Here is a 72,089-nt window from a genome sequence, read left to right as displayed (position 1 = left end):
TTTTAGAGTCACATCTTTGCATCATGCAAAGTGAGTCACCCCCTCTTGTGTGTGCTAGGGCATCACTTTGTAGCATGGAAGAGATGAGGCTTGCTCATCTTTGTCAAGTTTTAAGGGAATTATTATCAAAACGGCTGAATGTGGATGGGTGCCCAAGTTCTTTCTGGATTTCTTGTTGCTGGAATGATGATGGACGGTTTAGACTGCTTAATATGATTACTTTAATCCTGGAATGGAGGACCTTAAAAGGTTTATGCCTATATACACAAGACAAACTTAATTCCTGGAAGGTTGAGAAGTGTGGCTGGAATAGAAAGATCTGCTTGCAGAGCTGTGCACTGGAGCATACCTATCTCCTGCCAGAAGTGGCTTTCATAGCATCAAAAACTTCCAGGACAGGAGACCAGAAAGCATCACCAAGTGTTAGTCCCTGCAAAACATAAACTGTTTGTTTGCCATTGTCTCTCCTTTGCTCAGAGGTGTTTATTTTCTTTCTTTTTTTTTTTTTTATTAAAAACTCCAACAAATCAGACAAAAAACATATTCAAGAACCTTTTGGCTTTTCTCATGTTCTTTTACTTTCTGTGCAGACCTTTACTAAAGACTACATCTGTGAAACGGGTGCTGTGATTAATGAGAGTGATAAAGGGCTTGCTTTCTCCCACGTTTCCTGAGGAAGAAGATGATTAATTGAAGCAAGATAGAGGGCCTCCTTGGATTTGATTAATACACGCATTTTCTCAGCTGGCGTTGAGACCCACCTCAGGTGTTCAAACCACCTTTGTCACAATGACCATGCAATAAAAGCCACCTAAGCCCCAAGGCTGTGTCACCATTTCTGCTGTGTGAATTAGTCTGCTCTCGAGGGGTCAGTCAGGAATCTTAGAAAACCAAATCCTCAAAGCCCTCGCAGGGTATCAAGTAAAACAACTCTTGTAGACCCAAGCTGTTCCTTCAGATTTTGCATCCATTTGCTGTTGGCTCCTGATCGATGATGCTTCAGGAGTCAGGTGGGTGAGCAGCTGAGGGGTTAGGAAAACAGTAATGTGGATCCTTTTACCCTCTGGTTTGAATGTGGCCAAGAAATCAGATCCTACACTCAGCCACTGTTGCATAAATCTGTTCTTCATCCCCTGGATGTGGTAGCTGCTGTGAGGGGAATGAGTAGCTGTTCTCTGCATCCTTCCTCAGGACCCTCACTCCACATTAGCTCCATAATCTTAAACTGGCCCTAACTGGGGTCCTCAAGCAAAGAGGCTTTTTTGGGGGAGGGAAAACTCAGCTTGTGTGTGTTACAGTGCTCAAGTTTTTCCTTTTTGCTTTGGTTTTAAAATGGGTTTGTAGTCCAGTATAATCCTAAACTCCTTTCCATTCTCGTTAGATAATTAAATTCTGCCTGAGTGAAATATCCCTTATAGAGCCGACCACGGTGAGGAGACGTGTGGAGAAAGGAACTGATCCATCCAGGTGGGCTCTGTTCCCCAGGGACTGGACTTCCAGAAATAGGATATTGTAGTGAGGAACAGAAACCATGACCTGGACAGACATATATGAAGAGAGGACAGGACAGATCGGTGCCTCCAGTCGTGGCAGAGTCTAAACTCCTGCTGCAGAATATTCTGGGCTGTTTGGGAAAACTTATTTATAACTTAGCCTGGACTCCAGTTGTCTTGCTGATTTACTGCAAGCCCAGCTTGGAAATCTGGAAAGGATGCTTCTGGAAATGACTTTTTTTGAGCCCTATGGTAGATTGAAACCCCAGCCTTGGGGAGGGCCAACACCGAAGGCATCATAATATTTTTGTTCTAAAACCAGAGCAGAGAAATTACACTTCTTGAGTCTAAATTCCTGCACAACACAGGCCAGAGAACGTCATCTGGCAATTTCTGTGGTTGAACCTTGTCCTTGGACAACTGTCCATTTTCAAAGCATGGGACTTTCTGAACACTTTTCCTTCTGGTCTGACATTTTACGTGCTTTGTGGAGGGCCAAAATTGGCTAGCTTTCTGTTTGGGCATGCAACACATTGGAGGAAACTCGATTCCATTGACTTCTGCGGTTAGTTTATTTAGAAGAAATCTACTTACCCTTTTTTGAGTCATCGTTTTGACAAATATTTGACCTCTGAAGTACTTCATCATCCGGACTTGACCTGTGAGTAACTGATTTTTACAGTTAACTGGAAGTTCTAAATAAATTATTTTTGGACCTCTGAGACAAAGCATATTTCAAAATATTTGGTAAACCAAAATTGAAAGACTAGTTTATTTCAGGTCTCATGGAGACCCAAATTTTTGAATTCAGCTGAGTTTAAAATTTAAATTCAGAATGGGAAGAAAATTAAAAATCAAGTGGAATTTTGAGTTAAAAAATAGAATATCTTGTTACAAATTTTGAATTGAAAAGTTCTGGCTGTTTCAAATTATTTTTTAATATATCTATTTGGGAGAAGCTACTTGGTGACACTGAGACCACTCCATGAATATTTCGCTATTGCCAAAACTGTAGGAAGACTTCAGGTTGCTTCTGACAACAGTTTCAGCCAAAAATGCCCATGCCTGGCAGCTGCCACAGGGAAATGGCATTACCATGTGAATCTCCTCTTGAGCAAACTCAGGAACGTCACCTGGCTTTCATTATTTTATTTTTGTGCCAGCCATGAAATTTGCCTCTTTCTGTGTGTGTTTATGCAATCCCAAAGTGCAAGTCTAAAGGCTCTGGGCTTTATGCTACCAGGCCTGTGTGGAAAGAGAGATTAAACATTTCCAGAGTTGCGGATCTTCCTGGCAACCGGGGCTAGTGGAGGGTGTCCCTGCCCATGGCAGGGGGGTTGGAACTACATGGTATTTAAGGTCCCTTCCAACTCAAATCATTCCATGATTCTATGATTCATAGCTGTATCTTCAGGCAGAGGAAAGTTTCACTTTCTCTTCCCATGTCCTGAGATTAGGCAAAGAAAAAAGACTTTACCCAGTTTCCCAGAGTTCATTTCCCTCACTTTTAGGAGTGAAAGTGATATTGTCCATTTGTAAAAGTGAAGGTAGAACTCGCCCAAGCTCAATAGCCTGTAAAACTCCACTCAGAAGGGTGATCATTTCCAAATCAATGTTATAAAAGACCAACCATTTATTTTTTTAAGGTGGGTCAATTAAAGATCTTAAGATCTTGTTATTCTTAAGTAAAAGGCACCGGCACTTTCTGGTGGAGCGCCAGGTTGACCTTTCCTGGAAAGGCGACCCTGGGCAGTACTGCTGACATTTCCAAAGCACAAACCACCAAAAAGTCTGAGGTGAGAGAAGATGAAATAACACTGATTGCTTCTGAAGGTCCCCTGAATTACCTGAGGCTCTTGTGACAGAGGACTTTGTCACCTGTTTGTATTGCAATTGTTTTGTCAGGTTTCTTCCTCCAGAACTGCAAAAATAGAGAAACCTCAAAAACCAAAGGTTTGGAGAGGGGAATGGAATTCTACCTACATGTCATCTCATTTCTCTTTACTCTTTCATTCTCTTATTTTCAGCTTTTCTTTTAATATCAACCTCGAAGTCTCTAGTACTTAGTTTTGAGTGTTTCATAGGCAAAAGTGCCATCCACTAGAATAAGGAAAACTTTCAGATGTGTCTTTAAATTTGTGAAACCTCATGCAAAATGTATGAACTTTTCCTCTCCCTGAAATCCAAATAATAAAAAGAACAAAAAGAGAAATTCCCCAACAACCCCCAAACAAGATGTTTTTTTGACCTGAAAGGAAAACTTCTAAAAGTGCTCACATCTTGCTTAACCTGACATGACCTCACTTCAGGGAAATACTTGAAAAAAGCACTTAATTTTAGGCAATGTTCATTTCTGCTCACTGCCAGGGGGGCAATACAGTGTTTCACGACTGAGCCCCTGCACGTGCAGAGCCCCTAATTGTCATGATGGATGTTTTTCACTGTTGTGCCTTAGATGCAGATGAGGAAAAGATGGTTAGCTCCTTCCCATGGCTTTTCTTTAGCAACGTATCGTCCTCTGCAGGTCCTCTCTGTCTCGTGGTATTATCCAGCTTGATTGGGAATGGCTCGGCACAGCAACATTATGCAGTAGGTAGCTGGTCTTACACCCAATAGGGATATAAATGGCATCAGAAAGGATGTATAGGCTATGCCTAGAAAAACAAACGAAATTTTGATTTCAAGACCACTCAGGAAGATACTGAAAGCTGGTAAGGTGGTTGTGATCATATCAACACTTTTCCTTCTATAAATGCGCAGATAGGTGCAAACATATTTTCATGAAATTTGCTGTTGGTGAGTATCTCTGGGACCTCTCTTCTGCTTAATCAAATGAGAACTGGCCGGTGGATTCCCAGTTTAGCAGAGTGGCACATAGACATTTATATATACACAAAGATATCCACCACCCCCACCCTTCTGCTCCCAGTCACAGCCTGGAGCTCCTTTTGCCAAGCTGAGGTTGCAGGACCAGCAAAAATCACTGTCTCTGCTTTTTTTGTGAGTATCTGTGATCTGGGCTACTCCTATCTGGAATTATAGGTAGGTAAGGACTCTCTGAAAGGCATATTTTTAGGAAACTCTGTTCTCAGTGAAATAATATTTCAATCTAAAAGCATCCTGAGTGGAGACTGATGGTGAACTTGTCCCATATTATTGAACAGCCTCTTCCCAGAGCTGGCCAGGACCTTTCCTCTCCCCTCTCCTGCTCTCCTCACTGGTCCTTTCAGTCTCCACCAGTTTCTTGATGCAATCACCAAGCAAGTTCAAATGTTTACAAGCTCTTTAATTAAAAATACATTTAAAAAGCACGTAGAATATTTCATGTCCTGCAATTGAACAACTGTGTGGGTTTTGTGGGTTTTTTTTCCCTTGGTGTCATGTCTCATTCCTTCCCTTTCTTCCCTGGACAGCAATTTTGCAAGAAATCTCCTTTCCACCAGCCTGATTGTCGTGCAGATAGCCTGAAAGATGACAGCAGAACTGCCCTTTTTAGAGAGAAGAGGAAAATGCTGAAGCAGCAGGGTTTGCATTTGCTCTTGGAGTTCAATCCAGCTTGCCTGAAAACAAAACAAGAGAGGAGCACAAAAAAAAAAAAAAAAAAAGGAGAGAGAAAGAAAAAAAAAATGCAGCTTCTGTCTCTGGTGCTGACTTTGCCTGCACTCTCCCTGTGCAAAGAAAGCGGACACAGCAAATATCCCGATGAGGTCCTCAGAATGGGATTTTTTTGCAAACGCTGTATCTTTGCATGTGTTGCTTTTAGCTGCCCTTTCAAACCGTGGGCTCATGGCCATACTGCAAAGGGTGCTGGCATAGCCAAGCAAGCCGTGCACTGCGGGAGTCGAAGCAGGAGAGAGCAGAAAAAAAGCAGCTAGGATGGAGAAAGCCACATAGCGCAGGGACCTGTGTCTCAGGTGTGGCACAGTTTTCAGGGCTTAGCGAAAGATTCCAGAGGTGGGTCTGCATTGGTGGCTGATCTGCTGTCAGGACCATGGCAATGAAGGCCCATTGATGTCCCGTCATATGCCAAGGTGGGCAATTCAGAACACAAGCCCTTGAGCTGCAGCAACCAGAGACAAACGCTTCTCTTGGTTTGGGCCTCACAGTCTCCTTGACCCTCTGTCCTCTATAAGATGAGGACTGCATCACCCTGAGGGCATCACCCTGAGGGCATCACCTTGAGGGCATCAAGAGCTCTCTCCCGGGTGTTGAAGCGCATTCAGAACCTCACCTAGAAAGATGTGAAGGGTGCTGGGCCGCTCAGCTGCAGTCTGTGTAGGCAGAGAAGAACTGGTACAAAACCATAGGTCTGTCAACACTTAAACTATTCCCAGGGCTGGGCCTTCCTGAGCTGCCTTGGAAATGAAAGGAGATGCATGTTGAAACGGGGCTCAGCCCTAGAGCCATAGCTGCCATAGCTGTGCCAAACCAGAGCCAGACACCACAACGGAGATACAGCAGCTCCCTGGTCAAGCCCTGCTCTGTTTCTGCTGCCCCTCCTGACACTCTTCTGACTAGACCTGAGATGTTGAACCTGTGCACCCGGCTCATGGGTGTGAAGAGCTGCCAAGAGGAAGCAATATCATGGCAGTGCAAAGCATGATGTGTCTGGAGCCCTGCCTGCTGCCAAGAGTTTAATGCTTGCTGCAGGAAGCTGGCACCCCCTAAAGAGCATCCAACTTTGGACTCACTAGGTCTGTGCTGGACAAGCTGCCCCAACCCTGGTCTGAGGTCTGGTCCCTTGGATGGATCATCCTGACTTCAACATGTGAGTGCCAGTCCTCAATACCTGAGCGTTGAGTCCTTTGGGACATGCTTCAGCATGGCTCCATCTCATACACAAAAACAGATAACAGAGAAGGGCAAACAAGTCCTGCAGAGGGTGAGTGGACCTGACACTAACTCACAGACCTGCGTCCCAGACATCAACCATTCCCCTGGTGTACTGCAGGCCAGGATGCCAGCTGCGGTTTACAAGCTTTGCAGGTCTCCTTCTGCACGTGAGACCGAACTTCTCGGCAGCGGAGGGTCTCATCTGACACCCATGGCTGCAATCAGACCTGACCTGGTAAGCGGGGCGATCCCAAGCCTTCCCACTGACATGCAGTGTCCCGTGAACGGGAGCCGCGCTGTGCTCTGAAAGGGTTTGCAATTCCCCTGACGAGCTGTCCTTCGGTTCCAACGCAATAAAGCAGCAATTGCGTATTTAGAAATGATTATTGAAAGCAGATTTATTAAGGATTATCAAGAGGAGTGTGGGAGTGATAAAAACACTCGCTAATCTTTGGGCTGGGCTGGTTTTGATAATCATCTAGAATTTGAAATAGCAGCACAGCAAAATCCTTATCATATAAATCTGATGCAAGGTTTAATATGACAGTTATCATATGTTTACATATCAACTGATTATTAGAAACACATTCATTGAAAATTAACCATGTAATAGATTGTTATCTGTGACACTGCTTGCTTAAATAAATACACATGTTTTCACAACCAATTGAGAGTCTATTTGAAATGATAGCTTGTTTTATTATTACTATTTTTTTGTAATGCTGCAGAGTGTGTTTGTTTGCTCCCCATTCCTGACATAACAGAGATGTTTTTCATTCCTAAGCTGTGTATGCTTAGCCAGCACGTAATCATAATAACAATAATAATAATAATGCATTTTATTTTTACGGCACCCACCAGTCACAGCTCTCCGGCTGTTTCATAAACAAGAATACTCATACCCAGAGAGCACTAAAACATCCATCAGAAAAAAAGCCAAACAGAGTTCAAAATAAAATGCAGCCCATGTAATTAAAGCAAAATAACAACGCGTGCTTAGGATGACAAGTTTTCCAAGTCTCTTTTGAAAGCAAAACAAGACAAGAGCCCTGTTCTGTGGTGATCCAGCCAAGAGGCAGTAGGAGATGGGGGAAATTCAGGCTGCACAGGAGGGACTGTCTGCCTGTCTGGGTGAGCTCCAGCATGGGTGCAAGATGAGCCAGCTCAGCATGGCCGTCCCCTTGGGTCTTATCCATACCTTACTGAGCAAAGCCAAGGCCCTGAGAGGTGAAATGCATTGGCCAGATTTGCTCAGGGAGCCAGCAGCGCTTTGACTGGTATGTGATCATGCTGCTTCACTCCCTAATCCTAGCAGTGAGAGCGGTGGGACCGGCGTGGGCTCTCCAGAGGAAAGAGGAGGAACCCTATTCTCGTGCCATTGCATAGTACATATATATCAGCCACAAGAGACCAACAGAACAGGGGACAATCCTCAACGGCCATTTCCCCTCCCTGCCCCACATCCTCTCCCTGCTCCACTCTTTGCCCGTACTGGGAAGAGAAGGAAGAGATCATAAAACCCAGTGGTTCCACTTTGATCTGGGGGTAATTTCCTGGCAGAAGATCTGTGGGCAAGTTCTGCTCTTCTTGCCAGCTTGAATAGGATGGAAAGCACAAGGCAGAACAGAGACCTTGCAGAGTCAGTGTGTGAGGTGTCTGGGAGTACTTGGATGAATGGGGTGCTGACCTGTGGTAGGGACATGGACATTGTTAATTCTAAAGACTGTAATTATTATTATCCAAGTGTTAATCCAGAATTTTCTTTCATCAGATTGCTTTTGGTGAACTTGATCAGGAAATACTTCTGACACATGACTGTGTGGGTCTCTCCTCCAAGAGGCTGGCTTGAATCTTGAAAATCAGACCCAGAGGAGCCGAATGGAGCTTCCTGGAGGCTGGAATGGGATGTCAAGATGGCATGACTCCACCAGGCATCTGCTGTTGGCCTGGTGGTAGGCAAGGAATGTGGTTTGGAAATTGTACACCTTGGATTTGCAGGTTGGCAAAGGGGGCCTCAGAGGACACCAGAAGTGTGCTCCCCACCACATCCCCATGTCCACACACTGGGAAGGTCTAGGACTGCTCACATTTTTCTCAAATTAGATGCTCCCCTTTAAATATATGATACACACTCAAAAGATAACTTGAAGGGAGATTTTGACCACCTATGAGGAAGACTATGGTATGGCTAAGTAAAAAAGTGCATATGTGTGGGGAACAAGCAGCCATTTAGTGGAGGGAAACTCAGGCTTCATAGAAAGGTAGCTTGTCCTTTCAGTGTCACTTCTGCTTTGGTAGAAAAGCTGAAGTTGCCCAATGGGGTTTACTAAATAGACTGTTGAATCTCCTTCACCTGGATTGAAATGGCATTGAAATACTGTCTGTGGCTGACCTTCTTACCTAGGACCAGGTTATATTACTCCATTCAGAGAAGTTTTGCAGCTAAGGGACCAAGCTGGGACACAGGACAGCCAGGCTCTGCTTCATGACCGGGTTCTTGGGTTGCATCTCAGTTTTGCAGTGAATGTGTGCTCCTAAATACCCTAGAAGAAGAGACACAATGAAGTGTGACCATGGTGAGGGGTGTGACTGCTGAATAACTGGCTGATACCAGTCCAGAACTGCCACTGCGTTTTCTGTCCTTCCTCACCCAGAGGGTGGGATTAGCACTAATGAAGGCAATTTTTTCATCCTCTCACCTGAGAAGAAGCCTCAAGCAGCCCGCTCAGACTGACACACCTAATAGAGTGCCACCTAAACTAACGTAGTGTCCCTTGCTAACACACCATCTCACTGCTCTTTTCCATTTTCAAGTTGTTATACAATTCATTGCTTGGCAAAAGACCTGATATGACATTTCAAATGTCCTACTGTTGACTTTTTCCATGGGGAAAATCCCATTTCTTGCTTCTAGCATCTCAGCCAGCTCTGGATCCATGCCACTACTTCTCCTCTCAACCTGAGTCCTCAGGTCCTTTCCCTCCCACCTCTCTACCAACAACCAACTGATTTCTAGGTGTGGGAAACAAGAACTTACTCCAGGCTTGTATTTATTGAGTAAGTGGTATGCACAAGGTTGGCCAGACACAGCTTTAAAGTGAAATTATTGTCAGTCTTACAACAGTTCACAGAAAAAACGCTGCATTCAATTTCCACATGATTTGGTATAAACCATTAGCTGGAAGTACATCCTCTACTTGCCTCATCCTCAGTCACCTAGCTGGGAATTGCTAGAAATAATGGAAAATCATCCACTCATTTATCCATCCATCCATCCATCCATCCATCCCACTGTTCCTTCTCTCTCCTTCATGTCTCTCTTTATTCACTCATTTATTTATTCTCCTCCAAAATCAAAGTATCTAAAAGACACTGCAGATTTGTCTCTTTCTTCACCAACCCCAGGGATTCAAATCAGTTGCTTAATGACAGGCATAAAGTATCATTAGATGTGCCCTGAGATATCTGAGATAGCCTCATGAGCCTGAGCTTTATAACACTTGACATGTGGAAGACACATGCCCTTCTGGAGTGGCACATCCAACCACAGGCTGGGTGGGATGCCCTAGAGCGTGTCAAATGGCACAAGACATATGTTTAGGGAATTGAATCGAGTCACAGGTGTCCACTGATCAACTCTCCGTAAAGGGAGCTTAGTGCCTTGCTCACAGCAGTCTCATGAGGTTAGATGACTAAATGTGGAGCTGAATCTGCTGGGGATCTCTGCAGCGGGTGAACTCTGGCTTGCATTTCAAAACCAGCCTGTGACGTTCCTCCGTCTGCACAGGGCAGTGCAGTGACGATCAACATGTTGCGTGGCAAGCTTAAGGAGGCTTAGCTTGGAGACAGCCTGGGCAGGAGCTTGTTCCAGACTTGTCCACAGGCACAAAAGACAAGTGGAAAAGAAAGAAAGAGTTTCCAGGAAACACTGAAACAGTTGCAGTCTTGCCCTTTGAAAAGTGCAAATAATTAGCAGCTGGCATTGAATCTCGGGTTAATTGGCTTGGATTAGGTCACTGTTCCCTGTCCTCCTCACATATGTCACCTCCTGCCAGAGGGTGGTGGGAGGAGAGAGCAAGCAGCATAATGAATACACACCATTAGCAGAGGGGTCTTAGAGTGACTGGGAGGGGGATGTAGCTGGGAGGGCAGCAGGACTCGCCCCTGGTTGAGCCAGAGAGCAGTCATGAGATTGCTGGTCCAGAGAGGATGAGCAGCAAGGGAAGGGGAAAAGAGATAAAGGCTGGGAATGGACTTTGACCAGTGTGTGATACAACAGCTTACAAATATTTGAAGTGTGTGAAACGCAGAACAGGAAGAACAGCCCTGATAGCAGGCACTGCTGCTTGTGAATGTCCTCACCTCACACGGATCCTTCCATCCGCGGTGCGGGGACACAGGAGGTCAGCTCCTGGTGGCCAGGCAGCTAAGAATAGCAGGTACCTGATAGCCCCTGTTGGACCTGCATTAGCAAACCACATGCACATTAGTGACTTTGGCTTTACATCACTCCTGCCAGTGCTGTTGAGGATTGGAAAATAAGGGATTTACCAAGGTCACATTGGCCGTTGACTGAGGAACTGGGAATAAAGTTGTGATAAATTGGCATTTTTAAATGCACACGTACACTTGCGTGTACATTTGTCTGGAAATAAGTACATAAAAACAAGGGAATCGAGAAAATCTCTCTCCCAAAAGATCTCAAAGTTGTTGGTACCCTTGCACTATGTGGCTCCACTTCTTGTTAATTGGAAGTTTAAAAATAATCCTATAAAATCTATATTTAGCAGAAAAGTTTCCTTGGACCTGGATGAGATATGTTATTTTGGATTTGAACATATTGTAAGGAAGTACTTAAAATATTTTACAGCCAGGTTTTTCCGGCATTAAAAACAAACAGGCATTTTGACTGGGAAAAATGGGGACAATCTAAAATAGAATCATAGCAAAATATGGTGATATTAAAAACACTGGAATCTTTTTGGCAAAAACACTTTGACAAGACTCATGATTTCACAGGACGTTTTGGTGATTTTCTTTCACCTTTCACCCCTCTTCAAAAATAGGTTCATTTAAGAGATTTCACCGTTTCACCAAGTCTAAACAGATTAGGCTATAGGTCTCTTGAATCCAGCCCTGCATCCTAAATTTAGCTCGTTAATGACAAATGCTGTAGTCTGCAACCCCAAAACACTTAGTTTAGGGAAGGTTATTGCATTAAAACTGGACTGAAATCAAAGGAAGGAAAAGTGCAAGTTGCCTGTCAGTGAAATTGTCCTGACAATGCTTGCAGAAGAGAAGAGAGGTTCATTGATTATTCAGAGGTTACGTAAACTATGAATCAGGGGACTGCATTAGGGATCAGTCCTCCAGCAGCTGGATTGTATCGTTGAACACCATGATGCAGCCTGCCCTGAAGAATTACCATATGAAAGGATAGCAAGCCGGGACCAGCCACTGTGCAAATGACTTCACCTTCTGCAGGGACCACTCCTAGAGCACCTCCTTGGGTTTGGCTGGATTTCCAGCCGGTCAGAGACTCTGCCATGCGTGTACCAAACTGCACCAGACAGCCCCAAGTGGCAGGAAGCAAAGCAATTCACACTCACCTGCGGAGCTAACTATTCATCTGGGAAGATCTCCTTCGTTAGCCCTTAGAATAAAGCTAGGTGCAGGATACAAGGGGAGGGATGGTGGTGGGAGGAGGAAGGGGACACTGTGGGCTGAGGGATGCAGCCCAATTTCTCTGAAACGGAATGAGCTGTGGTGATTTATTCAAGCTGGCGAGGTAGGCAGGGAGTTTTGGCCTGGGGAAGCCTGGGGCAATGAGTAAGCTTAAATTTCTGAAGGGTGGAGCTCAGAATTCTTCTTTATATTATGCAAAATTTAAAATAGGAAAGAAACTGATTCATTCTCCCCAGCCCCAAGGAAGACATTCCTCAGGTTAATGTTAGGTGTGTCTACTGGGAATGTGGTGCAATAGAGGTCAGGAGGCACGTGAGGGACACACACATGCATCCCTCCAGAGAGGAAGGCTCTCCAGGAGACCTGAGGACCACAGGGAGGTCCTAGCCAGGACATCTCTGCCACTGTCACAAAATCAAAGGATGCCCTTACCTTCAAGTGCTTACAGCCAAACTGAAGGAAGACGATGGGGAGAGGAGCACCCATGGCCCAAGAAGTGGTGCACAAGGGAAACCATAAGCAGCAGTCAGATGCGAGGTCAGTCTCCAAGTTTTCCCTTTTCTCAAGCACTGTGGTCATCTGCTCCCATGAGCCGAGAACTGCCGTTGACCTGTTGCTGTGTTTATCCTGCCTGCCCCACTTGAAGGAGAAGGAGATCCCTGAAAGGGGAAAGTAGAAAGTGTTATTGTAACCAGCCCCAGTTCACACCCTGCTTTGAAGGGAAAACACATTGTCTGTCTACCAGCCAAGTTTCCTCCCTTCCTGGGACTGGCTGTGTTGGCAACACAAACAACAGCAACCAGACAGAGCCCAAGAGTTCAAACAATGACTGTGGCTCTGTGGTGGATGGAAGGACTTTACGGCTCTTCATGAAGAGACATGGTTTAGTCCTTGAAATTTCTGCTCCCTCTTCCTTTTTTTTTTTTTTAAGAAAAAAGGCATTTTGTAAGAACCTCGGTGGGGGCACAGCAGTTATCCCCTGTGCCACCTTCTCCTGCACAGGCAAGAGTGCTCCAAAACCCTTCTTCCAGCTGCCCAGGGAGCAGGTTGACCTGGTAGCTGGCCCAACAGCAGGACTGTTCCCTCTTCTGCCATCTGGAGATTCATCCAGGATGATGGCAGCACGCAGGAGTGCTGCTCTCCCAGTGCTGCACCCAGCGTGAAGAGATGATCTTGTCTTGCCCATGGGTCTGGTGTCCAGGAGAACAGAGCTTTGTTTCTGGCTCTGTTCTTGAATAAGTCATTTTGCCTCTCTTTGCATTTCTTTAAAGGTCAGGACAGTCTCCCTAAGTACCACTGTAGTGACTAACAGTGTGGAGCCCTGATCTCAGCCTCTTGCTGCTGTGGCAATACAAATAAGAATAATGCCTTTGGTTTCCAAAACCCTCCCACCATTAGCTCTGGCACCATCATACCAGTTGCCCTTCTATCAAAGGGGGGATTACAAAGGAGAGCTATTAAGTCATAATATTTATGAGTCCCCAAAGCGGTTATCAATTTCCAAGTGGAGCTCATATGCACCAGAGCCATCATGGCAGCAAAGACGCTGAAAATACTTGGTGTATGCTCAACAACTGCTTGGCCATTTGGCAGTATGAGTCAGCCTCAAGCAGAGAGAGTTTTTAGGCATGCAGTAATACACACCAAATGCTAAATCTTCCAGAAGTGGAACCAAACTACAGCCTCAAGTTTGGTATGGAGTCCTGTGCATGGTGGCTTTGGATTACAACTTCAGAAAGGAGGGAGGTAGGGAAGGTAAAAAGATGCTGAGGCTACGCCTGACTACCACTGGTCCCATATGGAGATGTCTACTGTTCCTCTCTCTGTGCTTGTCCACCTACAAAATGAAGGGATGGCTCGAGCTAATGAACCATCTGCCTTGTGTGTCTGCTCTAGGCAAGAGAGAATGCTCCTCTGGTGGGGATTTTCCAGATCAAAGAACAGATTTGGATCATGTCTCTGCTATCACCGCCAGTTTTTATGCCATGGTAGAAGTCAACAAGGGGCTACCTTCAAAGCCCTTCATTGCAGAAGATTTGTAGCAAGTTGTGGCAGAGCTGACCCAATAAATGACTGTCCCATGTGTGGAAGATGGCAAGTGGAAAGCACCGCAGGGCTCCGTCTAGAACAGCTCAGGAAAAGTGACCAAGATCTTCATGGGGGTTAGATCTGGAGCTGTGTAGGTGGTTGAAAATATGCCTCTGCTCTGAATTAGTCACACTGTGCAAACCATCAACATCCACTATAGGCAGCCACATACCTTTTCCTGTTTGTTTTGCATGGACCTGCCATGCCTGGGCTATGTGAAGGTTTCCCAGATATGTCCCCAAAAAAGCAGCTTAATTTAAGAATGAACAGCACCGGCAGTCTGCAGGAAGGAGCCCAAAACCCTTGGAGACTCTTTTCCTCCATGTGCTCCAACACAGGGAGTTGCTTTGGAGTCTGGACAGTCTGCTGCAAAGAGTGCTGCCCTGTCGCCGTCCCCCACACGCCCTTGTTTGAAATAACCCATTCTCACCTCTGCTCGGTTTCTGGCATCTGAAGTATGCCTGGCCCCTGGTGCTCTTCTCTGCCTTCCCAGGGACAGCAAAGGATACAAAGGGTGTGATCTCAACGTTTCCCGTCGCGCTCAGACTGATAGCGGAGAGATTAGAGGTGGAAAGAACACCTATGAGGTCATCTCTGACATCCCCAGGGAGCAATCCAGGATTGTTCCTTTGCATTTTATTATCTGGTGCTCTGTCCAGCTCAGCAGTAACATGACTCAAACCACGATCTTCCCAGAGCTTCCCTAGGGGAGGCAAGTCGCAACCGTGTGTTTCTTACTGTCAGGAAACATTTCCTGATATTCAGCCTAAATTTTCCTTTCCTTAAATTCATTCTATTTACACCTATTCTCAGACAGACCTCACCCTGGACAACTTCTCCTCCTCCTCCTCAGAGTTCAGACCTTTTTTGGACTTTGTCATTCTGAATGCATTTGTGAGTCCAGTTTTGCTGCAGCTTCAATTCATGCTAAGTAGCCCCTATTTCAACAACTGAGACCCTTAGGCTCATCAGTGCACTCCTCATTACAGCCCTGTGAGGAAAAGCATGCTTCCTAGACACCCAAAAGCCAAAGGTATTTTTCCATCCATAAATAACCACTAATGCCCCCAAGTATCCCGGTTTTGATGGAAAATCTGTGCACAAACCACCTAAGGATGAAACGCCTGATGGAGAGCAGTCCCTTTAATTGGGATCCCCCATTAAATGCTCCAGCCTGACTCACTAGCAAGTTGGTCTCTTCGGTTTTGCTGTGGATGTGGCTTACTCGTTGCTCTTGGGTGTCTTGGTAGAAGCTGCAGGTGAGAAGCCCCTTTTCTGCCTCATGCAGCATCAGTGAAGAGGAAAAAGGACTCAAGGACAGGCTGCTCATGTGCTCAGCATGAATGGCCCACCTCTGCTGGCTCACTCTGCTGACTGAGCCCAGACATTAATTGCCCTCATATTTTTTCCTAAATGCATGGCTCTGCACATCTTGTCCTTCTAATATTTGTGGTGTTCTGTCTTTGCTGCTTGTGGATAGTGAGTTGTACAAAGGACACATGAACTAGGTAGCTCTTGCTGAAATAAAAACTGGGAAGCAGAGTACAGAAGAAACAGAGCTGAGAACTCACATCTAAAAGTTTTTCAGCTTTAGAGCTGAGCTACCAAAACTGGGTGCTGTTTGAAAATCACTGGTCTCTGAAGGCTGGCAGGCAGAGACAGCTTTAGCAATAAGCCAGCAGGACAGGTGCTTCAGTAGGCAGCAGGACCAGGAATAACCAGCAAATCACAGAGAACACCTTCCATGTTAAATGACAGCTGGCCTACGCTGAGAACTGCATGTGGCAGTGGTGAGGCAACGTCTTTCCTTGTGCAGCAGCAAAAGATTCCCCATGCCAGGGGAATCTCCAGATAGGATCCTTCAAAATGCTTCAGTTAATGGGAGCAGCGTTAAGAAGCTGAAGTGACTCAGAGCTTGCTGGGCAGAGAACCTCTTTTTTTTTTTCTTCTTGGTTGCCCAACATGTGCTACTGTGGGTGCTTGGTCGGCACTTGGGGCTCCCACATACAAGGCAATAATAATCAGTATTACTGAGAAAAGGAAGTATTGTCTTGGATTGACTCCAGATGCAGAAATGATAATAATTCCCTGGTGGGAGCAAAGCCTGAGCAGCCCACAGCTATGGTGATTCAGAGATGTTATCCAGGAAAGTCTGTGTGTACGCAGGCAGACCTTCCTCATCAGCTCCCTGGAAGTTGCTTCTAGGGAAAGATAAAAGAGAAGTTATGTGTTTTTCTACGGCTGGACAGTGGCTAGGATGCAGAAGTTGATGCTCCTCTGTATATCTTTATGTTTCCGGCAATTAATCAGCTTTCCTTCAGATCCCTGATTGCAAAGTCAGCATGCCATGAAGGACTCCGGCTGGCACAGACCAAGAGTTCCTTGGGCAAACAATGTCCAGCCAGGCTCTCCTGATTAGCTCTACTCCAGGGATGCTCGTACAATGCCACATTAGGAACAGTTGCTCTGTTGCTGGGGAAATGCATGGGTAGCTGTACTAACATGCTCGCAGGGTGGGTGAGCTCACAGGGGGAGGCTGGGGTTAGCATCCTGCTCCGGGTGCTTGCAATGCGCTGTATGCACTCAGCAAGAAAATAGACTCCATCTGGCTTCATGGGCGTACAAGGCAGCAGGGAATAGAGGCTTGCAAGAGATCTCAGGAGGTCACCTAGAATGTGTCCCTGCTCCAAGACAGGAATAGCTATGGCATCATTAATAGATTTTTACCTAATCTGTCGGTAAATGCCTCCAGAAATATCTTCAAACTCCCTTTGAGTAGCTGTGCTTTGCTATCCTGTCTATTAGGGAGCATTTGTTGCCAGTTAATTTTACTCTTGCTGCAATTGAAACCCAGGTCTTCTTGTCTGACAGTTATGGATTTGGAAAATGGGTGATTCCTTTCCCCTCTGTGACAGTTCCCACCATATCACCTCCCCTGCCCATCTTTTCTTGAGGTAAAAAGCCCCTGTTCTTTTGGACTGCCTCCACAGGCCATGATCCCTAGATCTCTGTATCTGCTTGCTTCCTTCTGGCCAGTGTCCAGTTGGTCCACGGCTTTCTTGCAGGGCAGCACCCAAACCTAAACATGGATGTCATTTCCAATGCAGAGCAGAACACAATTATGGTATTGACTTACAGACTACCTTACTGACTTACAGACGGAGTGTGGGGTTTGCATGCTTTAACATTACAACATTGTTAACTCAAGTTCAGCTTATGACCCTCACTGTTTCCCTAGAATCCCTTCTGCAGCGCTGCTGCCAAGCCAGACCTCCCCCTCTTTCTGTATGTGGAAAACTGATTATTCACATTCTTGTCCCTATCCAATTTAATAGTTGGGGTTTGGTTTTTTTTTTCCCTCTCAGATTTTTTTCTTGAGTTTGTCAAACTCATTTTGAATTCTAATCTTGATCTCCCATGTACTTGCAGTCTAGCCTAGCTTGATTTTGTAAGTATCGTCTGTATGCTAACGACCATCGTCCTGGTCATTAATGAAAACATTGAGTAGCCTCAGGCCTAGGACAGACCCTTGCACAGGGCTGCTCAGCACATCTTTCTACCAGAACCGTGACCCAGTGCTAATTGCCTTCCAAGAATACTCTTTTAAATTGTTCCACTTGAAACCTGCTATTTCAGATCTACGTCATTGGGACCATTGTCTGCAACTGGTTTTCAAGAATGTTATGTGCAACAGTGCAAAGCACAGTGCTAAAGCAGAAGTGTGACATTTCTTGTGTACCGGGCGCATTAGTCTATCAACAAGAGAAATTAGTTCGAACTGAGATACCCTGCTCTTGACAGATCTGTCTCGGCTGGCAGTGTGCATCTTGTTGTCTTCTGTGTTCACAGTTTGTTTCTTTGCCCTGTCCAAGAATTTTTCCAGGAAGTAAAGTTGGTGGAACCTTGACAACTAACTGTTCATCAATATGTGACACACAGCTAGGCATCATCTTTGGCATTCCCAGCATGCTACCTGGGATGGCACAGAAATTGATGCAACTGCTAAGAAATCAGGGGGGAGGAGGCAGAAGAAACTGTGGGGTAAAATCCCAAAATCAAATGTGCCACCTCTTTTTATAAAAGAAGGTGGAGGTGAAGGGAGCAGTTACCACACAGCTACTAAAAATCAGTGTTCTTGAGCAGCTGAACAAACAAAAATTGGTTTTCTAAGGATTTGTGTCTCTTAGTTGACTAACTTTTTGATAGAGTTATTGTAAAATGCTCTTTTGTTTGTGCACAGATCTGTAACATTTCCTTCCTCTCTCTGTTCTGGTCTTCCGTCTGCAGGGTCTTTAGCTAACATCATATGGGATGTCAAATATGACAGTAGAAATTGCCTGTTGACATCCATGGCAAACAAGTTTGTGATTGTATGAACAAATTTGCCATTGTGGGCACAAATGAGACAAATTTATGACTGTATGAACTTTATTTCTGGCCATTTACTTCTGCAAAATTTGTAGAATATTAATCAACTTTGGTATCTCTTCCCACGGACAGAGTGACGTTTACGTTCAATGAAGATTTCTGACAAAACCCAGTGTAACCAAAGATATCGGATCTTTCATAACTTTCTTTACACTGTTCTGAACACTGGCTGAGATCTGTGCCCAGAGAAGCTGTGGCTGCCCCTGGCTCCCTGGCAGTGTTCAAGGCCAGGTTGGATGGGGCTTTGGGCAACCTGGGCTAGTGGAGGGTGTCCCTGCCCATGGCAGGGGGTTGGAACTGGATGGGCTTTGAGGTCCCTTCCCACCCAGTCTGGGATTCTATGATTTTACGATTCTATCAGACTTTCACAACAGCACCTGGTTAGCAACTTTGCTGGAAAAGTCAGAGTCTGATTTACAAAAGGAGCAAACTCACAGCTTCAGGATGCTGAGAGATCTTTGCTCCTGGGTGAGTGCTCCACTGAGATGCCACAGAGCACAGCACTTTGCAGGACCGAGCCTTTGCTGATCGTGACACTGATTTTTCCACCCCATGGCTGCAGTTCAAGGATACCCAGCAAGGCCAGGCATTCAAATATGAAAATGATTAGACTTCTGCGGTCAATTTCTGTGTTGTGATTGCCATGCACACCCTGAATACTCTGGGCTAATGTTTTCATTTAATCATGGCTTTCTTGGCTTTGAATGCTCTTGGTGTACTGGAGCTACAAAAACATTTTTATATCCTTAGATTTACCCAAACAGTTTGGCTTTGCCCTGACTTTGAGGCAGCACAACAGGCGACTTGACTCTAAGTGAAAGCAATTAAGCAGGCATTTTAAAAAATGTGTGAGTGAACTTTATACTGATCCTGTCCTCTGGGGTCCTCTGATGTAATATAAGCTGCTCAGGGATTTTTGGCTGCCGTGTGCGTGCATTGCTACTGACTGCAAAGCCTCAGATGGAAGTGAAGCACCTGGGTCTAAGTCTTTTCATTTGAATTTCCAAATGTCGTCATCCCAGTATCTCTGACTTGCCACGGCCTGAAGACAATTGTGTCATCAGATTGCCACAAATGCCTCCTGATCCTTTCCCTGCTTGCTCCAGAGAAGGCTTCTGGAGGTATGCTCTGACACTTACAGTTGTGTGGTGGCAACCTGCAGCTCACAGATCCTTCTAGACTTCACCATGCTGGAATGTGGTTATAAACAAAAATGAGTCAAAACTGAGTTTTCTTGGTCTGGCCTTCAGGGTAGTGTTTGAAGGATGTTTTGATGTGAATTACAATAACAAGCCAGGCTTAACGAACCTGAGGAAACCTGGTGACTGGCTTTTGGAAAGTCCCCAGGGACTAAGTTCCAGATAACATTCTTCCACATTCATGGAATTTATCCTCCCTTGTTTGCTACCATGCAAAAATAATAATAATTAAAAAAAATCAAGAATTACTCACATTGTCCATCAAGTTTCCTGAATTTCTCTTAGAATTTCCAGGAAACTAGGCAACTCAAATGGCTGAGCAACATCACACGACTTTCCACGGCTCAGGGTATAAGGTCACTTGGTGTTTCATGGAAGCCATGTGACTCGTTTCAAACAACTCCTGGAAAGACAAGGTCTCTGTCAACAAATAAACTTGTTGCCCTGGCCAACGCTGCGATTTCTGTGTTTTTAAGGCTTGATCAGAGGAAGGCTACATGAGGGACGAGGAGGGACCACTTACAGATTCTATTACAATGGCTCAGGGATTTTGAATGAAAGATGTTAGTTCAGTGCATGCTAAGCATCAGTGGGCTGGGGCAAGTAGAGATGCTTAAGTCCATACAGACATGCAGGAGCCTATATCGACTTGGTGACTGTCGTGGTTTTGCCCCAGCTGGCAGCTGAGCACAACCCAGCCGCTCACTCACCCCTTTCCCCCCAAGGGGATGGGGAGGAGAATGAAAAAAAAGCCTCATGGGTTGAGAGGAAGACAGTTTAATAGGATAACAAGGGAAGAGAATAATAATAGTAACAACAACAACAATAACAATAATTTTAAAAAAGTGATGCACAAATGCAATTGCTCACCACATGCAGAAGGAAAAAAACCCAACCTGATGCCCAGTCTGTTTCCAAGCAGCAATCCCACCTCCCAGCCAGCTTCCCCCGTTATATCCAGAGCACGACATGACATGGCAGGGAATATCCCTTTCCCAGCCTGGGTCACCTCTCCTGGCTGTGCTCTCCCAGCTTCTTGGGCACCTGGCAGGACCTGAGAAGCTGAAAAGTCCTGGACTTAGCGTGGACACTACAACTACCCAGCAAAAACTAAAACCATCAGTGTGTTATCAACATTATTCTCACTCTAAATCCAAAACAGGGCACTACACCAGCTACTAGAAAGGAAATTAGCTCTATCTCAGCCAAAACCAGGACAGTGACAAACGGTGATCCTCAGATCACCTGCCCACAAGTACCCAAACTCCATAGGCCTCCTTTGCTGGCATTAAAAAAACCAGAGCATCCTCACTTTTGCTTCTGAGGAATGCCTAGAGGTCCTGGGGGTACCTCTGTCTTGACGTGGCTGTATACCCTGAGGATTATCTCCTTCCTATACCCTGCTAGCTAGGGTATTACCTTGTCTCTTGCTTAACTGCTTTATAAAAGGAAAGTGAGAGCATAATCAGAAAATTTGGACACATCATTTGAAGCAGGAATGTTACTGAAGGTGTCCTGGTTGCATGTGTCTTTCTCCCTAGAAATTACTTTGAAATCATAACCGATGTCTTTTTTTTTTTTTTTTTTTTTTTTTTAAGTGGCACTAGAGTACCAATTCTCATCCAGGACAGATCTTAATGCCCAGAAATGTGTTGGTTTGCAGGAGCACTGTGGCATTCTGTGGATTCTGCACATGTGGGAAATTAGTGGGAAATTAGAGAATGAGACTCTAAAACACTTTTTGGGAGCTATTGGAAAGAAAATTAGAATAAGGGACTCAATAGCAAAAGCGGTTTGGTTCATATGGCTAAGTAATTTTAAGATCGGTAGCAGCTGCTAAGCTTCAGCTCGTGTCACTGTAACCATCAGCCAGTAAACAATTATACCTCATGAGATAACAGCAATGTGTGAAGAGGAAATTTTATGACCATCCTCTATGCAGACTTTTTGGGAGTCCCAGTGGTCTTGCCAGAAGAATGGGAGAAGACTTTCTGATAATCCGGTGCATACTTGGGAAATGGGAGTGGCAAAGACTGAGTCCCACATCTGCAAGAAGTGATACTTGACCTTGGCTTCGCGTCCTAACCAGGTGGATGTTTTGTCAAGTGGGAGGGGAGGAAGGTGCTGTAAGTGACCCTCCTCTGTTCTTGACATAAAAAGTGTAGGCATTTATTTTCAGGAGAGAAAGACAGCCTAAGGATTGTAAAATGAGGAAGATTTCTCCTTTCTCTACAGCAGAGAGAGCTTTAGGATGTGTCCCTGTCCTTGGTGTCGTTTTTTTAGGCCGATGTTGTATAGATCCTTTGTCACTAAGTTGGCTTTTGGGATCCAATTTTGAAGTATCTGATTCTTGTGCTGGTCGCACTGAGACTTTAAGAGACAAAAATCCAGTTCTGGAGTCCACTCTGGGGACCAGGTGCCTGAAGTGAAACCATTTGGCACATACACCTCTTGGATTCAGGTGGGTCATGGTCCTCAGTCATGGATGATACACAAACACAAATGGCCATGGGAATAACCATTAGAGAAGAGAACTGGATGCTGTCATCATATCTCTTTCCCTAAGCATTCATCGCTGGGGGAGATCGCTATGGATGGACTTTTCACCTGGTTTGTGGCAGCTGTTCCTATGGAAGAGTTTGGCAAAAGTGGCACCTGGAGAAGCACTGAGGACTCAATGGTAAAATTTGCACTCAGCAAAGACTGCTCTGTATCTATGGTCGATGTAAGAATTAGAGGAATCTTTGTGGAGCAAGGCTGTGCCAGGCTTTTAAATGAGCCAGGCATCTCGGGAAGTTTATCAGTGCATTGGGCCCTAGAGTTCTCAATCAACAAAATTATATTAATAGTTGCATCCCATGCAAGGATGTTCTGGGTCTTACTTATCATTTCCTCATTTAGATCCCTTGCTCAAAGCTATTTAGGGCTTTCATTAAAAAAGTCCCACTTGTTGTATTTGTGGTTTTGTTTGCAATGTAACCTAATGATTTTATTTTCATTTTCATTACATACTTTTTTTGGGGGAAAAAAAAATAAATAAATAGCTCACATGTAAAGTGGATTGTCCTTTATCCATCTACCCTTTGATTTGAGGTGTGTCCTATCTGCCTGCAGTCCCCAGATCCACCAATGAAAACAGAACTGCTTTCAGTTACTAGGATTTACACTTTTTGCCCAGGTTAGTGGGTTGCATGAGATTAATGCTGAGGGTCTTGAATTTGTCCTTGCTCACGACGTGATTAAACTGGCAGAATGGATGGTAACATCTGCTGCCAAGATTCCTTCCAAATCCATGAACCTGACTGCTGTTACAAGACCCTCTGCTCCCGTATATTGTTGACTTCTTTGTCCAGTTCAACAAAACATGACTCATGAGGGGAAAATCTCTACTTCTTCCCAGGAGACTCCTTTGCAGGCTGACAGTTTGTCTCACCATTGAGAAACATTTCCTGATAATTCCACTGAAAGTTTCCTCTGCTTCATTTCGGCTCATTCCTCCTAGATAACAATCTCACATTTATATATAGTGGTGGAGTATTAAAATCCCACCTGACCAGCAGGGTGAGTGCCTCTGAATAGCACTGAGATCCTGTAGAAAGACCCCCTCCCTTCCTGCTGTATCAGAGGAAAGTTTAAGCCTCTAAGGTCCTCAGCACCCCTTCTAAAAAGCAAGAAAATAAATCCTTTCAAAAATGGATGTACTTATGCCTTGTCCACTGCTGGAGTGAAGCAGCTGTGCTCTACTAACACTACGCAGGAATCTAGACCAAGAAGTAAAATAAAACTATCTATATCCCACAGGAATTACTGGTGGGAAGTGGGGTAAAACATAACATTGCTCCAAGGAAAAAGACCATGTTGAAGAAGGCCATTTCCCAAAACTGACAAGGTACTGCACAGCATTGTCTTTACTTTAGTTTTGGATTATTTATGGGCTTTTTATTCCAGTGTAACCTTTCTACTTTACCAGCAACAAGAGGGTGAAGTTGGACGGAAGTTAACTGACCCCAGGAAAAGAGCTATAGCCAAGTTGCCAACACTATGTAGAAGGCACACACTGGAGTAAAGGAAAGGAGGTGTAAAGGGTGAGTGGCTGTAGATCTGTGTGCTCTGTAGAGCGCATGAGAGCCACACAGGCTGCACCAGCGTGCTCTAAGGTGTATTGTGGGTCATTCCCAGCTCTGCAGGGGACATGATCAAACCCATTTTTATGTCACTCGATGTTTAGATGCTGCTTATCTGAGAGCACGTTCCTGGGATGTCCCATGAACATCTTCACCCCATCTGGCCTCCGTTAGGGTCAGAACCAGGAACCTTTCCATGCAGTAGAAGGAGTGATGCTTTGGGATACTCACTAGTCATGCGATGGCAACTGTCCTCCCATGCAGAACAGAGATTGTCCTGTGGGCATTCAATACCTGTGCATAAGCAGAGGCACAGGCAGAAATCCAATCGTGGTGCCCCACGCGACCACTACAGAGATCTGAAAGCACCTATGCTGTGATGGTGGGCATGCCTTAATGCTTCGAATTAGATCACTTTGCTGCAAATTACTGCAGTCTCCACTTGCTCTGCCCTCCCTTCTGCTCCCAGTCATGAGGTGGACCAGGAATATGCTCACTGTCTTTTAAATATTATTCTTAAAAGCCCATTCCTCTGAACCATCCATCTTCAACAGTTCCTCTTATTTGGTTTCGCACAAATTTCTCATCATCCTTCTGGTATTGATTATGGATGCATTTCTTTGATACATTATGTTCCTTCAGTTGGAATGACCTTCATGTCTTTCACACTCCATGGACAGCAAAAAAAGAACAAATATGTGTTATAACCCCTGCACCCTTCAAGCCCCACCCCTGCATTGCAAAATCAGCCAAGCAAGCTCAAGACCATAAAATTTGTTTTGTTGGAGGTAGAAAGAGGAACGGGATAGATTTGGTTTGGGATTTTTTTGCATTCTGTCTGCCCCTTGGCTTCTAAAGAAAAGTTATCCAAAAGACTGTCCTACAGAACTTGAATGTGCCCTAGTTTAAGCTGAAGTGCAAGCTTTCATTTTGGTTCAATGAAGCAAAACAAAACTGTCTGATTCAGAAATGTCAAAACATTATGTTTTTCTCTGAAGTATTTCAGAGCTAATGTATTTCTTCTCTTTTCCATGAAAAAGTTAAATATTTGCATATGGCGCATATTTCTGTGTAATCTCACATACGGAGGGAGCGAAAGTTTACATTTCATCATAAGGGTATTTCTTACAGGGCTGGAGTTCCTGGTTCTGTCCCTAGTTGAAACAAAACTTATGATTCCCTTAATAATTAATCACCTTTCTTTCAGACAAGGAAACCTGGCCCTAGAAAGGTGGAGTGACTTACCTGAGGTTCTCAAGATTGGACCCATTTTTTGGCAGAATCAGGTATCTCGGGACTTTGGTACACAGGCAAAGCCTTTAGCAACTAATACAATTCAAATACATCAATAACATCTAAAAGCGGTAGCAGACTCCCAGAACATGTAATTGCACTCATCTTCTCAAGCCACTAAAGTGATGCAGAGCTTCGTTACCCAGCTCTCACTGCCTGTCGCTGCTGACTGTGCACGTAAAGGCATTTGGATCCCCAATCCAACAGCAAATGGCATCTCAACAGGGCCAAAGAGTGTCATTAATGGGCCAAGAGTGGGACAGGGCTTTCAAAATTAGATTCTTATGCACATTATCTTGAATATACATTCAGACAAGACTAACAGGTCTTTTCAATGCCATGGGGTGGGGTTATGAGTTTGAAGTCACTTGCTTGGGTCATAGTAGTTCCCAGCAAATTAAGCTTCTGTCCTGCCTCATGAGAAGGCCTATAAGTAATCTAGATATTCTCCTTTCAAATGGGAACAGTGACAGCTCATGGACCATAATACCTGGCCATGTGCTGGCAAAATCAGCAGCACTCAGAAGCTGTCAGATTTAGTTTTTTAATTTCCTGCCAGCAGTATCCATCTGTCCCTCCTCAGTGCAGTCCTGTAGAAAAGCCAGTGGAGAAGAGGGTGGCATGTTGGATAGAAGCATCGTCACTTGGTACTCTCAGGACCAAGAAGGAAGAGTGGATAAATCTGAGGGGGCTAACAGAGACACGGGCATTCAAGATATCATAGCAGAGACATGGGAGTTTACAACAACATAGCATAAGCAGGAGTATAAAGTGACGGCGGCTAATTTTGTTATATGGTTTTCTAAATAAGTTTTGACAGTGTTAGATTGTTCTCCTTGTGAGTTACTACATGTCATGTTGGGTCTACATGTTTTGGGCTCCTATTCTCTAACCAGTGGCCGTTTTGGAACATTTTAGACTCAGATCTGGCTCTGTGCCCAGGATGGATAGAAACCATGACACCAGAACACAGCTGAGCCCCAGTGGAGTTGTCCTCCAAACAAGAACAAACCATGACTTCATCTTGCATCTGTTGCCTTCTGTTTGAGAGTGATTCAGGCAGCCACCTCCTGCAAATACAGGCCTTGCTCAAACCAGAAAAGACCATAAATTTGCTCCCTGAGTTCCTACCAAGGCTTGGAGGAGTTTCATACAAGGGGTCATAGCCAGAAAAGAGTTTCCTCCTCCAGGTCAAAGTTGTATCTCCTCTTCTGGCGTACACATATTAAAATATCAAGAACTTTCAGAGCTACATCATCTTTTGTCATTTAGAAATCAAAGAAACGTTTGCATTAGAAGGTGTCTCTGGAGGTTGTGCAGTCCATTCTCCTGCTCAGAGCTGAACTAGCTTCAAAGTTAAAGCTGAAGATCTCAATCTATTTTTACCTACAATTTTTAAAAACGCTACTTCCTTGGCAATGGTGAATTTAAAGGAGGTTTGTCTAAAGTGGACTACAAGCTGCTGCTGTGCTCCACATGGCTGCTTTAGACTGAACAGCTTAAGCTGTAAGTATTTTATCTCTTGCCTGGTGGAACAGTTCAGAAAATACCATGCATTTCACACACACACCCCCCTTCTGAAATATTATTCCATCACTCCCCTCAGCATAGTAATTCAAAACCACATTTTTAATTAAACCAATGCAAATCAGTATTTTCTTCTTCTTTTTTTTTCTTTTTTCAAAACCAAATATCCAACCAAGCATTTTACTCTAGGTCAAATACTGAAGCAATTGGCTTCAGTTTTGAATTTCTTTCAGTAAAAGATCTGGGCAATTTAAAACAAAACAAACTTTTAATGAAACTTTTGAAAGTCCATAATTCATCACTAAAGCTTTCAAAGAAGTATTTTCAGCTAGGTTAAAAAAAAAAAAAAGTACAAGAAAACTGAAATATGCTACATTTAATTAAATTTTCTTCTGATATTTTGTATTGTATATACAGCTATATCAGTTGGGATCCTCTAACCCATGTGTCATCAGGCATGACTATTAAAAGTGCTGGCTGCAAAAAGTTTATTTCCTTTTGCTCCTCCATCTCCCTTCCTTATTTTGAGGCTATCTGTTGAAACAGAAGTGATATTCTGTTGCCATCATCCCTGAGTCCACATTGGCTCCTTTTCTAACAACCAAAAAAAAAATCTAGGCTTGGCTTCATTTCAGCTCGATTCATCCCATATAACTATAGGCGGTTAGCAGAGGGTCTGACATAAGGAGCCTCGCTGACCTCATCTCCGTTGCCACTTGATGGAGAGAGATCTACAGAAGGCCACTGAAACCTATGTAAAGTCTGAATTGCCTTTTGTAGGTTTCTCTCTTTCTTCATTGAAGGGAAACAGTGTCTGAATTGAGATCTACACTAGATAGCTTGTTAAATGTATTTGGACTTCAGACAAATTAATCTGGTTGAAATTCAGAAACTCTTCTTTAGGTTAGACTATCTGGGCCATATACGTGCCAGTGTTATCTTGTCCTTTTCACTTGTTGCCAAGCCGGTTGGGATTCAATTCATTTATTGATCCCTTTATCCACATAGTTTAATTTGTCTATTTAAACTGCTTACACTGAATTCCAATGGTAGTTCTTAGGGTTCACTGATGAAATACAGGAAATTAATCTCAAAGCCGATCACAACAACTTCTCCATATAAGAATGCTGTTTTATTCAAACATGGGAAATTGGAAGAGTGGAGTATCGTGAGACTTGTGTGTCTGCACATGATGCTGGAATTACTTTAACTGGCATTTGACCTATGTAGAGACATGGCTGTGATTCCTCAAGACCTGTCTTGAAAGATATGGTGACATTTCCTGACAATAAAACGAAGTCAGGAAATGGAAGTGATGAGTATATTTTTGGCCATGTTCAGGACAGCAAGAAAATGCAGTGATGATAAACCATACACAGCTTCAGCACAATTCCAGAGGGGTTCAATGGCCTGGGCTGCGTTCCAGGTCATACCAGTTTTGTGTACGTTGCCTTCGTGCACTCGGAGACCACTGCCATAGTCTGGCACCTTGACAGTCTCTACCTCTGTCTCATGGGGTCAAAATACAGATGAAATGCTGAGGCTATGCTTGACACCTTCTAAAAGGCTCTCCCTATCACCGAATTTATATTGCATTTTGTACTTGTCAGTTAGGAGTCATGATGGTAAACCTGACAATTCTAGCATGTGGTCTGAATATGACCAACTGCTATTTGTTCATTCTGATATGAAAGGATACCCCCCCAATATCACAGTCATTATGCATGATTAAGCCACTGCAAATCTAATTTTGACATAGCAGACCATGTCTTTAGAGTATCAAGCCAGTGCATTATAATTCTTGCGTAGCATCCCTTGGCTTCAACTGTCCAACGCTAAGTGTCTGTGAACTGCACTTCCACTATCTCTTCAGGACACAGCTGGATATTGTAATGTTCTCAGGTATTCGTTGCTCCAGTCAAGTGCTCAGTGCTACTCGCTACTCTCCCTGGCCTGCTCTGTGTGTTTGCACGGTCCTGAGCCGCACTGTCAGATGGCTGTTTTGGTCACCGGTCTCCCTCCTCACTTGTTCCTCTGCATGCCGCTGGGACCCGTTACCCATGCACTTGGTTGGAGGCCAGGAGCCTGTTCAGTACAGAGCTACAGACTCCTGGGCACACTGGTTCTGAAGTGAGAAAAGCTCACAGCACTTCTGTTATTAGAAGTATTTTCCTGGCATGATGCCCTTTATTCTTTATCCGCTAGTGCTACTGAGGAGACAAAACTGTTAGTATAATATTAGCAACAAATAACACCTATTTTTTTTTTCACCAATGGGTCTCCAAACTGTTTCCAGATGATTTCATGATTCCCAGTTTACAGTTTGGGAAACTGAGGCACGGAGAAGGGATTTATCAAAGGTCCAACAGTCCTCCTCATCCTTCCGTGCACTGTCCTCCTCTCCTGGATGTATTAATCTCCCTGCTTGACAGCTGTAGCTCTCATCATTATCTAGGTAGACCTTATAACTGTGGAAGGGGATGGAAAAGAGGCCCAGAGGTTAATCATTTTGTTCTTGTTAAACTATATAGCTGCTGCTGCCCCCATAAATTTACTGGGGCATGACTAAGACAAAGCCTGACCCCCACGGGCTTTTTCTTCCCTGCTTTGTAGATAACTACTATCTCAGAGATATGTACAGGCTTCTTCTTGTGGTATTTAAGACAGATTTGGGGATCTTCTATGACAAATGGGTCAAAAGAAGCCATTAACAACTCAGGGGTTATTCTGACAGGGCTCTAGCTCTCTCCCAAGTCAATAAAGACTGGGTTGCATCAAGGTCACCTTCTGTAGGCTATGGATTCATTCCACCTCATTCAGTCCTTGCCTGCAATACTTATATTGGTGCTTAGTTCTCCCAGACTCTCCTGATGGACAGAACAGGGGCTAGGCACCTCCAGACAACAATTTTGGTATTAGAAGACAGGGAGCACCCTATCCTACCATGATGCTACTTTGGAACCTCATCCACTGTCTTATATTTTTGCCAGAAGAAAAGCAGCCTAGATGTGTAGCTTCAGTCCAGCACAGGCCTGATTTAATCCCAGTACGCAATCATTTTCTGTTTCATTTTTCGAGAAATGGTAAGGGGCTACCAAAACCTTTAACACGCTGTAGAAGGAGATTGGAGACACTTTTTTCCCCTGTGTACAGATTCTGCCATTGCCCTTCCTCAGGGCTGGATTGCATCCTGGCTAACAAGCTGTGGTGGAAGAAAGGCATGGGAGGCAGAACTTGTTCTCCTGGATTCAGGAAAGCAGCAAGCAGATTGTAGGAACACGCGCGCTGTGTGTGGCCTCCGGCGTCCTGTTCTCCAGGAAGACCGTGGCACAAGGTCCAAGCACGGGGCTCAGCACCAGGAAATTTGGAGTTCGCATTGACCGTGCTTTGGCCTTGGGCGAGCAGCTACAACGTGATTCCTTTCCATTTCCCCATCTGCAAAAAAGTATGAAAAATACTTACCCCATATGGAGGATTAAATGTTTAGGAGGGAATCCAAACTCCACTGAAGTCAATGGCAAGTCTCCCAGCGTTTCACCAGGAAAAAATTTTAAAGTGCTAAGTGTTCTGTAGCTTTGCGTATGAAAGGGAAATTCTGTTTTGGAGAGTTTCAGCTACTGCCCAAAATACAAGAGCCCTGGTCACATCAGTCTATCTCTTGCTATCTTGAGAGCAATCTCTCTTCATCTTTCATTTTAAAGTTTGATGTGGATTGAAACCAAAACCACAAATCAGAACATTCCTGAACGTTAGCACTGTTTGAACTTCAATCTGGATCCGCATTTGCAAATGTGCTTTATCTTTATAACACAGGCCAAGCAAAATCCTCCATCTGGGTACTTTTGAAGCGAGGAGGGTCTGCACGTAAATTTTGCAGTGTGAGTCCTAATCTCATCTCATCTCATCAATGCATTCTCCTGTTTGGCTGCTTATCTGTCTATCTGCCCAGAACATTAGTTTTAAATGTGTAATCTTTGCTCCTCCACAGGGGGAAAGGCAGGAAAGGTCTATGGACTATTGCTAACTTCGAAAAACTTAACGAAGAGTGTGAAGTCTTGCTAGACAGAGGCCAGGTGTACTATATGTGGGTTTGTCCTTCCATTGGAAATTTTTTGGGATCAGCAAATAGCAATAATAATAATGATTAAAAACCACTTGCCTAAGACTTAAACATTTTGCCAGTATTTGATAGTATTTTAACTAGTCAACATCGCTAGCTTTCCCTAATTCCTATCTTGTTCGTGGGCATATAGTATCACCCAGTGGTAGAAACCAGCTTGGACAAAAATACTGCTGATGCTATTGTATAAAAGATCAGTGACAGACCCTGAGTGAGAAATGCTGAAACCGTCAGAGTCCCTCTTTCTGGCTGAAACAACTTTTTTTAAAACTTTTTTTTTTTTTTTAAGTGGGGACAGGGAAGAGGGCAACAAAAGAGCAATTTGATTTTCTGCCTCCTTAGGCCAGCTACAGCTACTTCTGCACCTCTCTCCCATCCGTACCCTTTTGCACTCTCAAAAGCACGCTTACACATTTTTGCACAGGCCCACATGCACAAACATAGAAGTTATATTGTGTAATACACGGGGTAGGTCAAGCAGGGGGATATTTTGGTAGCCAGGGATGGATGACAAGTTTTAACAAGCCCATCCACATGTGTTAAGATTAGAGTGCAGACATCAGCCATGACTCAACAGGATATGCTGGTCCAAAGCCAGGGCTAGAACGCTGTTACTGGCCTTCTGAATCATTAGTGGAAAAAAAAAGGAAAAAAAAAAAAAAGACATCCCTCCGTCGCCAGCATTCTCCATCTGTTTTTAACTTGGTGATGTCCTTTGGAAGGTAGGTGAACTATTTGGTTTGCTTTAACTACACAAACATCTTGGCAGACGGGCGTCTGAACATGCACGGGGCTAGCGGCACTGCCCCCACGGGGAAGCCGGACTGGCTCTGCAATTTGGGATGTTTGGCTGCTCGAGGACTGCCAGGACAAGGGAAGGAGGCTGCTGATGAGGTCGGTGACCCTGTGCCTGCTAGGACGTGAGGTGGCTGGGAAGCAGGCGAGGACAGGCTGCTCGATACCAACTAGGCTTAAAGGTGGTGCTGGTGGGAGAATCTGTATTTTTTAGCATGGTGCAGTGGGAGCTGGTGTACCTGGGAGGGCTCTGTCTGAAAGGAAAAAGATGTTTCCTTTCTACGCTGGCAGCTTTTTCAAGTTCATCTTGGGAATGCACGAGTCAAACTGGGGTCATTTCTTCTCTTGGGTCTTCACCAGCAATAACGCTTTTCCAACTTAACCTGTGCCAGCCAGTTCCCCATGTGTTTTTCCCTGGATGACTTCATGCAACCCCCTAATGTTACATAGGTCTGGAGGGGTCTTTCCAGCTTTTCCCTGCCCACATCTATTTATTTCCTGTACCCAGTCTAATGATTTGTAGTGGAGAATAATCTGTCACTGTGGATGTGCCTTTTGTTTGAAGCAGCAGAGATTTCTTGTAGGAAATCAGCCATTTGCTAGATGGAATGATGGAACATGCAGGAGTCCGAATGCAAAGTTGTATTAATGTTTTTACGGCAAAACCCATCCAGATACAGTGAAAGCAAGCTTGGTAATGATGGTGTTATTCTGCCTGAAATAATATCGGTCCTTCACAGGGACTTGGTCGCTAAGCTCATTTCGACACATAGCAGTTTCTTTAGGAGAGGCCATTGAACCAGGCAAATCTGTGTGCTGCAATCATAGCCTGCAGTTCTGACTCTCCTGGCCCAGGTAGCAAACTCATAGCCAAGCAGTAAAAGTCTAGATGTAAAAAGCAGACCATATTGAAAGAAGTCATGTGCAAGGACTATATTTGAGCAAGATTCATTGCCTGGATAAATGTCAAATGGAGAATAACCGTGCAGGTCTCAGTTCTGCAGAGAAGTTTTGAGGGAGCTATGATGGATTACAAACTGATCACAAATCAAGAAATTTCTGCTGTTGTAAAAAAAAGATTAGTATTGTATTGAGTTGTACTAGCAGAAATATATCCTTCCAGTGGAATGAAACAGTTCTGCTCCAGTCAGTATTGGCTAATCCATTGCAAGAAAGGTATGGATGAACTGGAGAGTCCATTTGGAGTGTGACAAGGATGATTAAAGAGATGACCTAGAAGTAAAGATCAGATTAGCTTAGTCCAAAAAAAAAAAAAAGGCAGAAGGAAGAACCCAATTGCAAACTTAAAATATGTAAGAAACTAGAAATAATTTATGTGCAAAGGTTGAATTAGGTTAGCCATTAAGATCACCTTCCTGACGTTAAGGGTTGCAAAGCACAGTAATACATTATTGGCAGAAGGGTTGGCATCTCCATCACTCCATCCTTTAAGAGGACACTGGAGCCACATCTACCCAAGACGGCAGAGAGAAAATGGGAGCAGAGGACAGACTGGAAGATCTCATAATATCCCTCCAAGACATCTGAGTCCTATGTCTAGAAAGGAATACTAGGAAAAGACTAAGGACAGAAACAAATTACTTAGGAAAGGAAAAGGAATTAGAAAAAGGAGTCACGGCGTGAAATCAAGTAATGGAAAACAGGTTAGGCAGAAGGGAAAGTGCCTTAACTTAAAGAGCTGTGGAACCTCTTGTGGAGGACAGCAGTGGAAGCCCTCGGACTTGAGTCATTCAGAAGAAAGCCTGGGGAATATATAGTAGGGAACAACTTTATGTTGGCCAAGGGTGAATAGACAAAATGATCTAATTAGTCTTTTCCACATCTTCTTTTTATGACTCCATAGAATGCCTTGATGAGGACAGTGGGATTTGGGCTTGCTAAAGGAAGCCAAGTCAAACATTACAAGCCACCACATGACAACAGCAGTCAGCATGAGAAACAGCCACCTCCCTTGTAAACGGGTTTGCATCCCAAGTAATCCCCTCAAATTCAGCTTATTGCTGATGAGTCCTGTAAAGAATCGGAAGACAGTCACGCTACTTCTCTGAAAATCACTTGTAATGCAGGAGACATGGGAGTTACTCTCTTGAATCACACCAGCCAACCAATTAGTTTCACTGAGCACCACTTACTGTAACAGCTACTTCAGCCAAAGGAGCCAGGGTGTGATATTGTAAGATGAAGTATTGCTAGTAATAACTGTGCCTCTTTCTCAGAGATTGGCTTCACTCATGAGTTGCAGCAGGGATGCTTCGGAAAATCAGCCTTGCTGATGGTCAGCACTTTGACGTTTCTTGGTTCTGGTGTACCCAGTTTGTCTGAAACCACAATGTGCAAGAATAACAAGAGAGAAACAGACATTAATCTCTATGCCACTACCAGGAGCATCCAACCCTGTTTATGTGAAAGAATGCCCGGCAGTCAGCAATTAATAATGAAGCCAGTTTTTTCAAGCCTCAAAGCAATGTTTTTACACTTATTTCTCCGTTTTCAGATAAGGGTGTCAAGCTGACTGAATTTTCATAGTTTCATGGATTTTTATGGCTGAAGGGTGAAAGCCTCTTAGTTTTCATTTAAAGCTCTGACTGATAAAGCATCTGAACTTCCAGAAATACTCTATTACCTGCCCTCCTTTTTCCCAGGGATGATGGAGCTCTTGACACTTGGAAAATACAAAACTGTTTTACAGCTTCTGCAATGTACATAGAATCCAAGCACGTACAGCATCTGCTGGCAGACCCCAGGGCGAGTGTGAACCTAAGTTTAGGTTCATGCCAGAGACATGCCATTCAACTTTTCTGTCCTGGCAAAGTCAGAGGAAGCCAGACATAATGTTAACCATGTTGTGTCCTGGTGGGACACTGGCTGTGGAAAATAGCATGCCTGGTTTACTACACTAGCTCCGTATGTTGTCCATGCTAAAGCAGGCTTTGATTACGTGCATAATTGCGGGGTTTGGGAGAAATTATGGCTCAGGGCACAGAGAAATTTCAGTTTGGGGGATGTGGGGGAAATGCACCAACATTAATCACCAATTCAGATCAACAGCCGTTGATAGCAGAGGTATGGTTCCTCTACATTTCTTCCAACAGACGTGTGGTTTCCTCTTGCCCATAGACCTCTGTGACTTTCTGGGCATGATAATGACAAATAGTGCAGACATTCTTGAGTCCATCCAAAACATGAAAGTCAGAAAGACCAGTACACTGCTGTGCTGACATACCTGCCTGGAGTCCCAAAGGAAAATAGCTGCTTGTCCTGTGCGCAGTGTGGTGGGAGGACAGCTGTGCTGTTTCCCCCTGACACACTTCCCCGGTACCAGGTAGCAGAGTGTAGCAGCAACAACCAATAAAGTCCAAGTATAAGTGCCAATATGATACACTTCTACAGCATATCTGCCTGGTTTAGTCCTTCCAGCTGGTGGTAGCTGGCCCCAGATGCCAAGATTTGGATCCAGGTCTTCATTTCTTCACAGCTGCAGGCTGGGTGGAGAATGGATGGAGAGCAGCCCTGAGAAGAAGGACTTGGGGGTGTTGGGGGATGAGAAGCTCAACAGAACCCAACAATGTGCACTCGCAGCCCAGAAAGCCACCCGTGTCCTGGGCTGCGTGTCCAGCAGCGTGACCAGCAGGTCGAGGGAGGGGATTCTGCCCCTCTGCTCCGCTCTGGTGAGACCCCCCTGCAGTCCCCAGGACAAGAAGGACACGGAGCTGTTGGAGCCAGTCCAGAGGAGGCCATGGAGATGATCAGATGATCCGAGGGCTGGAGCACCTCTGCTATGGAGACCTCAGGCTGAGAGAGTTGGGCTTGTTCAGCCTGGAGAAGAGAAGGCTGCGGGGAGACCTTAGAGCCCCTTCCAGTCCCTACAGGGGCTCCAGGAAAGCTGGAGAGGGGCTGGTGACAAGGGCAGGGAGTGACAGGCCAAGGGGAATGGCCTGAAGCTGCAGGAGGGCAGATGGAGATGAGATGTGAGGCAGAAATCCTTCCCTGTGAGGGTGCTGAGGCCCTGGCACAGGTTGCCCAGAGAAGCTGTGGCTGCCCCTGGCTCCCTGGCAGTGTTCAAGGCCAGGTTGGATGGGGCTTTGGGCAACCTGGGCTGGTGGAGGGTGTCCCTGCCCATGGCAGGGGGGTTGGAACTGGATGGGTTTGAGGTCCCTTCCAACCCAAACTGTTCTATGATGCTTCTATGATTTAAAACAAGCTTGGCATTTCCAGCTAGGGAGGGATGCTCCTTTCCAAGCTTAGTGTGAGTAAATAAAGCTAAATCTGCTTTATTTATTTAGGAAAAATTCAAACCAGGATTGAACTTGCTTTAACTACCATGCATGCTAACTCCACACCTCTGATTGATCTTCACTTTCCCTGAGTACTCCCAAGTAGATAGAGATTTCCATAGATATAACTGAAGTGGTTTCAGAGCACAGTTCTCTTTCAGGTTCACTAGTATGCCTATATCACTTGAAGCTGTGTTTGACCTACCTCTTAAGAGGGCACATTCATAAGAGTGAAGGAATTCAGACCACCTACTATCTAAGCCTAATTCTCTGTGCAGCCAGTGGAGAGAGGTAAGGAATGAAAGCACCTCATTTATTACAAATGTTTTGAGCAAGCAACATGACCTTTTCTCTCCACTGACTGAACAGGCAGGGATCCAGACTCTGGCAAACCTGAGCAGGAGGTGTTCTGCACTGCTTATTCTTCGCTTGAGCTTGGACATATTGGTAGGCATCTGAGAAATGGTGACTGTAGTGTAACTCTCTACAGCAGAACAAGGTACCCTGTGCTCCAACTACAGTCAGCGGAGAAAAGTAGGCATTCCCAGCACAGGATCCAAAATTTTATCATCCAGATTTGGTGAGATGAACCATTTTTTTAGATCTACTTATTTCTCTCCATGTCCTATATACAGAAGTTGTAGGTGACTCTCTTTGCTGAGAAATCTGGACTGTAGAAACTTGAAGTTAGTTGTCTGAGTCTCCCATACTCCAGCCTAAATCCATTTTCAACACTGTAATAAGCAGTCTAGATACAGCCCTTAGGCACTTTCTTAAGGTCTACTTCAGACCTTTTCCTGTTGTTAAATCAATGTAAATACATGGTTTTGTCAGGCAAACAGAGGGGGAGAAATGTGGTGTATGTATGTCTTATCTTATGCAGGGCAAAAGTCTTTGCTTCCTACATGAAAAATATCTCCTTTCCTAGTGACTGTCCCACACTCTCCTACAACAGGGCAAAGCACCAAACAAACCCTGCTCTGTTTTCTTTCTCACTGTGGGTTGGATTTTTAGGGCTTGTGAGAGGTGCCAGAAAGACAGCCCTGCAGATTGAATTACTCTGTGTATCCACAGACCAGGTAACGTGCCAGCAGCCAGAGCGTTAGCTTTCTTTTTTTACTTGTCTGCCAAAGGAGTTTGGTTTTGACCTGGAGAAACCAGCTGAGAGGGACAGAAGGTAGCTTATTCCACTTGATTCCTTGGCCTCTCTGTTGAGACTGGAAAGCAAGTTGCCAATGAAAGGTAGCTGTAGGTTTTCTCCACACAAGCTCTGGCAACTCACATGGGGGTGATTTAAGGGTTGCCACCTCACATTCTCTGCTGCCAGAGGTTACCGATTATTTAGCAGGGCTGGCAGAAGTGAAGCACCTTCTCAATGGTGGTTTGAGTTATGAAGCTGCTCTGTGAGCTCTACAGCTAAGGAGGCTGCATGGGTTCAACTCTGCTGACCTTGCTACAGGCAGGTAAACCTTCTGCAAAGGGGTAAGGTGGGCAGCAGGTCCCATATGAGTGTGTGTTGCTGGAAGCACCTTCCCATGTTGTTGCAGTGTTAGGAGAATAATACAGGGCAGGGATTATCACTTTGCAAACTCTGCTGCCTTCAGATGGCATTTGCCTGTGCCCCTGCTTTCCCTGAATGGCTCTCCTCACATTCCCTCAGCACAACCTCTCAAAACAACCCAATCTGCTTATTCACCTGCAAAAAAGCATGATCGGTCACCCTGTCTCACTTGCCTGGAAAACAGCAACTCAAGCAAATGCCTTTGGCTCAATTCAGTACTTCTCCCCCTTGAGACAGCCTGTTGGTTTGCAGCTTCCACTGGAGCATAGGCTTCCCAGGAGCTTCCATTGTCCCTGCCAGTCCCGTGTGGGTACCTGGAGTATCCCACAGCTTCTTGGCTAGCACTGGACATGGTACAGGCAATGGTATCACACCCCTCATTATTGGAACACCCACACCTCGACGTATCTTCCCATGCATAAACACACAGACAGTGATTCATTAATCAAGCCCTTTCTCGTCTAGGCTGGGAAGAAAGGACAAAAGAAAGAATATCAGTCACTTTCTAAACTATACGTAGATATGGTTACCACCCAACTGGTTTCCCTCTGAAAAATTTGCGGGGATGGGCCCTGTTTTCTGATGATGTGTGCTTAGAGGTGCTAAACTCACCACCCCAGTGAGTGGTGGTTGGGAAGATGAAAACCACAGTCCGGGTGATTCCTAGATAAGCTGCCCTCGGGTGACTTGCTGCTAACGGTACTGATTCACTGGTTTATGAAAGCAAAGTCTATTCAGCTGTCAACAAACTTCTTCATATGGTCTCTGTTTTTTCCTACACAGTCCCTGACTGATAAAAAGGCATCTCTCCTTTGCTTTTTCCTCCTCCTCCCATTTCCCCCAAGAGTATGGATCAAGGGTTGAGAGAATAAACCAGATCCCAGTCAATCAATAATCTTATACTCTCCCTATTCCTTACTTCGTGTCTTCTCATTGCTCCTGTACCAAGACAGCAGTCATGGCTTCTTCTGCATTGGTGGGTGTGCTAAACCAGGGAAAAATATATAGAGTGACCCAGAGGAGTTCTAGTAGATACCCCTCATTCCCCAGGACTGTTTTCTGCATCTGTGTTTGCTGCATGAGAAAGCATGTCTGGGTCTCTGACCTTTGAATAACTGTCTCTACAGATGCTTCAGCCAAGAAGGATGTTCAGGGACACGATGACTCAAGCGGGTCCCAGGGCACATATGCGTGAGTGTGCGTGCTTGTGTAGTTGTGTTGGGAGAATGAAGCAGGCACCACGTAGCTCCAGATGTTGGCTGAGAAAACTACATTTGGTGTCAGCTCTTGGAGGAAAAAAGAGACAAGGTATGGAGCAGCGGCTGAGTCAACCTGGGTGTGGACCTAGAAAGGAAATAAATGCGCCTCCAATGCTGTTTGTTTTTATTGTGTTTGTATGTGCATGCATACCCTTGCTTGTACAAATGCATGGTAATTCAGCCCTTCAAATGGATGTAGTGTATCTTGGGAACTGCCTCTGGACATGGGCCTTCAAGCCAGAGCATATTGGTCAGGATTGTTGGTAACAGCGTTCCCTGGGTGTGCTGAGATGGAAAAACTACAAACAGTTCCTCCCTTTTGCTCCCACCTTCCAGTTTGTTCTAGGTGTGACGGATTTGACCATGTTTCCTAAGCTCAGTGCTGCCCTGTGAGTAAGGTATGATTTATAGCATGGATAGCGGCATGCCAAGGTGCCACTTTGCACTCATCTAGACTTGCCAACATGGATCTGTGTGACCAGCATTTGTTCCCTTCCCCCAGTTTAATATGGCCTTATGGCAGAAGCATTCGCATTGAGCTATGGTCACCAATTCTCTCACTGATGAGTGGCTCTTCTTCTTCCACATGATCTAAGTCCAGATCCATCCAGCTGAAGTTCCAGCCAGGACCCAGAGCCTGGCGTTCCTTTGGGCTAGGTGCCTCCAAAGACTTTGACTGAGCCAACAGGAAACTTGAGGCACAAGGACTGATGTGTGATTTAGTCCAGTTGACTCTGGGCCCAGGTCTGGAGTAAGGAAGAGGCCAAAAAACTTTGCAAAGACAACATGTAGTTTTGCTTTGATTTACTCTATTTGCTCACATAGTAGCCACTTTTCTTGCCCTGCCTCCTGCCAGATTTTGCCTCTGAAAACACAGGTACAGACATTGTACACATGCATTCTGAGATAATGATGGTCTGAACCCTGCTGGCATTTTCTGTCATTCTGTTTCCCTACACCTTTCCCTTGCTCCACCCTTAAGCTGACTGCAAGGGCACCGACTCCTGGCACACCTTCGTCTTCCTTTCTTGGTCATCCTTCTCCACTCCTCAGTGATATTATTGTGAAGTCAAGACAACACAAGCAGGCAGTGTAGGACTTGGTGTTGTAACTAGAGGCAATAAGCATCCTTGACATAACTTCTCAACTGGCTCAGACCCTGCAAATTTTTCTCATCTGAGAGCTGCTAATGACCTGTTAGAAGATAAGAAAAACATCAAGTAACATCAAACAAGTTCTATCCAGTCTAATGAGTTTAGTCAGCTAGATATGTAGTGGTATCTCAGCTCCTCAAAGCTGTGTCTATGGAACTGTATTTCAATGACATAAATTTAGCCCAAGGCTCTCTGCAAACTCAGCACTGAGAAACAAGTTAAGAGCTGAAATTAGTAATCTGTCCTTGTTCTTTAACTGTAGAGTCTAGGTACTGTTAGGGTATCAAAGACAGTCTAGGTTATTAAATTCCCATACCCCTCTGTACCTTGAGAACATCTCACATATGGCCCTTAGCAGTCAGTAACGGGAAATAAAATCCTTTGCCACGTATTTGGCAGAGCAGGGTAACTGATCACAGTGGTCTATTTTGGCTTTGCAGCCTGCAAAGATCGCCCATTGTCAAGGTAAGGTGGCAGTTTAGAGATGTCTGAAAGGGTTAAATGAATTCATGGTTGAAAGAATACATGATGGAGCTAAAGGATGGATCAGACAAGCCCTAAAGGTGTCTTCCAGTCTTATTTTCAATGGTTAAGCCATGTTTTCTCTTCTGTCAATTCCCTCCAGACAATTTTCACTCAAATTATTTCAGTGTTTTTTCTTACATTAATTTTCAAGGCAGATCTCAGATATCATTGTTAGCAAACTTCTACCCACTTTCTCTGTGTATTAGTCTAACTCGTCCTCTTGATCTTCATTACAGTATCCCATTTTAACTAAATCTTGCTATAGCCTCAAAATTCCTGAAGTGGAGAGGCAGTTGGACTAGATGATCATTGTAGGTGCCTTCTAACTGAGCTATTCTATTCTGTTCTGTTCTATTCTAAAATTCAGTCAGCTCCCATATCCTCTCTGTTTTTTTCTCATCTGGCAGTGGTGATGGGTTGGAAATTAGTTTTTCAGATTATTTCTATAGTGTAGTGTTGACCTGTACACTCAGCTTTTGGCTACGCCACCTTTAACTCACTGAAGACCAATTTGTAAACAAAAATTATGCTTCTTAGTTTCCAATGGCCAGCACAAGCACCCACATATTGCAATCATTTATATGCTGAGGTCTTTTCCTCAGTAATTCTCTCTGTGATGTTATGAGTGACTTCTTGGAGAATAAGTGATGCTCTTCCACCTTCTGCAAGGATGTTGCTCTCCAGTAACAGGTTGTGCTCTCCTTCATGTATTTTGCAGAGCAAGCCAAATGTGTAGTCTCTTTTGCTCCTGATTTCTGGCTGATTTCCCTGTTGCATTCAGAAGAGAAATTTTCCTCTATTCTGTTCCTAGGACCCAGATCTTACAGTATGTCAGGATTTTCCTCAAAAACTCATCTATGTCTCTCTTAAATGGTGCTGAACATCTGAGACTCAGGAGACTCATGGCAGGTGTTGCAACAATTTGAAAAAAAAAAGTTGGGATGAAATCCTCATTGTGAAGAGTCTAGTTCCTACATGCACCTTAATGCTAAGGAAACGCTTTATGCCTGAGTTCAATCGAGATACCCCCAAGGAGAAACTGTTGTTGGGAAGTTTTCCTATGATGCTGAACCAAATTCTAGTCTTTCAGGCTGCTGGGAACACAGTTCGGTTTTCTGTTGATTTTACATGAGTCACAGTGGACTTCTTTCACCATCCATTCTTGCCTGCAAGTCTAGGAAGAGTCAGGGTGCTTTCATCTCCATGTCCCTCTGACTTGGCTCATCAAAATGGGGCCAAGTCCCTGAGGTGAGAAAGGAGCTGGTTCACAGTCCATTTTCAGATACACTGGAGGTATTGGCTAGTTCCTCTCACAAAGGGAGAATCCTTTCCTGGTGAACATGCAAAAGTGAAAACCTATGGAAATAAGTGGGAGCTAAGTGCAACATTTCTTTGGGCATCTGGCCTCTAGCCTTGCTACGGCTTCTCAGCTCTGCGAGGATAACGTTCTGGGGCGATCGTTTTGCCTATTGACTTGTAAGCTCTCTGGAGCCCATCCTGTCTTTCCCTGTGTCAGGCTGAGGATAACACCTTGGTCAAGGTTCCTTGGGGCTGTGTGACAGCAATGAAGTTTTAGGTGATTCTCTCTTCCTGAATGTCCTCTTGGAAGAGCCACTTGAATGTCAGAGTGCCAGCTGCCAGTTTAAAAATAGAGGCACAGGACATATAGAAAACAGTTCATGACCCTGCTGGGAGGTTTCCAACACTGGGCGGGTTTAGTGAAATTGCAGGGAACAGTCTGATTTTTTACTAGTTTTTATTGGCGTAAATGCAGCGAGTTATATTTAAAAAGAAAAAAAAAAAAAGGAAGGAGGGAAAAGGAGAAAAAAAGAGATATGTGGACCTTACTGACGTGTATTTGGTGGAATCTGTCAGTCACACGATTGCATACTGGCCCCACATTGGCCCCGGGTGGCGAGGACAGGCTGTGCTGAGGCTGGCTGCCAAGGTCTCCTGGTGGAAATGTGCAGTTACCGGAGGTGGGAATAGCCAAGTCCCCAGGCTCTCAAATGCCTGCCAGGCAGTGCAGTTCCCCATGTCCCTCCCCATGCTTCCAGATTCCCCTGCAGTGAACACCACTAACTGGTCATTCCAAGAAGGGCACACTCATCTGATCAACTCTGCTGTCAAACCCATTTTGGACTCTGCTCCTCCTAATCACTCAGCTGGGAAAAAAGAAAGATGGAGAGGGGCTGTTTATCAGGGAGTGTAGTGATAGGACAAGGGTTAATGGCTTTAAACTAAAAGAGGGGTAGATATAGATTAGATGTTAGGAAGAAATTCTTCCCTGTGAGGGTGCTGAGGCCCTGGCACAGGGTGCCCAGAGAAGCTGTGGCTGCCCCTGGCTCCCTGGCAGTGTTCAAGGCCAGGTTGGATGGGGCTTTGGGCAACCTGGGCTAGTGGAGGGTGTCCCTGCCCATGGCAGGGGGCTGGAACTAGAAGATCTTTAAGGTCTCTTCCAACCCAAACCATTCTGTGATTCTATGATTCTATGATAAAACCTTGTTTCCCAAGTCCTAGGTCATGTCTGTCCTGGTCACCCACCAGTACTCCTCTCAATTGCCAGTGACTAGCTGTGATGTTTGGAGTTGATTCAATTGCCCTACACAGGCATCCAGGGCCACCTGCGATGCCCTGGGGTACAAAGGCATGGAGCAGAGTACCTGGTATATACTTTAGGGTGAGCTGGATCACTCTTCAGGATCCACTTAGCAGATTTCCATTGACTATAATGGGGGCTTAGATACCTTGTGCAAGTGCGAACACCTATCTTTCAACATCTGAAAGTGGGATATCTGCAAGCTAAACTCTGCTCCAGTGTAGGAAAATAGTTCTTTCCACTGGTATCTGTGCAGACACTTTCACCTCATTTGGGTCCAGACTCTTTCCCATTTCATAAGGCAGTGGAGACTCAGCTCTCCATTTTGTTGATGGAGAAACAGAGGAATAACTTGTTTATCTTATGATCCTGTGACTTTCTGCAAAAATGGGATACAACTCAAACACTCTCTTCTACCTTTTGGATACAGTCTTCCTCAAGAGACAACTGACCAATGAAGGAGGACTCAACCAGTCCTGTATTCCTGAAAGTGCAATTGTGAGCTAGCTGCTCTGCTCTTCACCAGAACTGGCTGCGTCCACTATGACCTGCATTTGCCCCATGACTGTTTCTAGTGCCAGGCCAGCAAGAAGTTCATAAGATATTTGTCATTTCTTTCCATCCCTTTCAGCATTTGGTGGGATTTCCAGAGCCATGTGGCTCTGACTGTGGAAAATGTTGCAGCGAGGAGCTGAGTTGTTTAGATGAAATGTTCTGCATCCTCTTGAGTCACTTGCAATTTCCTTGAGCTCCTTGTATTATAGTCCTGATTGCCTATAGCCTCTCAAGTGAAGCACTAAAAAAAAAAAAAAAAAAATTTTTTTTGAAAGAAATGTTTCTTATCCTGAGCCAAAAAGAGAGACAGAGAAATTCCCCTGGTAGGTGTCAGATTTTGGGTTGCAAAATTAACAGCAATTGAACATGTTCCCTTCAGAGAATGCACCTTGCCCTTATTGTGACTTCTGCTTGGAAAATTTCTCCTAGGCAAGGTGGCAAGGACACTCGGTGGCACTTGGCTGCCTGGGAGGTCAGCTCTCATTTCGTTCATGGGAGGCAGGCATTGGGACTGACCCTCTGACTCAGCAGCACTAAGCAGCCTCCTCCAGGGTTTGTCCTCCCGAGAAGATATGACTAATAGCAACCTGCCCCATGAGGCTGGGAGCTTGCTTTCAAGGTGTCCACCACTTTGGGGAGCGGATATAGCTGCACTGCGTTCCTGGTTTTGCTGGTGGCTCACCGACAGGCAATCATGTCCACTCCACCTGTGCCTCAGTTTTCCAATCTCTAAACTGGAGATGTAAACCCATATGGGTTCTCACTGTGCCATGGACCCTGGTGGTTTGGGATTTGATGGTGGCAGTAGACAGAACAGAGAAATTCCCACCATGTAAGCGGAAGGAAATTCCTTGCAGTGTCTTGAAATAGCACCTGTAATGTCCTTTTCATGCCACTTCCTGATGACAAATTCTGAGCCCATTCAATATAGATCTGGGGACCAGATTGAGGGAAAAAGAGCGGGAAAAGGTGGCAACTCTTCCTTCTTTACTCCTGAACTTGGTTTTACTCCGATGAGTCACTGGAGTGAGTCACAGCAAATGGTTCAGCTGTAAAGACCATGGCATTTTCTCCCCATCCCTGGGATTCATGCCATGAACTCCTCCAGGCTTCTTGAACTTGGTTTCAGTTTTACTGGGAGGAGGAAATGGTATCTCCAAATTCCACCCATTTTCAGCATCATGTGAGGTGTCTGCTGCTAGTGAAAGGATCTCTGAGATAATATTGTGCATCTCTATCACCAAACTGGTTCCTTTCTCTTTTGCTCCAACACCTTGCCCCCACAGATCACTCACACCACATATTTTGCTCTAATATGGACTGAACTGCTTGATTTCCTTTTTAAGGAAACCTGGGTGTGGAAAGGAAAATAGTTTACTCCAGGGTTAACATGCTTTAGATAGCGTGTTAGATAGACCTGCTTGCCTAAAAGAATATATTCCACAAACTGGGGGAAAGAGTTTCCTCATTTAGGTGGGGGAGACAAAGATGCTGGATATTATTTGACCCCAGGATGACTATCACCCACCAGTGATGACCAAACTCTGCGTGCCTAAAGTGAAGGACTTCCCATAGTTTTAGGAAAACACTGGGCCGAATTTGGCACAAGAGAAAAAAAAAAAGCCTGCAAAGTCTAAGTGTGTGTGTAAGATAATGGTGGAGACCAGGCAGCAGTTTTCCCATAGAGGTAGCAGGGGAAGGATTGTAACTAGCTTGAGATGGAGCATGATAACTTTTGAAGGGAGTTCTCTGCATGAAGGGCATCTCTAGCCTGGTGCTCCTACTAGTGGCGTCGTACAAAGCTGCTGGACTCCAAGGTTCAATTTTTAGTTCGTCGTGTTTAAGGAAGATGAATTCAACCTGCAACAGGTGCAGAGAAGGGCAACGATGAGCATCAGAGGAAGGGAGTGCCCTGTTTAGGAGACTCAAAGAGCTCGACTTGTTTAGCTCAGCAAAACACAGGCTTGGAGAAGATATGATCATGTTCTATAAATAGAATGGGAGCTAAACGCTAGAGAGGGAGAAAAGCTATTTAAACTTAAAGACAGCGTTGGCATCGGAACAGATGGGGATAAACTGGTCATGAATAAATTTAGGTTGGAAAGTGGAAGGTGTTTTTTAACCACTGGAGCAGTGAGATTCTGGACCAGTCTTCCAAGGGGAGCAAATAAATGAATTCCTGGAACTTGCTAAGTTTATGAGGTGGTGACTGCAGCAGCAGAGAGCTGGCCTTGATGATCCTAGACTTTAAAATTACCATCATGGAATGAATGGCCCACCCAGACCTATAGGCTATTGGCCTGTGTTTTCTTACTGATATTCTTGTTCAGCTCCACTCTGCTTGCATTTTGAGGGATTCCTGACAATGCTAACAACAAACAGAGCACTGTTTGCTTGGGAAAGAAACCTGAGTTGCTGGAAAGCATGGGGATATGGAAACAATTCCCATCTTCCAGCACAGGAGTGAAGATGGCATTGCTTCTTCATTAAGGTTATTAATACTTCTGCTGTAAGAGCTAGCAGATATAGGTCTTAACTCCACAAGGCAGGTGCCTGACCTTAAACATAGTTGTGATTTTTAAAGTTTTAAAGTTTTTAAGATTTAAAGGGATTTAGTAATAAGTGTTTTGCAGAGCGTGATTTGGTTTGATAGAAGAATTGATCACTTTGGTTTGTATAGACAGCATTAAGCTAAGTGGATTTAAACTAATCCTAGTCCTAGTTCAGTAAAACTGATGCAATTTGCCTATGGATGCTGGAAGCATGTGGATGCAGACAAGATAAACTCTCCAGGGTACCCGTTTTTGTGGCCACTCCAACCTGTGGTAACTGATGGTAAATAACATGAGGATACTTAGTCTTCCTGCAGTGAAAGGGACCTCACATATACAGCATGGTAAAAGCATGCAGTCAAAACTTACTGTGGATAGCTGGTGTGCTGTACATCAGAATTTGGTTCACCTCTACACAATGAGACCACCTTGTTTTGGGGGAAAGCCTGCTTAGCTGAATGGACAGAAGCCGTGCTGTGCCATGTTTCTTTAGGGACAGGCAATGGTCCGTGGATTGCTTTATTAGCTAGTATAGCTGTAAATCTTTCACTTGGAGCATAGTCCTGAATTTTGGTGAGGACTCTGGTTATGATTGACTGAAAAGCTCAGCTATTGGCTTCAACAGGCTGGAAAGTAGTCATGTCATATACTTTACTGGGGGCATTTGGTAGGACTGAATTCTGAAACCAAAGTGACAGAAAATGAATTCAGCTAAAAAAAAATAATAAATAAAAGTATCACCCTTCATTCTGGGATCTTTGTGAAATAAGCCTCTGTTCCCTTCTGGTGCAGATCACATTTCTTCCACAAATGGAGGAATGGAAGCATAGAGATTTTTTTTTCTTCAAGATGCATGAGGACAAGAGGACCAGGAGTCCTGGCTGTACTCCAGTGGCTCAGAGCAGAGCAATATTCCTGATTTTATTTCCTATGCCAAGTGGGTCAGCGAAACTACAGCCTAGCCAGCTGCATGAGACGTGGAAAACAAGAAGGAAGGCAAGGAAGGATTGGATTCCCAGGAAGAGCTGAGCTCCTGTGATTCATGGTCCTGAGTTAGGAACCTAAATTTCTTGTACAAGTAATGAGGAGATATGTCTCCTACCCACAGAGTTCATAATACCTATTCACAAACCTGTGGCCTGTCACTCAGGACAGTGTAAGTGGCCCATCTCTCCCAGGCAGTAGCAAAGATAAAATATGCTTCTAAAAATGGGTAGCTCTGGGTTTGATCTCCTTCAGGTCACGAAAGTCTTGAATCCACATATTATATTTCTTGGGCATAATGAGGTTGAGACTATAATGCAAAGAGGATGTGTTGATTCTTCTTTCACTACATAGAGAACATATGTTTACATTTTCCATTTAACTCCTGTTTTGCTCCAGAGCCCTGGTCCACTGATTGTCCACACTGCAGGCAACTTCCCTTGTGAAGAAAGCTAGTTATTTCACTAAGAGAAGAAATTCAGTAATTCACTCATGGGCCCACACCAGGCAGACAGTGTGGACACATATTGCACCAAGCTGTCTTACTGTCCCAAGGCAATAGTCCAACACTATCCATCTGGACTGCCCCAGCCCGCCTCCTACTTTTCAGCTTGCTCTGTACGTTTATAGCTTGTTCAAGGACATGCAACACCCACAATGCTACAGGAACACTATTTGGTAGGGTGCAAGACAGCCTCATCATTATTTTAGGCACTTTGAACCAACTTGTCCCTCTCCCTCAAGGAAAACCACGAGTTATGAGTCAGGGTCACTAGGTTCCAGCAAAGGCACAGGCCAAGGTCTTTGCGGTGGAGATACTGTCGGTCCACACCCAAGTGTGAGACCTGAGCGCTGTGGTTATGGGCTAGTCTGCACCAGGAAGTTCAGGGATGAGTCTTCTTCCCCTCTTGAAACCCACAAAGGCTCAGCTCAAATTTTGAGCTTCACTCCCAGAGCCAGTCACTACTGAACTGCTAGGACCACCACTGAGTGCGGTGAAACCTCATTTCTCTTGGTGAATCGTGTCCCTGTTACTTAGCCAGTGTTGCTCAACAAACTTTTAGCTTGAACCCAAGGCATCCGTGTCCCAAACCACCATGAATATGGCTGGACTAGATTTCATTTTACAACTAGCCACTCATCAGATATTTCATAGCTGGGCCAGTGAATCTCACACTTGTAGTGCAAGATGAAACAGAGATGAGGCAACTGCACTGAAAGAAAGTGGCCAGGGAGCCACAAAGAAGCCGTTTCTGGGGTGGCTCACATCATCCAAAGAGAGCCCAGGGCACAGGGGCCAAGCTGCCAGGAGTCAGCCCTAGAACCAGCAATGCTGGTGCACAAGATGGTCAGAAAACCAATATGGCCATGCTAATGCAGATCAGCCTTGGAAGCAGAGACGTCACACGCCGACTGTGCTGTACCCTCTCAGCAAGCTTTGCCCTTCCTCGACTCAGGTTGTTGCATGTGCTCAGGGTTGCACCATGTTTCTTGTCTGTGCTAGATGAGGAGACTGAAAGACACCTTTGCACTGCGTGAGCGACCCCAATCTGAAGGGAGAAGGCTCCCAGGCTGTACTCTCTGAAGGCTGTCCCTTGGTTGATGTGCTTGCACAGGTAGGGAATATTTCCCACTTTTTGCATGGTGTATATTTTCTTTCCATGATACTGTGCCTCTCTTTCCATGCCCTTAGACCGAGCTCCTTTGCTGGTGTTTAAAACCCTCACATTCTTGTGGATAATTAGCATATCCCCATCTCTGCCATCTGATCCTCTCCTTAGGTCTGCTCAGGGCCTCTTCAATCAAGGGCCATCCTGGTAGTATTGTGATGTCTCATGCTGGCCTCTTAAGAACCCAATCCCTCAGTAAACACAGAACAAATGAGGTAATTAGGAAAATGTAAACAGGACGAGAGAGGCCCTTTCCTCCTCATGAGAGCGGGACTTGGAGAAATTAGCAGGAGTTTAGATTTACATTGTGTAGAGACACAGATACCAGCAGTCCCCATGTAAAGCTAAATTCCTGATCTAATTTCATTATGGAATAATTTCTTCTGTCAAGAATATAAGCCTGCCACCAAACTGCTCCTGGGATACATCAAGCTTCATCTGATGACAGCAACTGGGACGGCAGCACAGCCTCTCTTCAATCTACCTTGGATAAGCTTCATAATTTAAAACACATAGGAAAGGGAGATAGACGGTCAGAGCCTCAGTATATATCATGCCATAACCTTCTGTCTTGCTCTATATTCTCAAAATATGTTACGTGTCCACCATAAGGCTGCCTCCTTTTTCTTTGCGCCATTTCAGACACTAAAGCTAAATTGACACTAATACATTAAATGTAGCTGGGACCATTCCGTGGCCTGGCTCCACTGTCACAGAATGATCACATCTGTGTGATTAAACTCTCTTACTTTCTAAGGCAGGGTGGCTGCCTCCACATGGCCTGACAGCGATGACCTCTGGTCTGCGCTAGCTTCAAAAACATGCCCAAGAACAGTCTGGCAGTGAGCTGGTTGGCTTGGGTGGGAGGTGACCGGGGACTCCTTGGGCAATGTAAGAGACCCAATGACCCAGTTCTTGTGCCCTGGTCCCGTTTAATTTGCTATAATAGATGCAGCATAAGGGGTACAGAAAAATGAAGCTTTGTCCTCTCAGTGAAGACATAATTACATGAGAGGGAGTTCAGGGTAATTTGGTTCCATTTAGTTCCTATACTTGAACCCTGGTGTTGAAAAAGCGATGATCTTGGTCAGCCTGCTGCTCCGGAAATGCTCAGCCAGCACGCCAAACGTACTTTTCAATAATTTACTTTCAACAGCTGAAAATGGGGAACAAATTCTGTACTGCCTGCCATACTCTCACTCTAAAGACTGCCGCACAACAAACTCTGGTGCAAAACAGTATTTCTTCATCATAAATACAAAACACAACCTGCATGCGCTGGCCAAAGTATCTTGCCCTGGTGAGCATGGGTAACATTGCCATCTAGTGACTCCTCCCATAACAGTTAATTAGCCATACTCCAGGTTTACCCAAATTCAGCAAGGCGTTTGAATGGGAGCTGCAAGCAGGGTTTGGAGACAAAGAATGGTTGAGACCAAGTTTTTCTGACATACACTGATTGCTACAAGAATTGAGCACAGCATTTCTCCTTGAAGTCAATGAGTTCCAAGCCCAGTCTTTCAGGAAATCAGACTATCCATTTTGATGGCAGACTAAGAATGTGGGGATTTAATTTTAATTATGTTTTTCAGGAAATTTTGGCTGATTTTCATGCTTGGCTTAACTCTGTGGTTCCTGGTTCAGAGAGCTGGAAAGGCATGCAGATTTTGAGAGCACGACTGAATCCTGAACTCCAACATATAGGGGAAATGGGATGCAGTCAGCAGACTTTCCACCTGCACTAAAAGCCTCTTCTCTGCTGATGAGACTCCCCTTATAAGCATGATTGCTCCTCATGTCAAGTCTATATCTGAGATCCTCTTGTTCCAAACAAGTGCATCTGTCCTCTGCCATGATACTTTCTCTTCACTTCTCTTTCATTCTGCTAGTCCTTTCTCTGGTCAGTCTTTAACTTATTCCCTCTGTTCTGCAAAGCTTTCTTGGGGTGCACTTGATGTGAACAGTGAATCAGTCTCCTCTGAAAACAAAGATCGCGTCAGGATGGTATTTCTGTTATCTCTGAAGTCCCCTCAAGATTGAAGTCTTCTATCTCTAGTTTGCAAGTCAGCTAACACCAGGTCAGAAGGTTTGGACTGCACAAGCAACCCCGGTGTGTTAGGGTGTTGCCAGAGATGTTCACACAGCCGAGCTACAAGACAGCTATATGCGTGCATTGGTGAGGATGACTGGCAGATGCTGACATCTCTAAAGACTTACTCTTTCAGTACAATACAGATATAGTCAATATTATTCCTTTCCTATGGCTCCTTTGGAATCATCTCAGCTCTTCTCCCTCCAAGCTTCCCCAGCAACAGTGAATGACTCCTGTTTTTCAGCCAAAATGAGCTGTGAGTAGTTAACAGAAGGACATGAATTAACAGACATAGCTTAAGCACTACTCTGTGTACTTGCTGAGTGCTGCATTCCTGAAGTCACAGCATCTGACAGGTCACACATTGTTTCCATCCCTTCCCATTTTTTCCAGAACAGGTAGTTCACGTTCAGACTCTATTTGTGCTTGGTGCTCCATTCCTGGTTGAAGCTGGCAACCCTCATCTTGGTTGCACCATGTGCCCAGAATGTAACTTAGACTTGGGTTATCTTGGGACAGTCCTCGAAATCTAATTATTATTAGTAAACAGGACAATCTGCTTGCATTCTGTTCTGTGTTTGATCGCTGCCCTGAGAATAACCTTGCATGTAAATAGCAGCATTCATAGAGGGAGTGCAAATATGTTGGAAGAACAAGGATTTAGTCTCTAGATCCCAATCAAGGTGGTAGGAATCCACCCTGCTCATTTACAGACAGGTGTTTTTTAGGATGCTAATATTGCCCTTGCTTGCTCTCAGTGCCCATCTTAGTTGTTATTGCTGTGATGCTCAGGCCCAAGGAAAGGATGAGTGTCCCAGGCAATGTCTCAGAGACTGTTCAAACCATGTAGTCGAGGTAGGTAACCAGGTGTCATGAGTATCTCTCTTCCTTGATGGTAGGAGGAGACAGCTCTGGTGAAATGGACTTTTGAATTGGTCATCATCTCTTTAGGCACATGGTAAATGTGGCAAAAAGAGTGTGGGAAATAGGGGCTCTTAGCAGTCAGGTCTGACTGTGACTCCAATGCACTCTCCTAAGTGGTCTTTGGGTGATAGTTTAGACAACAATCACACCATTTATACATTTATTTTCTGGTCACCCTGTCATTTATACAGCTGAGCCTCACAGAACACTATTATTTGATTTTTAAGACCAGAAAAAGATCATTAATAACATCATGCTCAAATGGTGGATTCTGATGCATACCATGAGCCAGTTTTGCCTGGATTTCATGTCAGTTCAAGAAAAGAAGAGGAATGTTGCTCACAGGTTGTGCTTTGCTAGACAGCTTTGTTCATTAACCTCAGCCAGAAGAGCCTTGCCCTCCAGGGGCTGGGCATGAAGCTCCCTCCCTCCTGCCCCACTCCCAAGAGCCCTGCTGCTGCATCAGCCCCTGGAGGTAGAAGCCCGCAGACCTGCATCCTTGCCCCATGCACTCCCGTCCCATCCATACAGCAGGAGGAAAATGGAACTTGGCAGAAATTTGCCTGGGGCTAAGGGGACCTGCCAATCACCCTAGGAGAATGGTCCCTCTCCTCCCTGTCATGTACACAGTGCCCCACAGCATGCAGATGCCTCATCTCACAGGGCTTCAGATGCCTAGAATGAATCTGAAATTGGGAGGTTTTTTCCCTATTTAAGAAAGCAGTTGGGACTATTTTATTTTATTTTATTTTACTTTATTTTATTTATTTTTTTATTTTGGTTTGGTTTATTTTAGTTTAGTTTGGTTTGGTTTATTTTATTTTATTATTTTATTTTATTTTATTTTATTTTATTGTTTTCTCCCTTTCTAGGTGTCAACATGTTTGGTTAAAAATGCCTCACAGAGGAGTGTTTAGTATGGAGTGAGAATGTGGATGGGAGTATCAGGAAGAAAAATCTAAAGTTTCTGTGTACTGTCTGATTTTTGAGTGACGAGAGGAGGAAGTGCTACTTGCCACTATTTAAAGAAAGCCAGGCAGACAAACTGAAAGAAAGCTAATATCTGTCTATCCCAGCAGCGTAGGGTCATAGGATCATAGGATAATTCGGATTGGAATGAATGTCAGGAATACGACTGCTTTTCCAGATAGGTGTGTATGGGGGTAGATGGACAAATGTGTGCTTATGGAAAAAAGAGAGAGAGAAGTTAATTCTGGTGGAAAGCATGGCCGTGAGAGCCTTGAAAATCAATGTGCTTTAGCTACGGGACTGCTCAAAGCGTTGCCGATTGGCTTTTCGCCAGGCTGCCTTATGATACACTTTAATATCTTGCAGACCTCGCTACCTCTTCTCTAGTCCCACACAACCACTGCAGAAACACCAACCTTCAACATCTTCCAACCATGGCGGCAGAGGTCTCTTCCTTTGTCTTCACATCCCATGACTGAATAGGGCTCTCTGGCCTGGGAGGTGAGGCGTGGACACAACATTCAAAGACCATATCCAACCTCTGCAAGAAAACAAGTCTTATCTCACCATGGGGTGGTTAAGACCCAACAGGGCTGGGTCACCCCTGCCAAAAGTCCCTTCTGGAACTGGGGAGAAAAATCTCTCCCTGAGAAACTGAAGGTGCAGACTGGTAGGGGGAGGAGAGACTTGGGGGTAGGGGAGAGGGATGCAGCCAGGTCATTAGGACTATGCAAAATAAATGGAAGCCACGTTGTACGGGGCTGCTAAATGGGGTCTGGCTCCGTGGTGCTCGTTTTCACTAAAGAGAAACAATTGAAATCATTTAAAAAGATGCTCAGTCTTGCCAGAGACATTTCTCCTGCCCCTCCATAGCAGCACGGCTGTTTGAATAGTTAATTTGGCATTCATTACACAATATAGCAGGGAAGGGAGGAGGAAGGAAAGACCGGGCAGAATCTGGCACTTCCAAAAGCAGGTGAGCTGCCAAGGGAAACCAACTGGCAGCAGAGCAGATTCCCAGCGCCTGCTGTTCGTTCCCAGCTCCTGATGAAGGTCTCCGTCCCTCCCTGTTGCCCTAAATGCTGAATCATTTTTTTTGTGTTGCTTTGCTGCGTAGGAAACCTCTGGTGGGGACGGGAAAGGGGATAAAATGGGGATAATTTTCAAAGAGATTGCCAGTTGTGCTTACAGGACTTAAAATCTTTGGAATGGATTAATACTGGCCACTTGATAGATCTCAGAAAATATCCGTGCACAAGGACTCATAATCTGCCTGAAATACACCTAGAAGGGGTCCCACAGCAACCCACCCCAATCCGACGCTATCCAACACCTTTATCAACATCTTTTATTGATCCAAGAGAAGTGGAAAATTATTGCTGGCACAATCCGCAAATGTTGCAGATTACAGTAAAGCGATGAAAATCATCAGAAACAGGTCAGTTACACCCAAGCGGTCTGGATCGCTTGCTCGGGCAGCTCATTTGCGCAGCCTACAATTTTAACACAGCCAAAGTCATGGCCAATAATTGGGAAACGAAGAATGCAAGTCACACGAGATTGGAGACAGCGTCCTGGAAAGCAGCAGCCCTGACCAGCTTAGGATTGTGGTGTTGGAACGGCTCTGCAGAGTTGCGGGTGAGGACTAATGAAGCCCTTGGATGTGTAAACATGGACCTGATGGATATAGCACTCATATTCTCTCTGGTATTTCTGAGACCACTGCTAAAATATTGGACCACAGTTGTGATGTCCACACTTGAGATGTTAAAAACCTAAACGGATTGATTTTTGTCCCAGGGTGAACTTGTGGGCTGAAATCTTTTCCTCCAAAGTCACTTTGAGCCAAGCAGGGGAAGTTTGGTGTGAAGATTATTAGAGGAAATTCTTCGTTTTAACTGGGATTCCTGTAAAAGGGAGATGTTGTAACAGCAGGGGATTTTCACTCAGAAACGACTGGGCATGAGGTAATTTTCCCTCAGTCAAGTAAAGGGTGACTAGGTGTTCATTCACTTCTAATTATGGCAGGAGGGGAAAGTTAAAGCGGTTTGCAAATTTACCTATGGCTTGCACACCCCATGGAAGGCAAGAGAACAAATTAACAAAAAAAATAGAAGTCAACCAGTGCTCTGGGCTATCACTTCTAGTGGTGGAAAGAGACATACTGGTTTAGGCTACAGGTCTCAGTTTTATCCCTAGGGCTAAATAAAGGATTTCTAGGAAAGCAGACACTGGAACAAGGTCAAGTAGCTATGCCCAGTCTCAGAGAAATCATTGTCAGAATACATGGAATAGTCCTGGCACATGCTGTATGTAAAAAGCCTTTAGAGAAGGTACCAGATCACTAATTCCCAAGCTTTTTGGAAGAACCCTGCCAACCCTCAAATTTTCTTGCAAACCACTGCACACCCAATCAAGCTTAGGAAATGCAGACTTGGTAGCTCGTATGTCTTTAGGCTTAATATGCTTCTATGGCCCAGATGCAGCCCACTCACCACAGGCACACGGACCACCAGCAGTTTCTAAACCGCAGTTAGAGTCCTCCTGGGCTCAGAGAATAAAACTGAGCCCACTGAGGTCAACGGGAGTCTTTTTACTAACTTCAACAGGCTTTAGATCATGGCCTTCCCACGCTAGCTGAGAAGCACTACTGTGGACAAGGTTTTAACACGGGATTGCAAACAGCGTCGTTCTGGTAGCTGGATAGGTCCCAAGCTGTTTGCTTGTCGTCGTCGTCCCCCCCCGCCCCAGGTGAATGCTTTCCTCCACATTTTTGAGCATCTCTGGAAAACCAGAAGCTGAGCTGGGTGAAAATATTCAGGCATTCAAGGCAGAGTTTGTCTTCAGACCCTTTGTGGTAGGAGTGTTGGTTGATATTTGTATGACGAGAGTGTCTCGAGGACCCCTGGAGCTTGTGGGTGTAGTGTGGCAGCCAGAAGATCTGGTCATCATTTGCTTCTCTTTCTTCATTGCAAGAAGGAGCTATCTTATCATGTCTTTCCATTGAAGAAAAGATTTGAGGTGGGGATTACAACCATCCTCCAATGAGATGGCTTGCCTTCATCAAAGATAATCCCTCCCAGTAACAATCTTACAATTGAAAGCAAGTTGGATTTTGTACCTCAAAATACCCATTTTTAGATTTATCTCCCGTCTTTAAGAATATTTTTGTCTGACTAAATGGAAGTGTTTGCAGCACAGAGGTGGCATTCAGTCTTCATACATGTTGTTGTTTTAATTTGAATGTGAATCTTACCCCTGCAGCTCGATGAGATTAATTTCCCTTAGAAAACCACAGTGTAGACACATACATTCGGACTAGTCATCTCAAGCTTTCTTGACATGGGTGTGAGGCACTGCCAGAGTTTCAATCATCTGACCAAACAGGAATATCTGTTTTACAAGGAGATGAGTTATGTGCTACAGAGTCCATTTATCTGCATTGACATTGAGGAATCTGAAAAAAACTCTCAGAAGTGTCTCATCTTTGTGTCTTGGTGTCCTATGTTCTTTATGAAGATAAGGATCTTTACTTAACTATCTCACCACTAAAAGATTTGACTAAAGACCCTTCTGGTTAAGGTATAAGGGTGTGACCTGTTTCTCAAAATTTTCAATGCGTCATTTTGCAAATATGGCTTCAATCTCCCATTGGACTGTTCTTGCTGCAGATGACTTTATGCTGGTTTTGCTCTCATGGGTGACTTGTAGTATTATTTATAATGTGTTTTCTGTGCTCAGGCTTTTTCTGAAATTAATCCTAATCTCGAATCTGAAATTTGGGCACTTTTTCAATGCCATGTTCTCATTTCTGGCACTAGGAATTTGAGATGAAATCTTCCCTGCTACCTGGCCATGTAGTGGACCAATCTATTCCTTATAGCCAGCGAAAGGAATACACCAAGGAGTCATAGCAGCGATATCTGGTGGAACCTTTTTTCTTGAACGCTGCCAACAGGAACGATCCGTCAGCTGAACGGTAACAGCTGCCCCCTTGCCATTGCTTTTACGAGTATGTTTGCATTCAGTCTGTGTGTTCAAAATCCATGTTTGTTTTCTCTTATGATAAGAAAAAATACTTCTGAGCAATAAAAAAGATTAATAGAACATCTGAAGGAGATCTACTTCTACTATTAAAAAAATCTGCCTTACAAATACTGCAGATTTCCACTAATGTGAACAATGGTCCTCAGGTCAGTATTTCCAAAGTTGGGTTATTTTAGTCAGAATTTCCAGTCACAGGCAATAACGAAGGAAAGAATTTTATTTTCTTAGTCAGAATAAAAGCAAATTTCCAAATGCCAAAATTTCCCATGAATTAGAAATCCTGAAATTTGGCTGGTATAATTTCCTAACCCTGGTATCTGCAGTTGTGCCAGAACTACAGAATAAATACGATTTCTACAGTCTGACTCAGAGTAAATAAAGAAGCTAGTGTATGCAAGCCAAAAGTGATGAGATCTGGCCTTTACTGATAAATTGGTAAGGAAGATTACCTGGGAGGAGTTTGATTTTTCAATTCTTTTTCGTAAAGGTTGCTTTACAGTACCTTCCCTTTATATCTTGTATTCACACCTTCTAATGAGGTATTAATGAGCTGTTGGTGGTTTCCTTAATTTAGGGCAAGACCATTAAGGGAACATGAAGTCTTTACTAGGTTCCAGATTCTTAATAAAAAGAAGTGATGCATTATTAGATAGGTCATGCCTGAAAGGCTCCAGCACAGAGCAGTGACTCTGTCGCCGTTGGAGCTGTTGTGTAGCTGTGGGCTGTTGTCGGTGTTAAGAATTCCTGCACTGGGTTATACCTGTGGAGAAGCCTGGATTTTTTTTTATTTTTTTTTTTTTCTGGCTACTCAGAGCAAAATTCCACTTTCTCAGTAGTTTTACTTGAGTTATTTTTTCTCTTATGAGTAATAGCATAGGCTTGGGTAGAAGAAGAAGAACTGGATAAAGGCAAAATAGATAGTGATTTAAATTGCTGGCAGTAAGTGTGCGGCTTTTTACTCTGATGACCCAGATTTATTTCCAAGTTTCATCGTGATTCATGCACACCCTTGAGAACACCATTTCATCCTCCCAAGCCCTAGCTTCCCTCTGTGTAAAAAAGGTGATAGCATGACCTTCAGTCTCCTAAAATTTCTTCTTTGCTGTTCCTCCAGAGCATTGACAACGATTTGGTAACTCTATTAAGTGGTTTAACAACGAGGGTTCTCTTTTGGAAATGCAGAATGGGGAAAAGCCAGTCTTTGAACCGATTTTGAATTTGCATCTGACTTCAAAGCTAGACCAACTTTGAGTTGGGAGTGTGACCGGAGACCTCCATAAATATCTTCCAACCTTAATTCGTCCGTGATTATAACAAGCATGTCTGTATGTAGCCGTATAGTCCCAGTCACCAAAGTACTGAGCTCCATCCTGGAACCACATAGATTTCTAATATCCACTTTGCCAGCTCCTTATCTTGGCAAAAATTTTGTATACACAAATAAGTAACAACAGTAAAAAAGACTTCACAAAGAGATATAGTGGTGGGACTGCAAAAAAACCAGCTGCCTTCCAGTTTTCTGGTTTAATCCTCAGCATGTTTTGTATCTAGGCACCTCCACTCCTCTCTCACTGCCAACCTCTGTGGGGATCCCTGGTCCCCCCACAGTTTTGTTTTTCTGGTTTTAGCTTTGCTGTGATCTTATCCATATCAAGCAAGTGTGAAAGCTTAGTGCTGGTGAAAGATACGGACTTCTGCCTCCGTCATACAACTTATCTAGCCTGGACTCCCTGCCTACATTTTCTCCCCACCAACACCACTCATGATGTGAGGAAAGGCTATGGCACCATCTAAACCATCAAACCATTCAAATGCAAAATGGCTATTGGAGGAACCAGGGAAAAAAGGCATCCCAGAAAAGCTTTTCACAGAGGTTTGCTGTTGGTTTTGGGTCCTAGAAGAATCTATGGAACAGGTAGACATACATACAGAGGGAGATAAAGTATTTTCTCATGTTTCTGACTTGAGGTTGACTTTGCACTGACCTTTTTAGCTCATCCACGGAGAAAATAAACTGAAATACTATCGGGTTTTACAGTAGAGACCTTTGCAGTCTTGAGGTAGGCTCTCTCAAGCTCTCTCGCCTACACTGTGAATGATATTAACCTCTTCAATCACTTTAAAGCGTCTAAACGGACTGAACTGCTCAGGACAAGGTCACTGCCATTCCCTTTTATTTTATATTTGTAGTGAGTCCTTAAGAAAATGACCTATGGGATTTTTTCTCTCAGATTTACAGCTTCAGTGCCCTTGGCGCGGAGACTATGGGTATGCTTTGCCTTCCTATTGACCTGCTGCAGGGCAAACAGCAAGGTCACTTAGGTCTTGGCCTCTCTTACCTCTGTTTGCTCATGGAGAATCAGGCTTTAAATAACTGTATAATGGAGATAATCATTGACTAGCAGTGGTTTACTCTGGGTTTGGATTGATAACTTTGGGAAGAGCATTGACCCTGGTCAGCCTAGAAGAAAGTCTACCAGTATATGTAAGCAGACCAAGCCTTGTGAGCTTATACACTAAGGACTGCGATGAGACATCTCTGCCTCTACAAAACTGAGTGGCACGGCTGGCCTTTTGCAAATGCTGTGAAGTTGCTCTTTTTTACTACTTCTCTGTGTCAGTCATGGAGCCAAGCAGCTGTGATAGCCAAAGATGATCCAATTCCAGATGAACTGCAGCCATTTAAACATGACCTGGTGTTTGCTTTGTTGATAAGCAATTTACAGTATTGGTGGATGGGAACAAAGAATAGAGACAAAATGGAGCTAAGCTACAGAAATTGAATATAAAGCACAAAAAGGGAAAAAACCAGCCTTGAGGAGCCACAGAGAAAGGTGTGGTATCCAACATCTATAAAAATGTGGTTTTCCAGTGTAGGCAGCTAAATATAAAAACCCTACAGAGAACTATAAATTCCTAATAAATATGATTGAACTACTGGAGAAAATCAGGCAGGCTAGGCTCAAGAAAACAGAAGCAAAGCTGAGAGCGAGCTGAGGCCAGGGACACGTCTATTTATGATGTGTATTTTACGTTACTCCGGAACTTGAGGATTTGTGACCTGGGTCAGGATCTGGTGAGCGCTGTTTGAGGGCACGCGCCTCGGGGAGCCATGAAAACTGAAGGTTGTTCTGCGGCACGGAGAGGGAACAGTGTCGACGGCACATCTCCCAGAGGATAACCAAGGCTAGTATGCCTCAGAGGGACATGTACCAACTGCCTTTCTCATCCAGTGCTATCTGGAATAAGTATTTATAGCTGCCCTAGATCAGCTGAAAATGGATTTTTGTACGTTTACTAATTCAGCTAAGCTGGTCAATGAGTCATGGGCATGAAAATCAGTTTTTGATTCTTCCTGCTTAGTTTTCAAGGCAGGATAAGCAGTTACGCATCTAGTTCTCTCAGTGCTCCTGAACTTGATGTTAGTTATCAGCACAGCAGACAGAGAAGTACCTTCATTTCAGGCTTTAGCATATCATGCAAGCCCAGATCCACAACTTCCCCAGCCTATATTTTTCTCTCCTTTTTTTTTTTTTTTTTAATTATTTGTACTGTTTTCAAGTGGAGCTAACAGTTCTTTGCCAAACAAGGAGATCTGAAGACCACATTGGAGAGTGCAGGTTGAACTCACACTTCAATAAAGATTGCTAAAACTACCAGAGATAATTGTCTCTGCAGAGGGGCTGGAGGCAGCAAGCGGCCGCAGAGTGGACTGGGATGGAAAATGAGAGCTGGAATCAGCATGATCGTCACTTTACCTGAGTCTGACACCAGGCGTACAAGGCAGCTGTGTAAGTTTGCATCAAAGACCCATAGTAAACGAGAGTAACGATGGTGGGTGAAGGGAGAAGGGATGGCTCTGCATCTTTTTTTTTTCCCCATGAAGCTTCAAAACCCTGAGGCCAAAGAAACCAAAGCAGGGAATATGCATGATTAGAAAGGTTAAGCTGCTGGAGAGAGTGCAGCCCAATGTGCTGTGCAACCTCAGCCCCTTCCCACTGCTGTAAGAGCATCTATAGGAAGGCTCTACCCAAAGCAGATAGCAGGGAGGCTATTTTTTATGGTATAGCTTTTCTGGAGTGGGTAACGATGAGGTTGTTGCTTGAGTTTTGGGATGCTCTTAGTGCAGCTGACACTTACGGAGCAATTCAGGTCTGACCTGACCTCTGGGACTGGAGTTGAAGCCTTCTTCAAACCTTCTCCTGGCTCAGTGTTTTTTTGGACAACTCTTGTTCCTGCCAATGACTCAACAAACCCTTCCTTGTCTTTCCTAAACAGGATGGCTGTGTGGGAACCGCTCGGTTTTATTTGGTAGGAAATGCCATGATTCTGAAACCTGGTTTTGTTCTGAAGTGGAAGAACACACAAACAAACACAAAATTATTTTGTGCCCAAAGTATACTGCAAATCACAATAAAAATTATCTGTTCTTTTAAAAACTGAGCCATTTCATCCTGGCTGTGACCTTTCCAAATTTGATAGGAACATTTTTAAAGTTGGTAAACAGAAGCTAATGGGTGCCATGTGAACAAGGTCAAAACATTTTGTTCTGATTTTCTGCCTGCAAATAAGAAGGTGTCAAAATTGACAGTTTCCCAGGTCAAGTTTTGATGTCAAAAAAAAGGGCACTTTGGGCTAAAAAGCATTCTCCTTTATATTTTCTTTTTCTTTTTTTTTTTTTTTTCTTCCCACTGTGCCTTAAGGACAATTATGAATCATCTTTGCATATAAAGCATAGTTTATTTAAATGTTGCAGCACTGTTATCTCAAAACCTCCTAAAATGCTTCAGAGGACACAGGTAAAACATGAAATTAGGCAACCTGGAGCCACATTTAACAGGTCATGTGCAAAGCCCAGTAATGCTTTGTGATGCCGGGGAGACGGATAGGAGCAAGCTCTTCTGCCTAACAGAAATTGCAGGGGAAGTTTAGGGGAGGAAGGAGAACAGGACGGTGATTTGGCATCTGGAGGACAAAGTTTAGCCTGCTGCTCTGCCAGGCCAGTGATTCAATGGCTGTTAACAAAATGCATTTCCACCCTCTGAGTTACAACCACCACAGCTGGCCAATGTTGCCTAATGGATAAAGCACTGCTCTAAGACTCGCAAGCCTTTGATTCTGCTCCAAGCTCTCTACCCTTGAATTTCTGCATGATGCTGGGCGAGTCGTGCTGTGCCTTCAAGTCCTCTTTTTCTCTTAGTTGGTCTCTGTTAAGATGAAATACGCTTTTGTAGGTTTTTACAGCGTATTTACTACAGTTTCCCCTTTGGCTCTTGACTCAAGCCTGCCTGATCCACCAGTAGGATTTTTAAGGATGCAGACAAGGCTTTGTAGCATTGCTGTCCTTCAGCTAATGGAGCCGTTGAGTTTCAAGTCTGAACCTGGGCAGAGCAGGCTCCCATATCAGCTATCCCTGCTGATGAGCCTGTCTGCAGGACCTGGGTGAGAAGAGCTGGCTCCTTCTCCCTGTGCTTTCTGAAGTCACAGCTAGTAAACAAGGCTGAAGCAGGGAGTGGTGATTAACAGGGGTTTCTATCTGCCAAGAATTCATTAAAAAAAAAATAATTGTTAGCTTCCCACCCTATTGCTGCCCCGGCTTTGCGTAAACATGACTGGTATGGAAGAAAGGAAGGGGACAGCGCGGCGAGTTTGTCACGTACGTGCCCCCAGTTTTTGTAGGGCAGCTTTGTTGGTGGTGATGAGACCAGCCTGACTCCTCCTGAGGACAACTGCCCGGGTGCATTCAGTGAGACATGACATCATGTGCCCTGGCCATTACAGGGATGAGGTTTTGTCCTTGGTTGACATCAGAAGAGTAAGGGCAGTCATTGCCATGCAGGGGCAGAGGTCTAATGGACTCTCATTCCCATGTTTCCCAAAGGAAGGCTGGCAGTCCCACCACCCAAGACTCACACCACCTGGGAGTCTGCATCCCCAAAATCTGGATCAGACATCTGAAAAAAAGGGGGGAGTGGCTTGCTTAGCATGCCTGGGTGCATTTGGTGCTTCTGTCTGTGGTCAGTCTCAAAAATACAGTGGGACTTTTTATAAATCTTTTTTATATATATAATTTTTAAAATTGATTAATCGTTTCCTTCTCTGGGGAAGAAATCCTATCGTAGCTTGTTCTCCTTACCATAAAGCAGCCAACAATGCCCTGCTGGGATACTCACAGGTGTCTACTTGGAAACTCCTGGCTGGTGCAGAATCAGGACAGCAGGAGCAGATAGGGCTGGAGCAGCAATGGGCTAAGCTGTCTGGAGCTGCCCTGGGAGGGAGGGAATCTTAGTTTGTGTGGGATGATGTTTGTAACCTCATGATACTGAAGACAGGGTGAGGAATAACTCCAAGGTGAGGTTGTTAATTGTGATCATGGGATTGCATCAATAACTGCTTTTAACCATTCTTCCAATTCTCTTACTGGTGTGGTCACAAGCCCTAATTAACAAATAAATCTACTATCTTCTAATGATCCAGTTTTCACTGCAGATTATTGTAACCCTCTAAAATATACATATATATTTCTGTTAGGGACCTCAGAGAATACCTGGAAATTTGTAAAGGGGAGAGAGTAAATGTTTTGGCACAGGTGCTAGCTCCATGCAGTGTCTTATGAGCAGCTCTGCAAAAGTCTGTTTGCACCCTTTGTTATTTTTGGTCTCCTATGGAGAATGGAGATAGCTCATTTAGTGACATATATACCTTCGTGTGATGGGTATATATTAAGTTCAATACTGAAAATATTCTGTTCAGCTTGCTTGCAAAGGTGTCTGTGCACACCTATCATATAAAGCAATAAGCACCAAGTGCTCAATACTGGCTCTCATGCCTTGCTTATGCGGGTGGGCAAGAGGGACAAACTGTCTCCTCCATGACCCACTCTAACCACAGCTCTAAGGAAAGGTGAGCATGAACCCAGGTTGTGGGCTGAGTAGTTTTTCCAGCATGCCAAACCCAATCCATGGGCTGTAGGTAGGATATGCTGGGTCTGCACAATCATCACCCACCATCAGCAGAGGAAAGGTGATGGGACCTGGGCTCAGAGCCCATGAAACCAAAGAGGGAGGTTGTGGGAGCTGCAAGCATCAGCAGTTGGCAGCTGGTCTGTGCGAAGACAGGGCCTGGCTCTGTGTTGGCAGTGATTTTTCAGGCTGGAGTGAATATAAATACCAACACAGCTGCTGTTGTTCTTGTGTGGGGCTGGAATGGGGCTTGGGGCGGGGGGGGGAAGGGGAAGGCAGATGCAAGCAGGCACATCACCATTGGTTCACTTTCACAGCAAGCTAAGATCATGTCTGAGAGCCTGTGAAACTCATGCTTCCCCAGTTAATTATAGCACTGGTGCTGAGGACAACAGCCCCCAGTGACACTTGTCATGTTGCTTGAACTCTGCTGCTCTGTTTTGAGCTGGGGAGATAAGGCTGGAGTCGATGAACATTGCAGGGTGGACTCTGGGGATGGTGTCTCTCTTTCTTCTTTTCCTGTTTTCTGTGTCTTTCTTATTCCCCCTCCTGTCCTTCTTACTGTGTGTCTTTCTCTGTCTTTCTTTTCGAGCCAGCTCAATCATTTGCTTGCTGTGAGTGATTAATTTCTGGCTTTGGAAGGCAGCTCAGCAATGCAGACCATTTAGTTAGTGAGTTAGCAAGCTGTGCAGTTGGTGTTCAGTGGAAACACAGCCCCATCAGCCACACACCCAAACCATGAGTGCTGATGCCTTGTGCTGATGGCCAGAACTGGAAAGGAAGGTGGGGAAAGGGGTGGGATCAGTTCCAGAACATGAGCAGCTACTAGGAGATTCATGACCTGATCTGTATTTCAGAGAGAGATCAACAGTTACTTGTCTCCCATTTCCACCTGTAAAATGAAGGCTATTTGCAGAAAGTCCAGAGAGTTATATACTCCTAAGGGATTGACACATCTTATTGCCCAATGCTGAGTACAATCCTAGGAGGTGACCTCAAGGTCAGAAGAATGAGCCATTTTGCTTGGAGCAGATCTTTGATTGCTAGGACGGGAAAAACAAGAAGTCAATGTGTGGTGCTATGGATATGGTATGAGATGGAGCACCACTCCCATTGATCTTTGGAGGCCAAATGCCCTTAGAGTTTCACACAGGCTGTGTCTTTTTTAACTATCAAAATCTTTGTTCAGCATCAATTTACTGCAGGTTCATCGATGGTGCATCAGTGAATTAGACATCAATTTGTGTAGTGGAGAGGGCCCTTAGACTGCAAACCCTCTGTCAGGAGAGCTGGGAACCCGTCTGACTCTGCCACTGAACAGCAATGAGTGACAGTTGCTTTTTCCCCTTTCCATATGAATGGGAAGTCATTAGGTGAGAGTCTTTTCTGCTATTCTGCATGTGCCTGGCAACGTGGACTCACATCTCAATGGGAGTCCCAGGCACTGCTGTTAAATAAGGGCAAGAAATATCCCTCTATGACCTGGAACAGTTCTTGCAGGGAAGATCAGAAACACAAGAGAAGAGGTACTCAGTTGTGCTCCTGCTCTGACATCTCTGGACTTCAGACATTCACTGTCTGGGGCTGTAAATCCTCTGCTTTCAGCAGGCTCTTCAATTAACAGTTAAAAAAAAAATATTGTCTTCTACATGTTATGTTGGAAAGCTAAAACATAATAAGCTCAGCTCAAGATATTAATAGAAAAGATAATATTTTACGATACAAATGAGCTTTACCTGAGTTATGGATTAAGGGAACATAACTGGCACTAATGGGCACTACATCTCCTCTGCTACGTAGTCCAGTGACCATTCTCTGCCCCTGAGGGAAAGTGGCACAATCCAGCCACTGTGCTCATGCCAAAATGCTTTCCACTCCCTCCGGTTGCATGGTGGGATGGGTCCTTGACACACCTCCCAGGCGTTGTCTGGGATAGTGCCGCTGGCAAGGGCCAAAACCATGCCAGGAAATGTCCTGACAACTGAACAGTCTGGATGACCAAGCCTGGTGCTCGAATCTACATCCTGGCCTGTTTAGTTTAATAAAGTCATTACTGCTCTACCTCCAGACCCTCAGTCCGAGAGATCTCTGTGATCTCTGTTAGTTAACCTTGAAAGAGGTTTTTTTATGCAGCTCTTTTGGTGAGTATTTCTCCATCCACCTTCTTCTGGTTTCTGGTTTCTCCTTTCCTGCTTTTCTGTAAGATCATTAGCTCTCCACTTGCGTTCTTCTCTAGCTGTTCCCCTGTTAATGGCTCATCTTGGGCATCATAACCCTTAAGATACCTAAGGCTCTGTGAGGTGAATCTCACTGATGTCTCCAGGCCAGGCTGAAATTCAGCATTTTTATAGCACGTGTTGATGGCCAAGAAGCTGAAAACTGCATGATTTTTGCTCAATCACAGGACAAGCCCAGAGATGATACAGCTATTTCACAACCAGCCCCCTGGTTATGCTATAACTGACTCAGAAAGCCCAGTTACAACACAATTATTTTTCTTGAGCTGGTGGTGACATGAAGAGAATTGGCCCATGGGCAGAACTCATCCAGATCCCTTTGATTTCATAGCAGCATTGAAATATCGGTTGGAAGGGATCTGGAGGTAATCTAGTCCATCCTATGCTAGAAGCAGGATATTTGCCAACACTACATCAGGTTAGCTGAGACTGTTTAGCCAAGTCTTGGAAACCTCTGAGGATGGAGACACCACTACCTTTCTCACCTTCCTGAGGAACCTGTCCCAGTGCTGCTCTATACCCTGAGTGAAAAAAAGCTTTTTCTTTATGCCCGGGCTGAACATCTTGAGCCACAATTTGTGGTCTTTTCCCTCTATTTCCAGGTGATTGGGAAGCTTGCCTCCTAGACACGTTGAAAATTTAACAAGTGGTGACGATGCAGCTCAAAAGCTGGGGAAAAAATGGAGACAGGATTTGACTCTGGTGCTACGCTGGAGGCAACAGGAGGGTCAGGAGGAAGGGCTTTGAGGCTATGAACAAATAAATTGAGCAACACAACTGGTGCAACAGAAAAAGAAATACCAGGGAAAAGATGCACAGAGACAGGAGAAGGGAATGACCTTGTAGCAACAGCAGAGGAATTTCATCGTGGTCAAAGCCAGGGAGAAGGATGTAGTAAGAATAGATATCCAAGGTGATGAGAGTTTTAGAAACCTTATATTAATTTCCAGACTAAATTTATTCCCAGCGTGTTTATACCCATTTGTTCTTGTTTCAGCTCTGTCCTTTAACTTAAATAGCTCTTCTCTCTCTGTGATTTTTACCTCCCCAATGTATTTATAGAGAGCAACGCATCTTTGTGCTAGGCTAAACATATCAAGCTCTCCCACTCTCCTCACATTTGATTGACTTTCTGTCCACCTGATCACCGCCCTTTCCTATGTCTGCTCCAGTTCAAATTCACCTTTTTTGGGCATGTAGCACAAGAAGACTCTATGGTATGCCAAGGGAGATCTTCTCCCATGCTATTAACACTTCACTAACTTCACTGTAAATAGCTTTTGTACTGCGTACAGCTATTGCGTTCTGCTTTTCCATAACTGCATCACACCAACAGTGCCTAATCGTGCTGTGATGAACACATGCATCCACATCCTTCTCCTGCAACTTCGTTGTTTCCAGTGGATGAGCTCACAGCTTAAAGCAGCTATTCTTGTTATCAGTCTCTAAGTGCTTGACTTTGAACTATTAGATTTCATTCTATTTCTATTACTCCTGGGCTTAAGGTCATCCAATTTTTCTTGTGTATTTATACCAAGGGTCTTATAAATATGCAGATTGATAGACTGAATAACTTTTAACCATCATACCTCTGGATTATGGGATAGTCTTCTTGAATCCCAGCCCCTCCATCTAAGGCAGAGTTGTAGCAGAGTAAAGATCAGATGCGCAGCATGATTTTCCTCCCCTTCTTCGGAAATGTCCGGCATTAGCTGGTAGAGGATAAGAAACAACAGGTGAGGGGCCTTTTTGCTCTGGAGCAACAGTTCTCCTGCTCCAAACTTGAATATAATCAGGATAGAACAAATTCAGAAAGGGCTATGGTGGCCACTGCATAAGGGCAGAACTAAGTCACAGTCTCAGTGTAAAGTACATATTTCTGAACCAGGACCCAAACATGTCACATCTTGGGAAAATCAGCAGATCTGCATCCAGCCGTCCTGATAAACATGCCTTCCATGGAGTAAACATTGCTTGACTGCTCCTAAGCTTCTTTACTTAAAGAAATGTACTCTTCCCCTACCTCACTGTTCTGCCTGTCAGGCAGAGCTAAGACAAAATGTTTACACTCCATTCAGAGGTTTCAGTGATCCCAGGACAGGACGATTTTCCTACATGATCAGTGACGTCTGCCACGCAGAAAAACAGGACAGCTGGAGATATAGGCTCCTCTGGAACTGAGGCAATTATATCGCAGAGATGCTTGAAGTATGGAGCATACCCAAGTTTGCAACCAGGAGACCCACACAGGGGTGTTGAAGCCAGTCCCAGTGGCATTTCTGCAAACGGCCAAGTTGTTGCCCTTGGGATGCCATGGAGGGTAGGCTACTACAGAAAGTAGACTCAGGGAGAGCTCTGTAGGGGAAGACAAAACACCTCTGTATACAGCCAGTGAGAAGAAACTTGTTTAATGTCCAAATTCTACCTTTTCTAAACTCTCTCGTGCATCAGCTGGAGCAATTATTCCACCTTATTCCCCAGACTGGCAATGCACCTGCACCTGATGGGAAATTGCTACCATATGCCTCTGCAGAGGTAGCTGCATTTCAGCTGTGGCAAATGATTGTTCTGTATGATCTTTCAGAATGGAAAAAAAGCCTCCTTCCAGCCACTTTTCTAACAGACTGTGTGAGTGACAAGTTAATGGAGTTGGGAGAAGCTGCTGGCAATTCTCAGCTCTGCAGCTTTCCACTTGAATGCTCTGCAGCTGAGCTAATAGTCAGCAAAGCCCTTAGATGGATACAGAAACCATTTGCCCTTTTGGTGGGGAGAATGGAAAAGAGAATGGTGCTGCTTTTCCTTCCTTCCTTCCTTCCTTCCTTCCTTCCTTCCTTCCTTCCTTCCTTCCTTCCTTCCTTCCTTCCTTCCTTCCTTCCTTCCTTCCTTCCTTCCTTCCTTCCTTCCTTCCTTCCTTCCTTCCTTCCTTCCTCCCTCCCTCCCTCCCTCCCTCCCTCCCTCCCTCCCTCCCTCCCTCCCGAATCTGGTGACTCCTTCCTGCTGGTCTCTGCCCTGTCTTGGATATGTCTCAATCTTGTGAATATTATCTTGCTTGTCTCTGTGCTTAGACTTCCCTCAAGAAAAAAAAAAAAAAAAAGAAGAGTCCAAATAAATTTTGTTTGCTCTAGCTATTTTGGGATTTTCAGGTGAAATGGTTTAATCAGAGAACACCCATTTTTTTCTGCACTGCAAGTATTTCAAAGTGATGAACATTTGGTCAAACTGCTGTTGAAACACTGGGAGAGGGTTTTCCACCTGATTTCCTACCAGTTCACCTCATGGTTGGTCAGATGGCAGAGCCTCCAAAACCTTGAGAGGCTGCACTGGGCTATTTAGACTGCCCTGAGGCTCCAGAACCTGAGATTTCCATCCTGCAGGACGTGCTGCTGAGATCCTGCAGCCTCTTGAGAGCACTGGGGTCCCTATAGCACTTGCCGTCTCCATTTCCAGATGAGAAGCCTGAGGTTTTCCCATTGGAGATCTCTGAGGCATTAGACTTTCCATCCCAGGGGGTCTCCCTTTTGTTTATCTATCAAAAATTCTGAAATGAAAGCAAAGAAAGCAAACCAAAAGTTAAATGAAAGTGTTTTGATTATTTTTTCCCCAGTGAAGTATTTTCAGAGTGGAAAATGAAGTAGTAATTTTTTTTTATTTCATTTGGGAACAAAGGCTTTTTAAATAAAAATGTTGGAATTTCCCAATGAGTGAAAATTCAGAGCTCTGTTGCCTGCCTTAAGGTGCTGTTATTACACAGGTCCTTACTCTGTTACTACATAAATTAGGGTAACACCAAGAAGTTCTAGCTGAAAATGAGATTTTAATATGTTAGATTGATACAAATTTATGATGGACAGTCTTTTGCCCACAGAGCTTAAGACAGAAACATATTAAGTGTCTGAGTGGCTGCAGTGGTATTTGAATTAAGAAACACCCTGAAAAGCAGTTTCAAAGATTTGGATCCTCTTGCCTGATTTCATGTACAACCATCACAACCAAATAACAGGAGTTAATTGGTAAATACAGATAGCAGTGATTGAATCACTGCACATCTATCCCTAATCTCATTGACTGCCCACTGCATTCAGTGGAGTTTTTCCTGGTTCTACTGAATATAAACAAAACCAAAATTCAAGTATGTTCAGAGCAACATTTCCTGGTAGCTCTGCTTAGAAGCTGTTGATCCTTTAACAATTTTATGATGAGTGAGTTAAAATTGTCCCATCTCAGGTCAATCTCATGCCATTTGCTGTCCATCCCTCTCCAGTCAGTCCCTGTCTAGGGGTTGTGATGGTACTAGTATGATGGTGCTACTATTTTGGGCTAAGAGACTCGGCTGTTTGTCGGAGGCAGGACAGGCTTTTAGCAACAAGACTCATGAGTTCAGTCTCGGCTCAGCCAGTGGTGATATATCAATGTTTACGATGACCATTGGCCACACGACTGGGGTTCAGGGCTGCCCTTTGGGTTAAGCTTTGATTACCTGTCAACTCGGGCTTTCGCCAAGTTATCAGCTAGTGTCAGTGAGATGTTCAGCACATTCCCACCCTGGCAGTGAGCCTGTGAGATTACATGTGAAGTAGCAATGGACTCAAGATAAGGCCCTGTTATTTTTTTCCACTATTTTCTTAGAAGAAATATATTAATATATTATGAAATGTTGACTTATTCCACTTTTTTCCGAGTTCTTTCCAACCACAAGATTTGCCTCAGTTCTTTTTGGTTTTGGTTTCTTCCCATCCAGCTCTTTTTTTCTTTTTCTTTTCTTTTTTTTTTTTTTTCTTTTTAATTTTAACTATCACTCTTCCTTGCTCCTCTCTCATTTCCTCTCCCAAACAGAAAGGGAATTTAAATTGCAACTGGTCACAGATGTAAAACCGGCAAGAGCGTGCTCCAAAGACACTCTCTTTTACTGGGTTCATCCAGAGGTCAAAGAGGTTGGCTGCGGGACAAGACAGAGCAAAAAACCTACCCCAGCCCTACTGTGTCATCATCATCCCACTTGGCTGCAAGCAGGATGGGACAGGAGAGGTGGAGGAATGCTGCTCCACAGCTGAGTTTGCAGAGATTCAGGATAAAGAAGCACCCCCAAGCCTTGGCTTGGGTCACCGCAGTTTTTGGGTGGCCTGGGGGAAGAGGCTGGTGGCCAGGCTGGCGAGGGAACAGGGAGGGCAGCCAGGGAGGGTGGAAGGGGGGAACGCGGAGGAGATGCCAGCCAGCTGTCTCGCGTTGCACGCAGTGGTTGCAGCTGTGCTGGGGGGACGCGAGGAGGCAGCCCAGCTGCCGGCTGCTCGTGCTGTGGGGCTGTAGAGCGTGCCAGCTGGTGCAGTGGGAGAAGGGGGAAAGCAGGACAGAGGGAGAGGGAGAGGTGAGATGGAGGAGATGGGTTCCAAGGTGCTCTCTGGTCCCCAGGGTGGGATGGTGGAGGGGAAGCTCCCAGGAATGAGACGCTGACAGTCAGAGGTACGTGCAGATCCGAGCAATTCCCTTGCCTGCTCCTATCAAAGGCAGCCCCACAGCCCCACGGTGCTATGAGGTCAAAGGCTGTGACATCACCAGTTTCCATCTGCTTACCCATGGCTAGGAGAGGTAGGCAGCACGACTGCAAGCTCATGCAAGGCTTGCAATGTCTCACCTAAAAGAAGCACTCCTGAAACACAAATACCCAGTCACAAAGTGACATCAGGAAATGAAGATGAGGACAGTCACCTGCCTGGGGAGCTTGGTGACACCAAGGAAAGATGACAGCAGGGTTGGGAGGAGCATCCCCACTACTCACTAACTGCAAGAGCATCAGATATACATGAGGAAGAGCATCCAGCTCAGTTTTGATCTCAGTTCTAACCCACCGGAGCGGGAGAGCTCGCAGAGCATCACATGGGAAATGAATACCCTTAGGAACAGATGCCTGCAGGGGATCTTGGGCATTCAGTGGAAATACACCATCTCAAGGGAAAAATGGAAGAGCCATTCCATGGCAACCTGACTTGAGTCTGGAAGACTTCCCCAATGAGGCCATCGAATAAAAACTGACCAGGGTGAGGAATTGCTCATGTCCATAGGGAACCCTAGGGAGAGCAGAGGAAGCTGGAGCAAAAGAACTGCAGAGCAATAAAATTAGAAGT

This window comes from Grus americana, chromosome 4 (assembly GCF_028858705.1).
Source record: "Grus americana isolate bGruAme1 chromosome 4, bGruAme1.mat, whole genome shotgun sequence".
NCBI lineage: Eukaryota > Metazoa > Chordata > Aves > Gruiformes > Gruidae > Grus > Grus americana.
Note: the sequence above shows the minus strand (reverse complement) of the source record.